The 56,968-nt window shown below is 28.8% G+C and overlaps 5 protein-coding genes across 8 annotated transcripts; 3 read left to right on the top strand and 2 right to left on the bottom strand.

Moving 5' to 3' along the window:
• Window positions 1–12,698: 12,698 nt before the first annotated feature.
• On the top strand, window positions 12,699–14,486 carry LOC107496956 (uncharacterized). The gene is made up of 4 exons (XM_016118287.3): window positions 12,699–12,880; window positions 13,031–13,168; window positions 13,247–13,417; window positions 14,204–14,486. Exons 1-4 carry the CDS (start codon window positions 12,800–12,802, stop codon window positions 14,300–14,302), a joined length of 489 nt encoding a protein of 162 aa, XP_015973773.1. The 5' UTR covers window positions 12,699–12,799; the 3' UTR covers window positions 14,303–14,486.
• A 760-nt stretch (window positions 14,487–15,246) lies between these two features.
• On the bottom strand, window positions 15,247–16,127 carry LOC107496957 (uncharacterized). The gene is made up of 3 exons (XM_016118288.3): window positions 16,058–16,127; window positions 15,784–15,877; window positions 15,247–15,690 (listed from the first exon to the last, which is right to left on the bottom strand). The coding sequence occupies exons 1-3, from the start codon at window positions 16,104–16,106 to the stop codon at window positions 15,501–15,503; spliced, it is 333 nt and encodes a 110-aa protein (XP_015973774.1). The 5' UTR covers window positions 16,107–16,127; the 3' UTR covers window positions 15,247–15,500.
• Window positions 16,128–17,633: 1,506 nt separating this feature from the next.
• LOC107496955 (uncharacterized) lies at window positions 17,634–20,160 on the top strand. Of its 4 annotated transcripts, none has more exons than XM_016118286.3 (4): window positions 17,634–18,127; window positions 18,440–18,542; window positions 19,255–19,324; window positions 19,802–20,160. In XM_016118286.3, exons 1-4 carry the CDS (start codon window positions 17,863–17,865, stop codon window positions 19,973–19,975), a joined length of 612 nt encoding a protein of 203 aa, XP_015973772.1. In that variant the 5' UTR covers window positions 17,634–17,862; the 3' UTR covers window positions 19,976–20,160. The 4 variants fall into 4 exon arrangements, with proteins under 4 accessions (XP_015973772.1, XP_015973771.1, XP_015973770.1 ...); XM_016118285.3 differs by having other exon boundaries at window positions 19,252–19,324; XM_016118284.3 differs by having other exon boundaries at window positions 18,401–18,542.
• A 59-nt stretch (window positions 20,161–20,219) lies between these two features.
• Window positions 20,220–21,870, bottom strand: LOC107496954 (peroxidase P7). Its single transcript, XM_016118280.3, has 4 exons — window positions 21,629–21,870; window positions 21,255–21,446; window positions 21,012–21,177; window positions 20,220–20,810 (listed from the first exon to the last, which is right to left on the bottom strand). Exons 1-4 carry the CDS (start codon window positions 21,839–21,841, stop codon window positions 20,425–20,427), a joined length of 957 nt encoding a protein of 318 aa, XP_015973766.1. The 5' UTR covers window positions 21,842–21,870; the 3' UTR covers window positions 20,220–20,424.
• Window positions 21,871–40,353: 18,483 nt separating this feature from the next.
• On the top strand, window positions 40,354–43,402 carry LOC107496990 (peroxidase P7). The gene is made up of 4 exons (XM_016118325.3): window positions 40,354–40,678; window positions 41,442–41,633; window positions 41,707–41,872; window positions 42,623–43,402. Exons 1-4 carry the CDS (start codon window positions 40,460–40,462, stop codon window positions 43,015–43,017), a joined length of 972 nt encoding a protein of 323 aa, XP_015973811.1. The 5' UTR covers window positions 40,354–40,459; the 3' UTR covers window positions 43,018–43,402.
• Window positions 43,403–56,968: the final 13,566 nt, after the last annotated feature.

Below are 56,968 nucleotides of genomic sequence, written 5' to 3'. Positions count from 1 at the left end.
TAGGAGATATATATTATGGGTCGTTCTAGTATGATATGCTATGGTAGTTACGGGATTATGATATTTTAAAAAGTGTTGTTTAAAAAATATTACTACAATATAAAAATTATAACTTTAATTTTAACAATATTTCATAACCATCATATACAGTGATCGTATTATAGCCATCTATACTAGAATACACCATATATTATTGATGATATATATCTAAAATTCACAAGTTTATTTCTTTCTTCTTTCTTGAGTCTTGTGAACAAACAAATTTTAGATAATCTATTTATATCTGTTGCCCCCAATAAGTTGGACTCATCAATTTATTTAGGATTTAATAACTTAAATAATGAATGATAATTTATTTATACATAATTTATAGTGAAACTTATTCTTAATTATAATGTAGATTGTGATCTACAACTAACTCGATCATGAGTGATGACCTAGAAAAATATTATTGATATAAATTAATAATATAGATAGTGGAATCCAGAGAAGATAGAATTGATGTATATGTCTTCAACCAACAATAATACAATAAACGAAGCTAAAATAATATAATAGATGATACATATATAAATTATGATCCAAGAGAGCATGGTGAATTGATGATAGAGGTATAATTGTGGAGGGAAAATCATATGGGGGGTCACGGTCACAAGGAAAATTAAAACATATATAAAAATATAATGGAATCTAAAAGAGAGTTTAGAAGAAGAAATAGTTATTATGGAAGGGAAGAGACAAGGGAGGAGCAGGGATATGTGTATGGAGGAAATTGTTTTGTTGTGATGATTAAATGGTCACGCATGTGAATATTGGGTTGGTACCTGATTTGTCCTTGTGCAATCGTGACAATACTTGGAGCCCGAACCAACAACATGCAAACCTCTTAAATCTTCTTATTCTCCATTCTTCATTTCATTCTACATCTCAATATATATATTTTATAATTATTTTTATATAAAGATATTTTATTTGATCATTGGATGATAGATTTTAAGATTTAATTTTCATATGCTATAAAAGTGTTATCTTTGTTTAAAGTATGGCAAAATAAATAAGTTACACTTTTTAAAATAAAATCATCGTGAAAAGATATTTTTAACATTTTTATTCGAGTAGGTGTCTATATATATATGACACTACAAGAAACACGCAAAATTGCAACGATTTTAGTTGTTATTTGTCAAAAGATTTTGGTGCTGAAAAAATAATATTTAAAAGATGCCAATAACAAAAAGAATCTAAAAAAGTTTAAATTTTGACAAAAGTGATCAAATATTAATGAATTAATTGCTGTTAACGATAAATACTGATGTCACTAACCGAAAAGATGATTTGGCGAATTATAATATACATTTAATTAGGTGGCATTTTTTTATTTTTCAAAAATTCAGCAAGAAAAATTTTAGAATCTCAAATCAAACAATTAGAATTCAAAAACCCTAATTTCTTAGTGAAATCACTCTTTTTTCTAGCTCTTAATTATATTCAATGGAAAATCACAATTTTCACGAGACCATGAGAATCAAATTGCTAAAAAAAAAGGATTGCAGTGCCCTAAGCTTCTTTCACGGTTGTTACAGTAAGGTTCTACATCGGTTGGAGAGGAAAACGAAGCATGTCTTATAAGGATGTGTGGATACCTCTTCGTAGCATGACGCGTTTTGACAAATGAGTATGGAGGGTTTCGATTATCATCTCTATTATCAAAGACAAAACTGTAAAACCTTGTGTGACAAAACAGACAATATTGTACTAGCGAGTAGTTTAAACTGTTATAGTTACTGTTACAATTACTGTTGCTATCACCGTATTCCCGGCTTGCCCACCCTCCGTAGTGTATGTTTGTGATTTGGGTGAGTTTCACCAGGCTCTTCTACGACGCTATTTACATTTTTTTTGTTGTCACGATAATTATTTTATTTTGATTATATTTGATTGTTGTTGTTTTTATTTTTCTTTTTGGTTGTCACTATTTCTATTTTAATTTTCTTTTTCTTTATTACCTTCCTATTCTTGGGATTTTTGTCAGTAATTTTAGATTAAAAAAATTAGTTTATTAGTAAATTTTGATTGTAATTTAGTTGCTAAAATTTTAATCTTTATTTTTTTTAAATGTATGAGTTTGACCTATTAATAGTGATACCGTAAAATTGATGGTGATAATCTTTAATTTCTAGTTGTAAAGAAAAAGAATGAATACATACGAATTTTTTTTATGTTATTTTCAACATGTAAAATATTTTTATTTTAATTAATAAATGTCATGTAATTATCAAATGATAAGAATTTTTCATCTCAGTTTTCTATTAGCTACCTCAACATTTTTCGTTAACGAAAATCTAGGTAATTGATGTTTAGTTATTTTTATCAAATTTTAAAATTATTTACGAATTTTTTTTATTAATAACGTCTTTTAAATATTATTTTTAAATTTTTTGAATACCAATTTATAAGTTACCTCATAATATATATATATATATATAAAAGAGTGCAGTGACTGTATTAGTTATGGTGATTATGTAACTTTAACCATATTTAAAAAGAGTTATGTTATATATACATCAAAATTAGTCACTAAAATCAGTTACAAATATAAAATATATGTTAAAATATAAATATACATTAAAAATAAATTAAATTATAAATATATCTATTACGGTGGGTAACCGGAGATTAATGGACTGGACTGTATTGGCCGGCCCAATCGTCTGCGGATGGTAGCCTCCGAGCAGGTTTGTGTGCTGGAGCCTCCTTCCGACTTGTGTACGTGAGTGAATGGGGATGGTACCTGCAAAGACACTCTGATGCCTAAGTTAGCAAGGGTGTGAGCAGGTTTAGAATGTATTGGGCTTAGAGATACCTGAGAAGTGTTAGGGTATTTATAGTGGTGATCCAATAACCACCGTTGGAGTAGTGCCACCTTTTTAGGCGGATAATCGTCCCTTTTATCTAGGAATTGTTGGGATATGGCTTCTAGAAGTGGGTTGAGAGATTTTAGGGGCAGTTACTTATTTGAATAAGTGTTATCTGCCAGCTATCTCTTGAGCCCGACTTCCCGACTTCTTTGGAAAGAAGTCTGTGTTGAGTCCGACCTCTTCTAAAGAGGTCGGTGAATAATGAAGGCCAATCTTTGGATTGGGCCTTTTGGTGTATTTGGACCTGAGCCTTAGTGTTAGGCCAGTGTATGAATAGTGCCCCTACTCGAGTTCAATCTCTTTTTCTTAAGAGTTGGATTCGAGTATTTAAACTCGGGCTTGTAGGCTCTGTATAATTGGTTTTAGCACATCTTACTTAACCAAAGAATATTTCTTGTCCTAGTTTCGTACAACTCGTTCAATTCGAGTTGTTTTGAGGATACATGACTTGTTTTAATACAAATCACCTTTCTGAAACTTATTCTGATTTCTTACGACTTGTTTTGATACAAATCGTTTATTTCAAAACTCGTAATTATTTTTTAGTATAACCTCATCTAGCTCGTTCGATGCGAGTAGTTTTAAGGTCTTACGATTTGTTTCATTTCAAATCGTTTAATTAAAACGTGGCTATTTCTTGATCTAATTTCATACAACTCATTTAAATTCGAGCTGTTTTTTAGGACTTCACAACTTGTTTCAAGTACAAATTGTTTATTTTGAGTCCTTTTAAACTATCAGATCATCTTTATAACCATCGGACTTCGTTGCTTTATCCATTATGCCCCCTGCTCGTGGTCGAGCTTTATGAAGTAGGACTCGAGCAATCAAGCAAAAAGGATTTTCAAATGAAGCCTTTTTTGTTGAACTCATTCATTCTGAGTTTTCTAGATGACTTGTTTTTTATACAAGTCACTTTTTTGAAGCACAACTCGTTATATATCAAGTTGTTTTGCGCAATTTAATAACCATTGGATACCAATTTATACCTCGTCGCTTTATCTGAGCGACCATTGAAAAGGCCAGCTCGTGATTTTTGCGCTCTGTCGAGTATAAATTGGCGCCTTAGGTGAAGGGATTATATGCTTATTCCCTCCCCTTTCTAGTTTTTGTCGTCTTTGTGTATGATACAACTTGTTTTATCCAAGTTGTTTTGGAGGATAGTTTTTACGTTTCGATTTTGTTCAAAAACGTTTACAATCCTTCCTTTTTAACTCGTTTCTATACGAGTCGTTTGGTTGAAGTGATTCATTTTGATATAAATCACTTTTAAAGCTTTGCTTTTAGATAGACACGACTTGTGCTTAACACAATTTCGTTGAAAATATGGTTGACTGGCATAACTCGTTTAATCCAAGTTATCCTTATGTTGTTGTGAATGCTAGAACGAGTTTTCTTGGAACAACTTGTTTTTGTGAAAGTGTTCCATTTTATACGACTAGGTCGTTTATTTTTAGAACTTGTAGAGATGAGATTGTGGGCTTGAGATTTTGTACGATCCATTTGTTATCCGTGTGGATCGAGTTGTTAGATCGTATTTATGCCTCAAGGGGCATATTTAGTTAAGTTATTTTTGCGACTTGTTCTAAACACAACTTTTTCAACTCGTTTGGCCCGAGCTGTTTCAAGGTGTTTTCTTTCCAATTCGCATATGTAACTTCTTTCCACCAATTGGTTCCTCGTCGCTTCATCCAGGCGATTTCTATATGATCGGCCCGTGATTTTCGCGGTTTATCGAGCTTTAATTGGTTTGTGTTAATTGTAGAAAATCAATTTTCATAAGGAATTGTTTTACTCCTTATGTTGGAGGTGTGTTGCGATCTGGGTAGTTTTTCACCCTCGAAGTTAGACACTTTGTAGTAGCCCTTTTCTAAGATTTCAGTAATCTTATAAAAAACCTTTTTGATCTTTGTTTTGAAAAACCTTTTTTCTTGGCTGACTGTCCCTTTCTTTAAGTTAAGTTTTCCTTAACAACTCGGGACAGCCTTTTGCCTTAGTGCTTTCAATAGGTTTCCTGATCTCTTTTTGGTATTCCTTATACTCAATTTTTTATTTATTGAGCTCTTATGATTTAGGTTATTTTTGCGATGCATTTCCTTTTTTCTCGGTTTTTCCGACTTGTAAGTCAGATAATTTCCGAGTTTATTACGATCGACTTTTATAACCTCTTTACACCGACTTGTACCTCGTCGTTTTATCCTGACGATCATCTAGGTCGGTTCATGGGATTTTCACGCTTTGTCGAGTTTAAGTCGGCGCGTTTCGTAGAAAGAAAGAAAAATGAGAAGGAATTTATAAGAGATAAAAGATCTTTATTTATTTGCGAATGTACTTTTACTGCTACTAAGGGTTTTTCACTATCTATGATCCCTTAGTCTCTACTATGATGCCTCGTTAAAAACCCTTCTTCAGAAAAAATCCTTTAATTTTTGGAAAAAAATCATGAAGTTGGAAAAAGAGTACATCAGGGAGTAGAGTTCGCTTTTAGCTATAGTACCTTTTCATGTTACAAGCATGCCACGACCTTGGTAGCTCGGTGCTGTTTAAGTCGGTCACCTTGTACTAACCTTTTCTTAAGATCTCAATAATCTTGTAGGGTCCTATCATTTTTGTTGTCAGCTTTCATTCGCCCAAACTCAGTAGCCTGATATTTTTTCTTATCAAGATGAGGTCTTTTACGGCGAATCTCGTAGCCATCCTTTGTCTCAAGAGCTCTTTCCTTATCTGAGTTTGCTCTCAGGTTTCTGGAAGGGGGTCACGTTCTTCTTTCGTGCTCTAGCATCATTGTAGAATGTTGTCTTTAGTTTTTAATAATTTTGGACTTAGCTTTCATGATAAGCCAGTGCCCCTACTCGAGGTCGAGCTTTATAAAGTCGGACTCGAGTATTCAGTCATGCCATTCTTGAATCTTACTATTTGTTTCTATGTGACTTTTACAAGTTATTTTGGACTCTCTTTTTGGGAGGTCGGATAACTTGTTTTATACTTGTTGTGTCAACTTAGTAAGGTCGGATACTTATCTCTTGGCTTGAGGAGGCATTCTTATAAATCGCCATCCTTTCTCAATTTGTTTTAAACAAATTGTTGTGACGTCGGGTTTACATCCTCTTTGTGTTGATGTTTGATTATGATCACGTTGTCCTTAAGTTATTTGTGCAATTCGTTTTAGGCTTTGCCACTTGCCAGTTTGATTTAGTACAAGTGGCTTAATGAGGTCGGACCACGATTTGCATTTATAACTTCTTACGCCACTTTGGATCTCATCACTTCAAGTTAGAAAAAGTGTGCATTAAGGAGTAAGGTGCGCTTTCTAGCTGTAGTATCCCTTTTGTTGTAAACATGGCACAATCTAGGTAGATTGTTTTCGAGTAAGTTGAGTATGTTGTAGTAGTTCTTTTTCAAGTCTTAAGTGACTTTGTTGGATCTTTTCATTTTGGTGTTGGCTTTTCTTCGTCCGCTTTTGGTCCGATGTCATTTTGGATCAAGACGAGGTTGTCAGTTGAGAAATTTCTTCGTATGACCTTCTCATGGCCATTTATGCTTGGGATCTGGTTCTCGAAGTTGTACCTCAAGAAAGAAGTCGGACTTTTCTTTGTAAACTCTTAAAGGAAGTTGGATTTTTTTTTTGTAGACTTGAATCCTCAGAGGAGGTCAAATTATCTTCATAAGCTTGGATCTTTAGAAGAGGTCGGATTTTTCTTTCTAAGCTTGGAAAGAGGTCGGACTTTCTTTCTAAGCTTGGAGGTTTTCGACCTCATTGTAGACTCTGATCTTTAAAAGAAGTCGGAATCTCTTTCTGATATTCTTCGAGGTTTTTGACCTCATTTTAGAGTTGATCGTGAAAGAGGTCGAATTTTTTACAGACTCCAAAACGAGATCGGATTTTTTTCTTGTCGGATCTAAAGAGGTCGGATTCTTCTGAGCAATGAGGTTTTAGACCTCATTGTAGAGTCTAACCTTTAAAAGAGGTCGGACTTTCTTCGTGGGATCTAAAAGAGGTCGAATTTTCTTTGTGAGCTCCCAGCTCATCCGACCTTGTTGTAAAGTCTAACCTTTAAAAGAGGTCGGACTTTTCTTCATGAGCTCTCTAAAAGAGGTCGGATTTTCTTTGGTGAGCTCCCAACTCATCCGACCTTATTGTAAAGTCTGACCTTTAAAAGAGGTCGGACTTTTATTCGTGAGCTCTCTAAAAAAGGTCGGATTTTCTTTGTGAGCTCCCGGCTCATCCGACCTTTGAAGAAAAGTCTGACCATCATTCTCTCCAATGAAGACTGGGCCTTTGTCACCCCGACTTTCTTTTTTCTTTGGATCGGATTCCAGTTTTCTTCCTGGAAGACATCTATCTTTATTGGTGTGCAAACAACATCAAATTCTACCACATGAATATTTCTTTCCATATTCATTGGCAGTGATGTAATTTGTGAGCAACCAACGAAAGATGTACCATGAGAATTCTTTGTGTTATTCACTGTTGTAATTGACAGGTGAATCCACTGAAGAAAAAACTGGATTCATCACTCCGTTGTCGAATTGGATTGCGTTCAAATTGGCTGATGCTGTGTATTTGGAACATGCAACTGTTCCATTTCATGAGTGGGTATCATGGATTTTTCCGAGATTGTAAGTTGGTACAGATGTCATTGTCCATCCTATTTCACGAAGAGGTTGGGATTAGTCACGTTCCCTTTTCCTCTTTTTTTTTTCTTCACGTAACTTCTTTTGCCAATTGAATTTTCTGAATTGAAAATTCTTTTATTCAATTGGCTTTCGAGTTCATATTTTTTTCAAGTAACTTCTTTTGCCAATTGAATTTTCTGAATTGAAAATTCTTTTATTCAATTGGCTTTCGAGTTCGTCTTTTTTTTTTCACGTAACTTCTTTTGCCAATTGAATTTTCTGAATTGAAAATTCTTTTATTCAATTGGCTTTCGAGTTCATCTTGGTTTGCTTTCTACAATGGCCTTGGGACGGTGCTTTCTTCTCTTTTAATCCAATTTAACTGTAGAAGTAGAATCATCATCCCTATTTGATATCCTCTGCCCATTGGGAGAAGTTTTTACGGGATTTCTGGTATCCATAGAAACTGTATTCCAGCTTCTTTTTAACATGCTTGCATCTTATTCATGTCGAGTGGTTGTCTGACTATGTTATTGATCATCCGCCATTATCAAGAGTTGAGCTCCAGGTCCCCGGCAACGGCGCCAATGTTACGGTGGGTAACCGGAGATTAATGGATTGGACTGTATTGGCCGGCCCAATCGTCTGCGGATGGTAGCCTCCGAGCAGGTTTGTGCGCTGGAGTCTCCTTCCGACTTGTGTACGTGAGTGAATGGGGGGTGGTACTTGCAAAGACACTCTGAGGCCTAAGTTAGTACGGGTGTGAGCAGGTTTAGAATGCATTGGGCTTAGAGATACCTGAAGAGTGTCAGGATATTTATAGTGGTGATCCAATAACCACCGTTGGAGTAGTGCCACCTTTTTAGGCGGATAATCGTCCATTTTATCTAGGAATTGTTGGGATATGGCTTCTAGAAGTGGGTTGAGAGATTTTAGGGGCAGTTACTTATTTGAATAAGTGTTATCTGCCAGCTATCTCTTGAGCCCGACTTCTTTGGAAAGAAGTCTGTGTTGAGTCCGACCTCTTCTAAAGAGGTCGGTGAATAACGAAGGCCAATCTTTGAATTCGGCCTTTTGATGTATTTGGACCTGAGTCTTAGTGTTAGGCCAGTGTATGAACAATATCTATATATAAATATATTGATGATTGATTTTAGTGACTGATTTAAGTATATAAATAGTATTTTTAATTTAAAAAATATTGGTAAAAGTAATGTCACACATTTTTACATCTTTTATAAAAGTAATGTTTTCTCTCAATATGAAATCTCACATCGATTATAGAGGAGAATAAAACATGTCTTATCAGAATATAATAATATTTTTTTGGTAGAAACTCAGATGCAGTTAACTTCACGTGAAGTTGATACCTGAGAGCCGTTAAATGATTTGACTGATTTGACTAAATTTTCATCTAACGTCTCTCATATATCAACTTCACGTGAAGTCGACTTCACCTGAATTTTCACCTATTTTCTTTGCATTTTGTTACGGTAGTTCACCATATTCTAACACTTCCATTTGCAATCCGTTTTGACAATTTTGTCTACGCCATCGTTTTTACAGTTTCACCGGCACCCTAACTTCGGTAATTTTATCTGCATCCCGTTCCAGCAGTTTCATTGATACTATTTTCAAATTTATTATTCTTGGGTTTTATATATTACGATGAATTCTATCATATAAAGAATTCATTTTACTTCTTTTTCATTTCAAACGTTTTCAACTACTATTTGTACGGTAACTGAACCCCACATTGTCTTTGTAGTGTGAAAAAAATCAACTCTATCCTTTGTGGGGTTTGTATATTAGTCTTTTGTAATCGTATAAGTAAAATCTAGCCATGTATTATGAAAGCCCTAGTGTTATAATAATAATAAAGGGAATGCTCCCATAAAGATACAGAAAATATTTTTTTAAATATATTTTTTAATAATTAAAATTTAACATATATAATTATTTAAATTATATTATTTTTGTCAAAATTATGTCAGACAAATTAATTTAATCGAAAAATAGTGAATTAAATTTTGAATTTGTCTAAATTAATATTATTTTTTTATAAAAAACAACTACAATATTTTATTATTTTTGTCGGCGTTTGAATAATTCGTAGACGTTTTTAGTGATTAAATAATAGGAATATTTTAGTTGTGTTTTATAATAGGAATATTGTAGTAATTTTTTATAAAAAATATTAATTTATACCGGTTTAAAATTTAATTTATTAATTTTTTTGCTAAATTGATTTGTCCGGTCTAATTTTAACAAAAATAATACAATTTAATTTATTTTATGTATTAAATTTTAATTTTTAAAAAAATCTTTAAAAAAGACATTTTTAACATATTTATTTAAGTGGCTCCCTAATAATAATTATGAAGTTGTGAGTGTATCTCTTATCTTATAAATTTCTCATTTTTCTTTACTTTTTTTGGCATAGGACTAACTTCATACACTCCTTACACTAACAATATTACCACTAAGTATATGTGTTTGTCAGTTTCCACACATTTCAAACATCATTTCTATTCCTGCTAACACGATATTTTGTTGAGAGTGTCCTTTTGTTTTTTCAGAGCAGAGCAAAACATTTTAATTGGAAGCGTGGAAAAAGCCATAAACAGCAATAAATTAAACCTCTATAATCTATATATACGTTTATAAAAGAAATTAAACTAGTCGCTACACACAATTATATATTACAAGGCTATATAGTTAGTAGTTACCTTAATTAATAGTTTTTGTTCCCTCACTCCATATCTTACACATATATGAGTATTTACCTTCTTAAAATTTGATACCAAAGCAGATATATACAAGTAACATCTGTATGTTTTTTCTCCACATAATAACCTTTGAAATGATAACAAAATTTGCCGGAGATCACAAGGGAAAATGATGATATTTAATTTGAATCCATTTTATTGAGTTGTAAATAATATCCAATATAAATAGAAAAGAAAGAAAATATAATAATAAAAAATAAGAAAAAATTATTAGTAGACCCATATTTTTGTGTGTATAAAACTAGGTATAGGTATAAACATTAACATACATGACACAGTATTAGAGTTTTTATATCCGAAAAATTTACAAATCAATCTTTATTGAATCTCAAAAAAAAAAAATAATATAAAAAAATGTGAAAAGACCTATATAAAATTCATGCAAATCTAAATAAAAAAATATTCTTGCATACGAGAGCATATTAAACATATAATTATTTATATTTTTTATTTTATTTTTTTAAAGTTTTAAGAAAAATAATTTTATGATATAATAATAACCTTCTATAATAAAAAAATTTAGAATTTAATTCTTATTATTCTTTTAAAAAAATCTTCATAAGAAGACACCAAAAAAAATTCTTCATATGACAAATAAAAAAATCTATATAAAATTTAAGTAAGTCTAAAAGAGATAGACTCTTGTATAAAAACCTATTAAAAATATAGCTATTTATTTATATGTTTTTTTATATTAATTTAAACTTTAGAAAAAATAGTATCACTAGAGTGAGTTCCAATAATATTGTTAGACGAGAAAATGATCAGAAAATGAGGCAGAAATCTAGGATCCACATTATATATTATATACTCTTGATCCATGTTTCATTTCCTAATAATTCTTCTAACTAATACTTAATAATGAAAGCTGCAAATGAAAAGGAAATAAATACACCACAAACATACATAAAAAATTCGATAGTATATATTTAATAAATTATATGTAATAATTAGAAGAAGTATTGGAATATGATAGAAGTAAGATAAGTGAGAATAAATTATGAAAAATAATGTGAATCCTATGACACGCATATACCGGTTTATTGGAAGAATGCATGTTATATATTATTATCATTATCAAGCCAGCTAGCAAGAATAATTGTATGAAAATCATAACATCAACATGTACCAAATAATTAATAGAGAAATTAGAAGTATTGAAATATACCATTGAATCATACATATATATTTTTAATTATAAAAAATGTTACATAATTAATAATAATTTACACTCATATTTACATAAATTTTACGTACAAAATTAATATAATTTATATTTATATTTTTTAAAGTTTGTATTTATTAAAAATTTAATATTTTTATTGATTAAATAATAACAAAAATATTAAAAATTGTTGATGCCAAAAATTTTTGTTTAATTATTTAAAGTTGATTAGTTTTGAAGAAAGAACATAAAAATGAATATGAAGAGTTATTATTGAATGTGTGATGATGAGTATATAAGATAAAAGATTGGCACGTGTGGTGAGAGAGAAAGAGAGAGAAGAGGACAAAAGGTTGATTAGGGTAGTGGTGTGATGTGAGAGTGAGTAATGGATATTGAGAGACTAAGAAAGAAAGAAAGAAATTAAAGCCCCCCGTGAGGAGTGTTTGGAGGCATTCCAATATAACATTACACACATCATTTTGTTACCTTCCTCTCCCTTCTCTTCTTTCGATGCTTATTATACCTTTCACTATACATCACGAGTTCATGATTCCTCTCCTCTTCATTTTCCTATTCCCCAAAATTTATATGTATTTTCCCTTTTCCCCATCTATCCCTCTTTTTTCTTAGCTTAAGGGACAAAAATTTAAATAATTCATTCACCTATGTATGCTTTCATCAAGTTATTAATCAAACTTGAGAGATTGAGAACCTAAATTGTTAACTCTTGTGGCCTACGTTTCTATACATGCACACATTAGAAAAAAAAATCATAATAAACACCAAAATTTTAATACTATACTTATGTCAAACACAGTGTTTACTGGCAGAAAATTACCTAAATTTGTTATGATGAAAATGATCTCTGTAGTAAAATTCGGCAGAGTTTGGTTTTTCAAATTAATTTTATTAAAAATATAATCATTTGTATTTTCTTCTCAATTAGTTTAAATTTTTTAAAGAAGTAATTTCACGAATTTCTATAAACTAAATGTTTAGAATTTAATTTTGGTTGATCTCTTAAAACAAATTTCGGTATAAAACAAATAAAAAAAGAAAATATTTATAAAAAAAATAAATGATAAGATGAAAATTAAGAAAGGGCATTTTGGTAAATTCAGGCATGTATATAGGATTTCTTTGTAAGCAGGGAAGAAAACACATGAGATGAATGATATATAGATTTGAGAGCTCATCCTCACTCTTTTAAATGAGTTCATAGCAAGAGATCTCTCATAGGAGAGAAATTAAAGAAGAGAGCCAAGAAAATAATAATAATAATAATAATAATAATAAGAATAATAATAATGGTTTCAAGAGAGCAAAAGAGAGCAGCACTACTGCATGAGAAGCTTCAACTCCTTCGTTCTGTTACCAACTCTCATGCTGTAAATATACTTCATTCCTCTCTCTCTCTCTCTCTCTCTCTCTTTTCATTGGTTCATGAATTTTCTGAAGAATCATTTACATTATGTCTATTCTTTCTGCATCATCCATGTTAAGTATTATTAATTTAATATCTGAATTATATTATGCAGGTGAACAAAAGCTCCATCATAATCGATGCATCAAAGTATATTGAAGAGCTTAAAGAAAAGGTAGAAAGACTCAATCAAGAAATAGCCACAGCAGAAACTTCAAATCATCATCATCACCATAATCCTAATTTGCCTATGGTATGTATATATATTGTTGATATTAATTATTTTATTAATTGTTTTGATCAAGTTTGAAATAATTAAAGATATGTGCAGGTGACAGTAGAAACCCTAGAAAAGGGATTTATGATAAATGTAATTTCAGGAAGAAGCTGCCAAGGACTACTTGTTTCAATTCTTGAAGCCTTTGAAGACATGGGTCTCACCGTTCTTGAAGCTAGGGTTTCTTGTACGGACACTTTTCGATTCCAAGCAGTTGGAGGAGAAGTAAGATCACATACACATACACATACACATTCTATATATAAACACAAAAACATTCAATAATAACACAACATTTGTATCGGTGAATAAAGTTAAGGACATTTAACTTAATGAGAAATTAATAGTTTAGAGTCGTTAAATGATAATTTAATTAAATCTGTTAAACTATTTAACGACTCTCAGCTATTAATTTCACGTGAAGTTAACTCCATATTCACCTAACCATTGTTACCTTGTGTTATTACTCCATAGGCATTTTGGAAGTCACATGTTGTCCTTGTATAAAACATTTGTTCCTCTCTCTCTCATCATCTCTCTATTGAGGGAAAAAATATAAAAAGAAATAGGATCTATGTAGTTACGTTGCTGTGCAATATTGTTGATGATCATGATCATGAATCTATAGTGCTTTTTAAATCTTAGCCTATATATATTAATCATCTTCAATAATATAATATTTATTTACTTCGTATAGAAACAACCAATTATTTTTCTCTCCTACAGATATAAATATATCAGAAATTCTAGAGATTAGTAATTTTTAGTAATTTCATAAAAAATATAAATACAAATTATATATGTATAAATTATATATTTTTTGTGTATAAATATAGATGTAAATTATTATTGATTAAGTACTGATCTAAAATAATAATATTTGTTGGTCACATAACATTGTTGATAAATATATTTCATGCACATGAATAATGAAGGCTATACATAATAATGCAACTTTTTATCTTCTTCTTTTCCTTTTATTAATTACTTTTATTTATTTATTTTGTGTAGAATGATGAACAAGGTGACACTATTGATGCACAAGCTGTGAAACAAGCAGTGGGACAAGCAATAAAGAATTGGAGCCAACAAAGTGCTGATCAAGATTAAATCAAGAGCCCGCTTATAATAATATAAATATTTTTTAATTTGTATCTTATATATAGATGGTTGTCTTCATTCTTTTCTTTTCTTTTCTTTTCTTTTCTTTTCTTTTCTTTTTTCTATTTTTCAAGTTTCTTTTTTCTCATTATCTTAATCCTATGTTTGGCTAACTGCCAATTTTGTTTATTAAGGGAAGAATCTTCGTGAAAGAATGCGTATTGATATCTTCTGAATGATCCTTTCAATGCTTCAATAATCTTCAATGAAATTATATTCCAGTAAAAAAGAAGAAGAAGAAGAAAGAGTTGGTTGTGTTCATCAAACTTATATATGATACCAAGATACCTAACACTACTACATATATAAATTCATAGAAGATTTTAATTAATTAGTTATTAACTGTCCTAATTAATTATATAATTAATGATTAATGATTATTCATCAATTTTCAAATATATATTCGATTATTATTATTGTTCACATGCATGGGTTGCACAAAATAATCCAAATAGCATGTACAAATTTTGAATTTACTGTGTATTAAAATTAAACATAAAAAATATATATTTTCATGTCTGATGGGTAAAATTGATTAAAAAAAAAAAAACTCCTAAAGCAAAAGTGTAAGTGCCCTATAGTGAAGCAGAAAGCCGTTGAAGTTGACACTTGTTAACTTTAGAACAACATTATATTATTTTCAAACAAGATTTTTGGCACAATCAAGTAATAATAATTGTTAACGGTTTTGTACGTATTCACAAAGGCATGGGTCATTAAAACATGTTATTTCCTGACCAAAAATAAAATGTTACCCGAAGGCCCAAGTGGCTCATTCAAACTAAGTTAGATTACTCAATTTTTTTTTCTATATAAAAAGTTAATCAAATAAATAAATTAAAATTTGATAAACTTATAATTAAAAAAAATAGTAAATTTCAAATAGGCCTCAATTTGCATTCTGGAGGGAATTATGGAAAATAACGAGACACATTTGGAGTCAATAAACTTCTAATTAATCGTCATCATCATACATCATTAGAATTCATACATATTGATCCTACTACATAGATATAGATCGAGATTACAACTGCTGCTAGCTTTCTCAGTTCCCTCCCCCCAGGTTCTTAATTATATAGATAACAATAAACATTAAATAAAAAAAAAGAAGAACGAAAGCAATTGCAATATATAATAATAAGTTGATTTAGAAAGGACTAAGGAGCTCCCATTGGTGTGACACACTTGATGAAGTTGTAGTATTTTCTTCCATAAGTGATTTTGTGATATTTGGTTCATTATTATTAGCCATGGCAATGTCACTGCTTCGTTTCTCATAGTAGTGATAAGCTGCAGCACCCGACAACACTGCTAGTGTTAATGCCTGTGCATGCATCCTGCCAAATTTAATTTAAGTTAATTAATCAACACATAAATTACATTATTAATTAATTAAAATAAAGATATGTATATGTATTTATTTAATATACCTGGCATGTATAAGCCTAAGACTTGGTTTCATTGGAGACCTTGCTCTTGAATAAGCAATCAGTGATGCTCCTATTCCTGAGGCCCATAGCCCCCCTGAAAAATTATTCATATTTTCTATTAAATAACAAAATTAATTAATGGTATTATTATTATTATTATTAAGACTATTTCTGAAATAATAATCTATTTATTTTGTACTTAATTTTCAGCATGCATGTTCAAATTAATCTCATAGATCTGATAAACAAAATAGCTAGTAATCAATAAACTTACCAACTGTAGTGAGCTTGTGCTCTGAAACCCAGGACTGAACTGACTCCATGTTATTTGTGTTGTATAGTGTTATTGTGAAAGGAAAGAGTAGTAGATATACTACTTATATAGTAGGTGAAATTAAATTATTAATTAATTGAAATGTTATATAAATGTGGCCCCTGGGTTTGTTTGTGTTAGCGGGTTTAGACTTTAGTGTGTTGGGTCACACCTTTAGTTTGTTGGAACACAGAAAAGTGGTTAAACTAGAGGCTTAACCCGGTTTTGTCTCTGCTCTTCTCAGTCTCAACTAAATTACTTTGAGTAACTGATTTTTATGCACGTGCCTTATGATTTTCTTATGTTTCCATGTGAAAATAGCTTTTTAACATAAAAACTGATAAAAAACAAAGTGGCTTTTGAGTTTTGAGGCTGTGACTGTGTGCTGCATCAAGTTAAGGAAAAATGAGCACCATTTATATCTGTGACCTGTGGGTTATATTTAATTATTTATAATCATATACCTTTTTTTCTGAGTAGGCACCGTCCATGCATTAGATTCATTAAACTACCACCAAGTACAGGTTGAGATTTGAAAACGGTTATCAATCTCAAGAAGGGATAATTTTACTACATTTTTCATACTCAAAATACAACTAATCTCCACATTTCCGGTAGTAGAGAAATTAAAAAAATAAAAAATAAAAAAGACAAAATTTTCAAGGAAAAATCAAGCCGTTTGTTCTCTGTCATTCATTATTTAAGATGTGAGCAATAAAATTGTATTCTTTTTATTTTAAGTTAAATTTTTAAAGCAGCTATAAAAAATTACTCATGATCTAAAAGATTAATAAATTTGTATTACGGACATGTCAAACAATGAATAATATAAAATAAAGTAGATTTTTTGGTACTTATAAATTTTTTTTGTCTAACCTATCTAAAAATAGAGATAGAATAAAGTGAGACTCATCCCTTTATTTTTAAATTTTATAAATAAATATTAGGCACTATATTGAGCTAGAATCTCATCTAAAATCCGCACCCTACTCTACCCTATAATGAAGGAAATGAGAGTTGAACCCATAACGTTTTTTATGTAATAACTTACAATAAGTGAACAACCATTAAAACTAGTTAGTTAATTTAGTAATTTAGAACATTAATTTTTTATTTTTCATGTTATTAATATGTATAAAATTCAAAATGATTGAATTTTATATTTACTTTGAAAAAATTTGATATTTTTTGCGGATAGAATAGGATATGTTAGGGTTTAGAATTTTAGAATGCGGGTAGGGTTAGGGTTGAGAAATTCTCCACCCACAAATAGGATAAGATAGAGTTTAATAAAATTTTCAACTCAGTCCTAATGTCCTCATTTTATCAATGAAATATAATATCTTAGAAAAAAAAAAGCAATTTGGTTTTTCTTCCATGGGCCTATTTTGGGCCTATTCACATGTATTAAAACATGTGAATCGGCCCAGCTTGTATGAGTGTTATATCAGTGGCCCATATAAAACTTTATTCGTGTCCAAAAAGACACTATATTACCAAAAAAAAAAAAGCAGCTGAGGTTTCTGTTCGTTGTCATTGACTATAATCAGTGGACTATTGGAGTCTTCCTCTGGAAGCTTGCCTCAGGATTTTTAATCCTTCTTGTTCAACTGAAAATTCCCGCTATTCAGGAAAGACGAGAAAACACTACACACTCAACGAACAAACAAGCAGCTTCTTCAATCTTCCATTTTCAATCATCGCATCACTACTTCTTCTTCTTCTTCTTCAATTGAAATGGGAACCGAGTTCCCGAAGATCTAAAGATGGAAGCTGACCGAAGCACTAAACGCAGAAACCCTCTATCCGATCGCACCAACACTCTTAACTCTTCTTCTCCAATTTCCACAAACCTTATCAAACCCAAACCCAAATCCAAACCTCCTTCTTCTACTTCTTCTAAACCTCGCCTCAATAAACCTTCTTCACGCGCCTCTTCTACCAACGCTTCCACAAATCTCCAAAGCACTTCTTCGAACCCTGCCGTTGCTCCTCCTCCGCCTTCGTCGCCGATAACCTCCTCTCCTCCCGGTACTTCAATTATTCTGCTCTCAATTTCTTGAATTTGTTTCCAATCTCATTTCAGCTTTTATCTATAATTTGCGCCTTTTAGGATTATTCGCTTGCAATGCAATGATTTTACAAATTAGGATGAGATTCTAGCTCAATTTGAGTTAAGCTCAAGTTGCTTGGGACCAACGCCAGATTTACAATGATATATAAACTGTGATTGTTAATAATTGATTGTGGATTAGAGTTTAGGGTAATTTATTGAGTGTGCAATTTTATATGCTTTGAATTCAGGTAATTTTGTTGATCTTGAGGATTTTGAGCCTATTTCAGTAACCTACAGCCGAAGAAGTGCTCCGAATAAAAGGAAGGATAAAGGGAAGGCTTTGGCATTTCCTGACATCAGCACACCCATTTTGAAGCTCTCTGATACAAGGTAATTCTTCCTCCTGTTTTACTAAGTTACTGATAGTATTGCTCTAGAACTTGGACGTAGGTGTAACCGTGTGATTAACATTGGTTACAGAAATTGGTACTTGGGCTGAGTAAGATTCATGGAGTAGTAGAAATGGAAAAGAAATTAAGCTGGAAACTTTTATAATTTGAGACTTCTGTAAAGTATGAATGAAGTGCTTCAATAGGGAAATAGTTAACAAATAGATAAGAAATTTTTAAAACAAAAAAGATACAAAATAGGGATATAGTTCCACATGAAGAGTTTTTGTCCTGTTTTTCTCATGATAGTTTCACGTCCTGCAAGTTGGAAGAATTTTGCTTAAGATATTCTGATGAATGTTGCGTGCTACATGGATTGGTCGAGTTAGGCATGTAGGTCTTGATTGAAAACTTGGAAAGTCTATCAGGGTTTATTGTGGTGCATGTGATGCTATATTGAAGTGCTTAATGATTAAGATTTCTCCTTTTTGTTTCATCCGTTTTAGCCTTCAAATAGAATCCGTCAAATTCTTCAAGTTCGTGTTTCCTTAATTGCTTATTGATATTGATATATATGTTATAGTTGGACACATCCACAGTAATTATGGACTTAATAGAGGCAGCCAAGTTTCATTGTTATTTGTATTGTCTCTTTCCTAGAAAGCATACCATATAATTATTTGTCGCGTATGGTCTATTGTCATGAAAAGCAGGCCGAAAACTGATGATGGTAAAAGTGCAAATCTACCTAAAGCCAAGGCATTGACCGTTCCTTTGAGAAAGGTAAATAGATTGATTATTACTCTGTTTCGGTGGATTTGTTTGGACCGTCAAACTCCTATGTATATGTGTGTTGATTGATTATTATTGTTTGCAAGTTATTGCTGTTTCCTGAAACGGTCCATTCTGAAAATACTGCAATAAGAATTTTGCATACGGTGTGTGTGTATAATAGTTAAAGTTAGAGTACTCCTGCTTTTCTAGTTGTTTTTCAAATTTCTTAAGTATGTCGAGTTTAAGTTTCGAGTAAATTGCATAATTTGCGATTGACAAAAAGTCATAACTCTTTTGGTCGTTACTTATTGATCTACAAAAAGTCTTAAATAGTTCAGTTTGAAGTAGAATGTGATTAAAATCTTTGCAGTACTTATCCACATATGCCATATATTTTTGCATGGTTATTATTTTGCAATTCCTGATTGAACCATGTCGTATTAGATACAATGCTGAAGCTTTTTGGTTTATTTTTGCTTTTTGCAGAAGCAACGTACCACGTCATCAGAAGATACGCTCAAGGATTCCGAGCTGCAAGATTACATTGAAAAACAAAAAGCCTACTTTAAAATGATTGATGAATTTGAACTGATGGAAGAGGAAGTTGAAACAGATGATGAACCGGATGAAGTGGAAAAGACGCAATCCAAGTGTAACTAGCAGTTAGAAAGTTGTTTTTCGTTTAGCTAGTTGTATAGTAATGATATACCAGTTTTCTAAACAATGTAGCGTCAACCCCTCTAACAAAATATAAAGTTCTTGTAAATCTTTTGGTGATGATGAATTCTTGATTCCACAGTATTGCAAATTGTATGGATAAGCTGAATAAATATTATGATTCCTTTCATTGCATCTTTGCTGATGACAAATTTATAGTTATAGGATCACTATAATCAAATAGATATAGCAAACAATTAAACTTACATTGACGTAAATATGTCTACAGGGAAACTGAGGAGCTTGGGAAAATCATGTGCACATTCATATAAACCCAGAAGGTTTATTGATGAATAAACCAGGTTCCTTGACACCAAGAACAAATTATCAGAATTCAGACATAGTTTTGAAAAAAAAAATAACTATTATACATAATTTTAAGTAGCTGATGTTTAGTTGACTTTAGCACAATTGAGTCTAATCTCCCCCTTTTTTCCTGTGAGAGGCTTGATCCTGCTCATTTTCACCATGCCCTTGGCAAAGTCATTAAAGAATGCAACTCTATCCGTAGCATATTTCCCCACCAGATGGTCGGTAGAACCGCCGTTGTACAGCTCCTGGTCGGAATGAAGAAGAACCTTCTTCTGAACTAAATTCTTATAGTACAGGTTATCGAAATGGAAGGGAGTTTGACGGTCGAGGGGTTCGAGCAATCTGTCTTTTCCAGTTCTGGGACACTTGCTCCGCAAGAATTTGGCATAGGAGGCATCAATGTTGGTGTCATTGTAGATATGTGGTCGGAAGAGTCTGCATTGAGCTAGGCCAATGGTATGTGCCCCTGTTATGGAAATCTACCCTTATTAATTGAAATTTTATTATATATAATTGGTGGCATTATTCAAGTAAGGTTACTACTTCCATGATAACGTTTTTATGTGAAGATAAATTTGTAAATCATTAGATGATTTGATATGTTTGACTCTAACGATTACAATATCATCTATCTTCACGGAAGTAACCACCTTCAAATAGTAGTTACCTGAAAGGGCCACCAAGTCTTTCTCTGAGAGGCCTTGGTTAGCAAAATTCTGTTTGAGAGTACTTAGACTGAAGGAGGGTGCAGGAATGGAGTTATTAGCATCAAGTCTGCTTGCTGTAGTAGAATCTCTTCTTCCTAAGCCTACTTCCCAAGATGGCCCTCCCAACTGCAAAATTATCAATGTTTTAAGCCCATAATTTCACTTATAACACTCATCACTGAGATTTGATTGGTATGCATTACATAAACTACAGAGTCTCTAGCAGCCAATGCAAGAATATCAGCACATGACACCACCCCAGGGCATTCTTTCTCCACCATGGCTTTGATGTCATCAATCACATTGAACCCCCTTGCTGAATTGTTGTTCGCCGCCGCCGTCTGCTCTCCTATGAACTTGCTCGTATCGTCCAGCAGTATCGATGCATCACATCCCTGATTGCATCACCATATAAGGTAGTTTCAGCAACAAGTAACAAACAAAGTAACTAAACATTCTTTAGACTAAAGTTTAGGTTGGTTCATCGTGTCGAAGATATAACCATTTATATGACTTTTTCTATTGGCTTTAAACTTTGGAATAAGTGGTTTCATAATATAGTACCAGAGCTACTGACATTTACGAAGCAGTCATGGAAATGAAGGCGGAGTATGGAAGCTCCCATGCGAGCTTCTTTCTGAAGGGCTTTGGTGATTCCGGTCTTGACTATGGCCAGAAGGTTCCGGCAGCTGCAGGAGTAGAAATCTGCACGCAGCTGAGCAGCATTTGCTTCAGAAACTGTAGCTGCAGCAACAAGAGCAAACAAGAGCAAAGAATAAGTAGAAGCCATTTATGTTGAGTTTCTTCAATTTTCTATTGTTGCTTTCTCTTATAGTCACAAATGTTTTGGACCAAAATATAATGATTAATTATTTGGTGAATTATATTGAACCAATTGAATTATTGAAACTACACTATATCTCCATATATTTATTAACATAGAAAGTAGAAACACAATTATTACGCACGTAACGTAACACATTCAAAATTAATCACTCATGAGTCATGACAGTTCAATCAACTTTTCTTTGATTAATTTTCTCTTTTTAAAAAAAAAAAAAAAAAATTAACAAACTGGTTATATATTTAACCATGGATATTTTTAGGGGAAAAAACAAATAACGAATGGGCACCAAACATAGAAAGAACAAAATTGAGTGTACGTGTATCATCTCATATCATTAAAATGGATTCACATTATCTTTATAGTGTGATTTATTCCTTGTAAGATAAATTTGATTTATAAATATGTAATGGAAAAATTCAGCCACCATAATGAGAAGGATTTTTAGAGACATTCATATGTATTCTCTTATCAATTTTAGTTTTTAAAAAAATTATAATATAATATCAAAATTTCTATAATCGAATAATGTCTAGAGTTTGATTCTTGTTATATTTTATATAAAAAAAAATAATAAGAGACAAATAAAAAAATGCAAAAGATCATGTAAATAAAAAAACTCTTATTTAAAGGGAAATTCTACTATGCTGAAGGCTTCTCCTTTCTTTAGGTGCTGAAGACACATGTACAGACTGTAGAGATGACACGCGAGAAGTGAGAAAGCATGGAAAAGTTAATCTCTGCTTTGTAGCAGATTATGGGTCTTACAGAGCAGCATCTGTCGGTTATTTACCAAAGTGTTTATGATATTAACGTTGGGTTAATCTTTGCAATAACTAAAGTGTTTAGTATTTTTGTAACTATTATTGGAAGTTATTACAAAAACTGTTATGGGTTATTTAAAAAAAGAGCGACTCGGATTTAAGAGGACTAATATGTTTGGGCTTAGCAAAAAATCTTAAATAAAAATTGCCACAAAAAAAGGACCGGATTGGATTGACCAAAATAAAAAAAAGGAATTATACTTATTATGCTAGAAAATTTTTTGTTTTCCTGAAAAGCTTTAAATGAAAATGTCATTAAAAAAAAGTCTATAAAAATATGTAATTTAATAATTAAAGTTGTGATAATATTTGTTGACAAAATAAAAGATAGTGATAATATAATTTTTGAATTGAAAATTAAGTGTTAATTTTTTTTTATGAAATTAAAGACCATTTCTTAAAAATTAATTGTTAATAATAATCACTTTTATTTACTTATAACGTAGTCTCTACGGTACTCCTAATTATTTATTACTTAATTTTCTTATCGCTATATTTATAATTTTTATTTTTTTTAAATTGTTAATAATTTCAATTAACATTAATAAGTGAACGAAAATACAATATGAAGGCAATAAAAATAAATAATCATAAAATTAAATAATTAGTAAAGATTATTAATATAAAAAAAGTCTTTTTTTTGTCACAATTTTTATTTAAGGATTTTTTGCTAAACCCAAATATATTAGTCCTCTTGAATTTGAGTCACTCTTTTTTGAAATAACCCATTACAATTTTTGCAATAACTTTTAACAATAGTTACAAAAATACTAAACACTTTAATTATTGCAAAGATTAACCCAATGTTAACATCATAAACACTTGGGTAAGGAACCGACAGATGCTATTCTGTGGGACCCATGATTTATTATAAAGCAGAGACTTAACTTTTCTATACTTTCTCACTTACCGCGTGTTATCCCTACAGTGTGCACATGTGTTTTCAACACCTAAAGAAAGGAGAAATCTTTAATATAGTAAAATCTCCCTTATTTAAAATGATATATTGGATATATAATTATTCATGTGCCTTCTACTATGATTAAACTTAGATAATGAATTTTTGATGTAAAAAAGTATACTACAACTTCATATCTCTCAAAAATAAAATTTTTAAAAAATTTATAAATATGAAACATCTATCATCTCATAAATTTATTTTGGAAAAATCTAGATGGCCGGTAATTTTATTCAATTTTGTCCAGCATGTAACCAGCAGAGAAAGGTGAGCTATTGGATGAAATCTCATACCAATCTCACACTATTAAATCATTATTGATGACTATTTGATAGCTACCAATAACAAAAATTGCTGCCCTAATATTGCTCGAAGTTTAGTTAGAACCAGTTACCCTCAAATTAAACACTTTCAATGGATTAATTTATTAGAGGTCGGTATATATAGACAATATTGTATTGCTCATGGGGTATATACATAACACAGACATGACACAACCCCATGATTTATATTTGAGCATTTTGGTGATATATAAAGCAATTGCCATGTACTTTGATAGTTCTGCATGACCTGTTCTATTTTCATTGGCTATTTTGGATCAATTATTGGCTGCTATATATAAATATGTGAAGATGATGATCCTGATCAGCACAAACAAAACGTTAAACGTTAATAGTTTACATCCTAAATTATTGCGGTATGAGATTTGACCTTTTGAGCAAGTTTGGTTGTTCCAAAAAAAAAGTGCACCATGATTGTTTCGCTTTTACCGTGCATGGATTGCTTGTATTCGGAGCTCAGTCAATTTTGTTTGGTGAAATAATGAAGGGTCCCCAAATTGAACGAAAATAAACGGATCATTAAGAATTATTTATGTTAAAAATATAATTATTAATGTTTTTTTATAAGTTTAAACTTTTAGAACGTGTGATTTTATGATTTGGTATTAGATTTGTATGTCTGAAAAATTAATTTATGGTAAACTCTAAAAATAAAAAATAGCATAAGATAAATAAATAAAAAAAGAATATCAATGCAAAAATTAAATAAACCTAAAATAGACTCATATTTAAAGAAAAGTATTAGAGATATAATTATTAATGTTATTTTTTTTATTAATTTAAATTTTTAAAATAAATAATTTTATGACCATTCATGCTAAATAACCACCATTATATATTTGTATGCTGGTTAAGATGTTTTTATTTTTATAATGCTTGGCTAACTTAGCTTCTTCTATGTTCATTATTGGTTTAAGAGTACATTAGTTTTCATCAACTTTTATTTGTGGCTCTTGAGTATAATTTATTTTAGGTGAATATATATTTAGATGCAGTTAATTTTATGTAAAGTTAATAATGGAAAGTTATTAAATAATAATTTAATTAAATTTGTTAAATTATTTAATATTTTTTAACTATTAACTTCACATAAAGTTAACTGTACATAAATTTTTACTTTAATTCTCAACGTTTTAAAATAAGTAGTAGTTTATTATTCAAAAGTTGTATTTGACTTAATTTTTTTATATTGGAATAAATTGTGTGATGTGTCCTAATATTTTAGTGCATGTGAATTTTACTCTTGTATGGAATAAATTTTTATATTTTAAAAGATACAAAATATCACCGACATTTTGTATATAAAATAATTTTTAAATTTGTTAAATACAAAACGACAATTTTCATTTAAAAAATAAAAATATATATTTTTCACAAAATGGCAAAACTGCTTTGCTTGGGGTAATTTTTTTAAAATTGAAAATAGAAAAACGTCATTAATGTTTTGATGTTTTTTATTTTTTTAATTAAAAAAAGTTAAAAATGGCAGTAACATCTTGTATATTCTCATAATAAGGTTAAATACAATTTTTTAAACATTTTAATGAATTATGTTACTTGACATATGAGATGAGAGAATTAGTTAGCTAGTGAAAATATTTATCACAAAGTAGTTAGAGTAGAGCACTATCAGCTGCTATACGTGTGTACGATAATGTATCTATGCTTGTATATAAGGCTTGTCATGCCTCACAGTTAGTTGAGTTTTGCCATTTTCTAATTCAAGTCACATTTCCATCTTTCTCTTCTCTGTTTTTCTTTGAATCTGTACATTCTCTTGCTACTCTCACTACACCTTCAACATGGTGCGGTGAGCGTGGACCCAAGGAGGATAGCATGTGCAAGAAGCAAAGAATTGAGGAAGAAAAAACTTGATCTCTGTGCCTCAATCATCAATTCAAAGAGCACAGAACTCCAATTTCACAAATAAGTGAAATTAGGAAAGAAATGGCAGAACTATTCACTGCAAATTCGGGTTCATCACATTCTGTGGTAGAGTTACAAAGAATTACTGAAGTTCTGAATCAACTCGCGTCAATTCAAGCTCAACTGACTCGGAACAGCGCCAATTCGAGTCAAGATCCAACAAACCCTTACTTTCTTCATCCTTCTGAGAGCGCTGGTACTTCTCTTATCCCTGTTATTTTGGATGGCAAAAATTATGGCTCTTGGAGTAGATCGATGTTATTAGCGTTGAGATCTAAGAATAAATTAAAATTCATAGATGATAGTTTACCAAAGCCTGATGAAAATGATAGTGTGTTCGAATCTTGGCAAGTCGACAGTAGAACAATATGTTAAAATCTGTTCTATTAGAGAGTGGGTATAGCCAATCGAAGCCTGATCACATCTTGTTTACTAAACACCAAAGAAGTGGCTTCACTGTACTACTGGTCTACGTAGATGATGTGGTGTTGGCAGGGAATGACATGAGTGAAATCAATTCCATTAAAACATTGTTGCATGAGAAGTTTCGTATCAAGGACATGGGTGATTTAAAGTTCTTCCTAGGGATGGAAGTTGCTCGAAGCAGGAAAAGCATTGCCTTATACCAACGGAAATATGTCTTGGATTTATTACGAGACTCTTGAATGGAGGAGTGCAAACCAGCTTTGATCCCAATGGATTATGGCACTAAGTTGACAAAAGATGAGGGAGAATTTCTACCTGACAACATCGCATATAGGAAGTTAATTGGCAAACTCCTTTATCTGGCTAACACAAGGCCAGAAATCAGTTTCGCAATTGACAAGCTCAACCAATTTCTTGAAAAACCAACCACTTCGCACCTTAAGGTAGCATATAAAATTTTGAGATACATCAAGATGGCACCTGCAACCGGGTTGTTCTTCCCGTCCAAGTCTGACCTGCTAGTGTCAGGATTTAATGATTTTGATTGAGCGGCATGCCCTGATTCACGAAGATCCATATCTGCCTACTGTTTTTACATTGAAAATTCGATTGTTTCACGGAAAAGCAAGAAACAAACGACTGTGGCATCATCCTCTGCTGAAGCAGAATATCGAGCGTTGGCCTCAGCCACTAGAGAAGCAATTTGGCTAAAGAAAGTCCTAAGTGACTTAGGTTTTGAGCTGAAGAAACCAATAAGTCTATACTGTGATAGCCAAGCAGCTATCCACATTGCTCACAATCCAGTTTTTCACGAACGAACGAAGCATATTGAGGTTGATTGCCATGTGGTAAGGGACAAGGTGATGGAAAAACTCATCCACCTACTTCCTATCTCGACTCATGAACAAATAGCAGACCTATTGACAAAGCCACTTGCACCGAAAACCTTCTCCACTCTCTACGGCAAGTTAGGACTACTAGACATTTGTACTCCTAACTTGAGGGAAGGTGTTACCTGACATATGAGATGAGAGACTAACAAACTAACCGTTTAGTTACTAAATAGCTGAATTAGTTAGTTAGTGAAGATATTTATCAGAAAGTAGTTAGAGTAGAGCACTATCAGCTGCTATGCGTGTGTATGATAATGTATCTATACTTGTATATAAGGTTTGTCATGCTTTACAGTTAGTTGAATTTTACCATTTTCTGATTCAAGTCATATTTTCATCTTTCTCTTCTCTATTTTTTTCTGAACCTACATATTTTTTTGCTACTCTCACTACACCTTCAACAGATTACACTAATACAGATCCAATATTAAAAAAAAGTTCGTACTATTCTCTTGTTATTTTAGTTTTTTACCTTTAATTTATAAATATATTAGTGTCTCGTGTTAAGTGATAATTGAAAGTGTTATGTTATGGGTGTTAAAAATAATGCATGCATGATTATCATGACGTGTTATTAATTATTGTGATATATTAATTATAATGATAAAATCAAAATAAATTTTTATTCCGTTTGAGCAACTCTCCTTTATGAATTTAAAATTACGTAAAAAAATTATTTTTATTTGATAAATATTTACATACAACTATTTTTATATAAAATTAATAATTAAAAATTATTAAATAATTTAATATATTTGATTAAATTAGCATCTAATAATATTCAACTATTAATTTCATAATATGACAATTATTGCATTACGCCTTCACCTCCTTATGTATTCCCTCCCACTCATGCATAGTTTTCATCCATCAGACCATCACTTAGATTTTACAGTTTGCAGCAAGCATGACTATCTCTCGTTGTAGGCCATGTTGATCATGGAAAATGAAAAGGAAATTGTATAGGGATTTTGGCCTCTTTCTTCTTGCTTACTTTTTAATTATTGTTCTTGATGTGCGTAAATGTTGGCTTTATTTCCTTGCTCTACACTTTTTTTTATGACGCTGAAGTTGATTGATTTACATACAATTATACTAATTTTTCATGGATATGTACTATATCAGTAAAAGTTTTACATAGACTTGTAACAAAATGTTATTATATAGTTATTTCAGTAAAAATATTTGATTGAATTATTGATTGTTTCATTCTATTATCCGAAATAATTCATTTATAATTGTCGGATTAATATTTAATCTACCGACGGCTAACATTTTATGAAAATTAAAATTCAACGATAATATTATTTTTACTATGAAAATTTTTGGGGGTAAATTTGACAAAAAATTTGGTCATTTTTCACAGTCTTACTATAGAAAATAATAAAAAAAATGTAACATAATTACTTTAAAAAAATCTCTTGCGGTGTAAAATATAAGGATTATGCTATGTGTACACTAAAATCAGCTACTAGTATAAAATACATGTTAGAATATAAATAGATATTGAAAATAAATTAAACCACACATATATTTATACATAAATACATTAATAGCTAATTTTAGTGGCTGATTTTTTATGTACAGTACAGATAACATTTCTCAAAATATAAATGTCCCTAAAAGCCGATATTTTCCTAGCTAAATTAGGTATATTGTCTGTTAATAAAAAGGCCTTATTATTTAGATTATATACTATATATAGAGAACTATTTTACATATATGATCATCATAAATAATAATTAAACTCTAATTACAATTAATGAAAAAACAACCTTAAAGGAGAAAATACGTAATAATAATATACATACATTTCAAATTTGTTGCATGCATGTGAACTTCAAAGTCACAATCAAAGCCATCATCTTTTTTATTTCTGATTTATCTGAACTGTTGAAGATTCTATTAATTAGTATAGGTCTTTCGGTTAATAATTATGAGATAGTTTTGTATGCATTTGATGAGAACCATGGTCAAAATCACTTTAAAGAATTCTTTTCCGCCACAAAACTATTTTTTTCAAAAAAAATTAAATTAATAAAAAATGCACATAAATATTTATATTTTATCTGATCAATAAAATTTATTTTTGGATAATATTTAATACATAATTTTAAATAGTAAATTTTTAATTCTAAATTTTAAAAATATAAAGGTGAAAATCCAGGTGAAGTCGACTTCACATAAAGTTGATATTTGAGAACCGTTAGATAAAAATTTAGTTAAATCAGTCAAATCATCTAATGGCTCTCAGGTATTAACTTCACGTGAAGTCGACTGCACCCTAATTTCCACCAAATATAAAATAAAATATTAATTCAAAATGTTAACTAATATTGATAGAAGTATTTGTCCTCAAACGTTCTAATATTTCTCTTTAATTTATCCACTGTGGCACTGTCACCCTTAATTAAAATTTGATGGCAACTTTAATATTCTCTTATGTGAGTAAAGATTTGTGTTAAATAGATGTCATTCTAAGAAATTATAATAATTTTTATACGATTTTACTAAGGAATCAATTAGAAGTGTAGTCAATTAAAATCAACTAGTTAAAAAATAATAAATTTGATATTAAAAAAATTTACTATCTTAATTTTTGGAATTTTAAAATTTGAAATACAAAAATTAGCTATTTATTGTTGGTTCTCTAAACTTTTTCATTTTTATAATAGTACAATTATGATTTTTGGCTTAGCAATAAACCCCTGATTCAACCGTGCTAAAATGAAAGACAAAGATATATTATTGTTTGTTGTTATTTCTATTTGAAGGGAAAAGAGGCTCTACTTTATGTATGTGTGTCGGTGGAATAGAGAGAATAGTTTTATCACAAATAAAATATTTAAAAAAAAAATTACTTGGCGTAAAATAACAAAAGTTCTATGAAGAAACAAATTGTTCTTTTCCAGTTTGTCAAAATGCAATCAGACCCACCAAAAGTTGTAAAGGAGCAAATTATTATGTGTAGTCACTGGTCATCAGTTTATTGTCTCTTGTTTATTTGCATGTGTTTTGTGTTGAGTTGGGAATTATTGAAGAAATAATTATAGAAAATTAATTAATATTAATTAGTTTTCTATTATAATTTTTTATTTTCTTCTTTAGAGAATTTAGGTTTTAAGATTAAAATCATGATTTATAATTTAAAATTTAAAATAAAAAATAATTTTAAAACATTTGTCGATATTAACTAAAAATTTGATTCTATAACTAATCCTTTCTTAAAGATATGAAGACATACATGTACACGAATGAGACTATAAGATTCAGAGATTAAGATTCTCTAAAATAAAAAATATTAGTAAAATAATAAAATAAGAGATTAATTATTTTCTTGAATTAGGATAATAAAATTCATATATAATAAGAATTACAAATTTAATAATGATTAATTTTTACTTTAATAATTTACTAATAATTTTCATATTTTAGAGATCTAAACTCGAGGTTAAGATAGAGAAACCTTCCTCGCTATTTGTTCAAATCAAGGGAATCCCAACTAATTGTGCATGCATGCAAATATATATAGGTTTACAAGTATGAATAATTATGTTACGTTGTATGTATATTAGCAAAAATATTTTGTATATTCATTATAGTTATAATTGATACATTTAATATCTTCTTATTTTAAACAAATGTAACACTCCTTTCATGTAAATTCATATTTTATATAATAGTAGAAACATGTGTATTAACTATAATAAAAATAGGTGAATTCTACCCAATCATTTCTAAAATAACATGTAAGTTATTTTTCATGATTTGTCACACTTTAATTGATTATTATCTTAATTATAGTTAGGTTATTTTGTAATTTATTATTTTAGATGGGTAATTGTATAATTTCTTAAAATATTAAAAATTTATCCCGTAAGCAGCGCTGACTTAGTTGATCTACTGCCTCTCACGCAATCTTTTTTTACAGTGCATCATTTCTTAACGTGTCGTTGAATTCCATGGCTTGTAACTTTCCCGTTCTTCCCAGCATAGCCAGCGCCGACTTCATTGCTATCTCCTATCCTCTCACTCAATCCTTTTTTTTTGCCGTGGATCACTCCTTACCAATATAATTAATGGTTAGTTCGGTTATTAAATTTTTTTCGTCAAAAATAATATATAGAATATATATTCATATGTAAAATATAATATAATAAAATAAATCTATTCAGAGTACTTATAAGTATAATTAAAATCAGGAATATACAAATATAATAATAAAATGTGTACTCTAAACAAGTAAATATATCTTTTATCATACATAAATTATTTAAAAAAATATAAATTGTTAGAATTAATAACACAAATTTAAAATAATAAAATTCAACTTTCTTACAAGTATTTTTTATAGTATTTTTATTCTTTTAATTTTTAATTTACTAATATTTTATTATTTAATTAATGATTAAACAAATCATTTTCATAATTTTTATTTAAAATTTTATTTTTACGTTATTTTTTAAACTATTATATTAGTCTCTTCTCTAAGATAATACAAAAATAATTTTTTATAAAAATAATTTATTTAATCATTAATTAAATAATAAAGTACTAATACATTGTAAATTAAAAAAATAAAAATATTATAAAAAATACAGTAAAAAATTGGATTTTATTATTTTAAATTTGTATTATTAATTTTAATAATATATTTATTTTTTAAATAATTTATGTATGATAAAAAATATGTTTACTTGGTTAGAATACAAATTTTATTATTATGTTTATATGTTCATGATTTTAAATATACTTTTCAGTATTTTGAATAGATTTATTTTATTATATTATATTTTACATATGAATATATATTCCATCATGTAATTAAATAAAGATATATTTTTTAATGAAAAAAATTTAATAACTGAACTAACCATTAATGATGTTGATGTTGGTAAGGAATGATTCATGGGTCATGGCCAAAAGAAAGGAGATTGAGTGAGAGGACAAGAGATAGAAAAGTCGGCGGTAGCTATAGTGGGAAGAACGGAAAAGTTACGAGCCATGGGAATTTAATGATCCATTAAAGAATGATGCACTGTAGAAAGAGATTGCGTGAGAACGTGCTTCAATTAACGGAGTAGAATTTTAATATTTTAAAAAATTATATAATTACCCATCTAAAATAATAAATTACAAAATAACCCAACTATAGTTAAAATAATGACCAATTAAAATGTGACACATCATTAAAAATAATTTACATATTACTTCAGAGGGAATCGAGTAGAATTCACCATAAAAATAACAATAAATGTTAAAATTCTCGTATTAGATTACCAGAGGTTGTGTACCATTTATAACGATAATCATAAAGTGGAGAGAGAGAAAACAAATTATGATTTTTTTTTGTCTTACACTCCACACACTCACCACGCTCACACACTAGATAGAGTTTTATATTCCATTCTTGGAAGACCTACAAATCTTTCATATGTGCCAAGACCTAAATTGTTAAAAAAATTCTAAATTTGTAATATATTTTTTGTGGGCTAGTGATCTGTACTATTTGGGCCAAACAAAAAGTATGACATATTGTTCGGTTTTATTGATATAACGTGTTCGGACATTTGGGCCTAGACCCAATCCAAGGACACTATGTCCCCCATGAGCCACTCAATACACGAAAGTAATTAGGTCTTCTAAATAACTAAGTTTCTAGTAGTTAGTTTATTAATTCGGTTAAATAAGTGTTGGGAGTTAAAATTCTGCTTTATACATGCAACAACTTATTGGCCGACGAAAAACTCTTAAATGAAATTCCGATCTACGACGAATTAGTCATTAACCTGCCGAGCTGATGAGGAATATCGTAAAAAATCAATAATAATAATTGTTCTTGGGTGAATAACCTAGATATAAGTGGGTCCCTGAGAGTCGATGCTGAGTTGTTGCCCTCAACGCCGAGCTGCAAGTTTCGAACGTCCGAACTCTTTGTCCAGGGATGTATCACGTTGTGGAGAGTGTGAACAAAAGGGGAGTATACCTGCAAAAAGTACTCCAATGTTTAAGTTAGTATCGTGAAATTTAAGTGTGTCTAAAAGTTGAAATATCATATCTTTATAAGTGAATGGCATAGATCGGCTATATCTCTAGCCGTTGTTGATATTGAAAAATCATTATATTTAAATCGGGGGTTACGATGTATAGTTGAACGTTTTTTTTCGGATTAATACCGTTATACCGAATTATAGCTCATAAAACCGAATTGCAACGGATGATGCTGAGTTATAACGTTTAGATTGTAACAGCCATATCAATAATAATAAGTAGGTCTTCTAAATATGATGCAATATTTCTGCACTTTAAATACCTACATCCTTGCTTTGTAGTTAATATATTTTGGATTTGAAGGGAGCAAAATGACTTATTTGAACAAAAGCATGTTGTTATCTATCTAATCGCCATTTTATCACATTAATTATTTGTATTAACAAAATTTAAAAATTTGTACTGTGCCTTGCTTAGTGCTTAAGTCAGTGAGATATCCGACACCTTGTCAACTTAACAAAGATAAGGCATATAAAAAAGCAGTGAATTGAAGGAGCTATTTCTTCTAGAAATTAAATAAGAGCAAGAACACTAGAACAATTAGGTCCTTTTAATTTGACTTCGTTGTCATAGAAACGTTCTCCCTTGTTAGCATGCACTGTGATTGTGATGATTGAACTTACTTTGGCGGTTTCAACAAATAGTAATGTGAATGGATGAGATGCTTCTTTGAAACTTTGGCCAGCAGATGATGATTAGGTAACAGAAAAGAAAATGATATTTATGATCCTTGATCTTCTATATTAACAATTTAGTATGTTAGATAATCAATATCAAGTATTCAATTTTATCACTTCTTCTCTATCAATTTTTTTTTAATAAATTAAATATATAAAAAAATTGTTTGTATCTTTAGATCTTAATAGACCTATTTAAATGTTCAGTCGAATTTAAATTTTTTTATTTATTAACAGACTTGTTAATAAATTTTAGGTCAGGTAAACTTTTAAATAGGCCAAACTCATGTATCTAAACAAACTTTTAACATGTCATAGAAGAGGTATAAAATGAATAACTAAATACAAGTCTAACCTTTTAACCATAAGTCCTAATCTGACCTCTAAAAGACAGAAATGACAATGTATGCTAAAAAAATTAAACTGAGCTGATTTTTAGACAAATTTTACTCAGAGAATCCATGGGTTTAAAACTTAAATTAAACTTTATGTAGAATTGAGATAAAGGTTTAGGATAAGTAAATAAAAAGATATCTGACTAGGTATATATCTTATATTTTTTTAATCAAAAGTATATTTTCGTCTTAATTTTTCATAAGTTTTTTTTGAGGTGTTATATTGATTTTTTTTAATAACAGAAATTGAGGTTACTTTAAGTCATGAAAATTTTGATATTATATCATAAAATTACTTATCCATAAATTTAAACTATATTTGATAGAAGCATATCTATAGTTATATATCTTACATTCACTATGTCAAACTTTCTTTAAGTATGTCATATTTACATATCATTATTGAGGTTTATAGGCAGTTAAAAAAAATACTGAAAAAATAAACTCACACAATATTTTGGTATAGCGATGGTTATTTCAATGATTGGAGATTATCGTGAATTCATTTCTCTACACTTTAAAAGAAGACAATTATTTAGAAGCTGATAATTCGTTTAGCGACAATTTTAAACGGTAGAAACTACTACAAATCGCTAAAAAAAAAAACTGCTGCCATTTTTCATGCTCTTTAAAAGAAAAACTGCTGCAATTTAACTAGAGATTTTGAATTCAAATGAAATTGATACAAAAAAATAAACAAAATTCTAATTGAATATGCACAAACAGTGAAGAGATTACGAGAGGATAATGTTGTGTGGAAATTTGATCATAAAGGTATTTTTTCTATTATTTTTTTTGTGCAGGTGTTGCATTCGGAGACCCTTTCAGAAGAGATCACGAGCTATAGTTTCACAAGTTCAATTTGGAGGGGGTTGGTACCTCCGAAAATTGAACTTTTTGGTTGGTTTGTCCTAGTTGGCAAGGTGAATACTAAGGAGAGATTGAGTAGACTAGGAATTATTCATCAGAGTGACAATATGTGTGTCCTATGTAAGAAGAAAATGGAGTTTGTTCATCATTTGTTTCTTTTATGTGAGTTTACGTGGCAGGTGTGGTGTGCCTGGTTGAGGTGTCTTGGTAGAGAATGGGCCGTTCCAGGAACCATGAAAGCTTTGTTTGAGAGTTGGACCGGCATTCATTTTAGAAAGGAGGAGCAGAAGATGCTACTAATTGGGTTCTTTGCAATAATCTGGAATATATGGTTGGAACGCAATGACAAAATTTTCAACAATAAAGAAGCAAGTGTTCATTCAAGGAAGGACGTTTTTAAGCTACAAGGAGTAGACTGGTCGGTATTGATCCTTTTGGTTGTTGATAGCAATACTGGAATTGACAGACGTTTAATAACCTTTGCGTTTGATTTGATTTTTCTCTTTGTTTTTATTTGTTGCTCCACCTTAATGTGTTGAGCTTTTTGTGTTTCAAAAAAAAAGTGAAGAGGCATTACCGCGTTACAAGTTGAAAAACGAATATATTCTCTTAAATAAGGATCCGAAAGACTCTCTTAATTTTTAAATAAGAATTTTTTTTTAATGATCAAGAGAAAATTACATTATCTTTTTATTTTTTTCTGTTTAAATATAAAAGATAATTTGAATTAACTATGATAAATACGGTATATCATTGTGTACTCGAATGAATGAGTATATATATATATATATATATATGAACCACATTGGGGCTAGCAGGGTTGATTTGATTATATTAATCTTCAATTAACTAAAAGCAGCATGGGGCTATGAGAGATTCGTTACAGACTTAATCAAACTTAAAGTATTCAACAATGAGGAAAGTTTCAACGTGGTTCACTTTCTAATGGTCAAAAAGCAAGAAAGCAAACCAGCCAATAGGGGGAGAAAAATCTTGTAATAAAAATTCCAAACCTTAAACTTTCTAATTTTCCAAAGGACACTCGATGGAGAGCATGCTAATTTGTTTAATTAGGAAGATGTTTTAACAATGGAAGCTATGGAGCAGAATCTCAAGACCCAACAAATTCATTTGACTAATTAGCCATGCATGTTTGTCAAATCTTATAAAAAGATACTCACTCATAGTCTCACTTAAAAGTCACACAACATGTTTTAGGGTATGTTTGGGGCATTTTTTATTTTTAAGATAATAAAAATATATTTTAAACTCTTCTTTTCTGTATAATACCTTTCTTCTTTTGACTTTCTTAACAAGATCAAAATTAATTTTTGGTATTTACATTTTAATTTATTCTTACATCGAGGAAATTTTCTTATATATATTTGGTAAGGTGTCTTCTTTTTTAAGAGATGCTCATAGTTATATATTTGGTACAACCGTACAAGCAGTATAGCATGCAAATTAAATAATAAAAATAAATACTCATTGTTTTTATGAGTATAATTATTTTATAAATAAGAACACACATTCCAATTCTTTATTAGCAGGTTAAATATTTCACCTAATACAACCCTTTTGGAACACAAAATACGACTTTGTTTAGATGGAGCCTACGTTTTCCGTTAAGCTTTCTTTATAGCCTACACCTTGAGCAATAAATATTAAAGATTAATTAAGCTGAGGACTTTCTCTATTAATCTCAATATATTTTCAGAACCATACTTTGCCAGCTAATCATGAGTATTCCTAATATAAGTCTAATATATCTTTGATTTCTCATGCTTTTTTTCTAATCCAACCAATTAAAGATTAATTCATCACAAATTTAAATTTTATTTAAAATTTTATTATTAATCAATAAATTAACTCTTTAACTAACTCAAATTAGTTAGTCTATATACATTCCCGTCGTTTTCTTTTTTCGGTGGATTTTACTATCGTTATCTAGCTATATTCTTTTTCATGCGCGTATCATCCATGAAATATGGAGGGTACGTATAATAAATTTGTCATGAATTAAAACACATACATTTAATATACTGAATTACTGATGATAAGTTTAACTATAATTTTGTGCATATATTAGAAAAGTACGTGGAATATTCTATAAATTTTTTTATAATTAAAGATATAATTATTTATGTATTTTTTATTAATTTAGATTTTTATAATAAATAATTTTACGATACAATATTAAAATTTTTATAACTCTTAATAAAAAAAACATTTTAATATACCACAATAAAAGAAGAAATAAAGGAGATTGTTCATGCATAGACTCAAATTAGCCTAGTCCAAACCCACTTGGCAGCATTTTTATCAGATTGGACCCCTTTCATGCGACCTGTTCCAACGAAGGAGCCTTCACTTCCAGACCAAATAGTTCAAACAACACTAATTTTAGTCTCACAGCAAGTGACTCAATCCAACTTGGGGAGTAAGTGTGTATTTAGATTACAGTTTGTAAATGATACATAAAATTAATTTTGTAAATTTAATTTTGATCAAAAGTAAGTTTGTGTTAAAGTGATTTATATTTGGTAATTTTTGTATCAAAATAGATTATAGTAAAATAAATGTTATTTGACTTATATCATTTAAAATCACTTTTAGATAAAAAATTACTAAAATAGACATCAATTTAAATTTTTTTTATATTATCTTATTATTTTAGTTTAGATATTAGAATAGATCTTATTAATTAATTTTATAATAAAATTAATATTTATTTACTAAAATAAAAATAAGTTAAAGATTTTTTTATTTCTTCGGTTTTCACCACAAAAGTGATAATTATAACTCAATCTCACATAACTTTTTTCACAATTGAAGAAATAATTGTCTATTACCATCAGAAGAGATTTATCCTACTGATGACTAACACTTGAAATATTTTAAGAAAATATCATTTTCCTCTCCTATCAATGTTAAAATGACACTTTTTTCTCTCTATTTATAAAATGTATATTCTATTCTTTTATAACTTTTAAAAAAACCTTCAGAAGCACAAATAGCAGTCACTTTTCTTTTCTCATTTTTCACTCTTATTATATTAAAATTCTCTTGAATTATGTAATCTCTCAAATTATGTAATCTCTCAAAAAAAATTATTAAAGAATATCTTAAAAAAATAATTTAATTATTAATTTTTTAAAGAATATTTTGGTAAAAATATAATTTAATTAATAAAAAATAATTTATTATTAAAGACTATTTTGCTAAACAAAATTTAATGACAAAAAATAAAGTTTTTATTAAAGAGTATTTTTGTAAAAAATAATTTTTTTTAAAATAGATAAAGTTAAAATTAGTTAACACAAAAAAATTAAAAATAAATTAAAGATGAGATTTTTTAAAAATTATAAAAGAGGGAATATATACTTTATAAATAGAAAGAAGAGGAATGTCATTTTAATATTTCGTAGAAGAAAAAAGTGATACTTTCTCAAATATTTTTTGTGCAACTTAAACAGACTCTACTTAAAATTTTGGTTAATTTACACATCAAAATTTTTTACAGATATTTTTCATCATCGTCCAAGAAATGGACAGAAACATGTTCAAAGGTATTTGGACTACAACATCTAGACTCATTTTCACCATCTTTATTTTGGGTAACTCACAAAACAAAAGTTGATACAAAATTGTCACAAATTCAAAGGAGATTTTTTTTACGAAAATGTGTTAAAAATATAACCAAAATAAAGCCCATCATTTATAATTGAATAAGATGATGTTTATTTGAATCTTTTGATGAGTATAAGGTAGCATTTGTTTTGAGATATGAGACAGAGATTGAGACTCAATATTATATTTATTGGTTCAGAGACTGGTATTAAAATTTTTGTCTCTGTTTCTAAAATTTCAATATTTTAGTGCTTCCAAAAAGTAAAGATACAGGGGACTAAAATTTTTAGAGATGGAGACTGAAACTTTAATAACATTTTATACCTAACATATCCTCATTTCAATTAATTAATTCTAATTTTACTTTTTGTACAAATTAAATTAGAGTTTCATTCTTATTTCAATTTCTATCTCTCACTTTGCACCAAACAAAATACTGAAATTTATTTCAATTTTTGTCTCTTAATTTCTATCTCTTGGTCTCAGTCTTTTCGTCTCTATCTCTCCACCAAATGCTACCTAAGAGTCAAACTTTGGGCTTGTGCTCCCTCGTCTTGTTGTACTGATGTTATTAGATTTTAATATAATTCATCATACATCATACATCATACATACAATATAATATACAATCGTTATAGGATGGGACAGTGAGGAAAAATAGTTTACCAACTACTCGCATACCCATTGACAAAATATGGCTACAAGGAACGGAAATGTATTGTTTTATTTCTATATCTATAATTAAGTGGGGATAATTATTGAACTTAATTTACCGGGAAAAAAAGGCAAAAAATTAAATTATACATTAAAATGAGAGTTGTTCTAAAATCTAAAGAATATTATAATAAATGTCAATCGGTACAAGTGAGACTTTAGGTGTATATAAATATTAAGTGTTTAATTATATATAAACTTGATCACTTTACAACCTCATGCATTCTTTTGTAAAGAAATATATTATAAATTACTTACGATAGTGTGCTGTTTGATGATAATATTTTATCCTAAAAATAACATAAGTGGGTTTTCTTTTTCAAACATCTATATCTTATAATAATCGAGCGGTGAAATTAAATATTAACCCATGCAATGATGACTAATAATTTAGTCTACGTGCGTTAGGTTTGGCTACCTGAAGAGATAGTGCCTTGAGATTTATGTTGAGTTTAACCCAAAAAAAAGTTTTAATTTTAATGTATTGATATATTTTTGTAATTAAAATTGATCATATATGAATTTTGAATTACTAGTAATTAAATAATATTATTTTTGACATTGTATACAAAATTTAACTTTTTTAAATCATATATACTATTCATATATATCTTAAAAAAATAAGTTCTAAATGAATCGAAAATAAATGTATTTTAAGTTTATAAATAATTTGGACTGATTCAAAACATAGGAGCATGCCAATAAAGAGCCTAATCACATCTATATATAGGGCACCTTCAGAGTTTTAGAAACCACAGAAACACACTTAGGCAAAAAAATTAAGGAATTTAAAACACGCAGCTATACCTAATTAACTAGAGCCTCGTATATCCTAAGGTTTTAGACTTATATAGTTATTATGGGTTCATTTAGTTCTAATAAGCTAGTTATGATTGGTTTGTTCCTCCTTATCCTTGTGTTGGGTAGTGCCAATGCATCACTTTCCACAGAATTCTATTCAAGTTCATGTCCAAAACTCCTTGACACTGTGAAATGCACAGTGGAAGCTGCCATCAAAAAAGAGACTCGCATGGGTGCTTCTCTCCTACGTTTGTTCTTCCATGATTGCTTTGTTAATGTAAGTCCTACACATAGTTCTTAATTAATTACTCTACAATTTAATGTCTTCACACTACTAATAATTAATTAGTTCTATATATATATAAAAAGCAAAAATTCATCTGCATTTGACTTTACGTAAAATTGTTAATTGAGAATTATTAAATAATTTAATATATTTGACTAAATTACTATTTAACGACTTTTAGCTATCAACTTTACATGAATATAATTATCTATAAGTCTTCACCATATACTAATAAAAGATAAAAAAATAAATTGTTAATTACAATTTTCTAGCTCATATCTTATATATTAATTAATTAATGTAATATTACTTATTAAGTCAAGAGTGTCATATTTCTTATTATATGAATAGATTTTGACCATATATTTATTACGTTTTATATGCATAATTTAGATATATACAATAATTTAATTTTAATGCCTTATTAATATAAATTATGTATATTCAATTATGTAATCTCACGTCACTATATTTTTTACATGACCATATAAATAGTGATTAAAAAATAGATGCAATTAAATAATTATATAAAATATTATATTATCAATACATTAAAATTAAACTCTATATAAAAATAATAAAAATTTAAATAATTTCACATCATGAAATTTGAAAATTTAATTTAACATATAAATATCTATCCGTGAAGCCTTCTCCACCAAAAGTCTATGTCTTTTGTTATGTTTTGAAGTGTCATCTATGTTTGTAGAAAATTTAGAAGAAACGAAACATTACAATGTGTTAATTAAAACAGGGATGTGACGGTTCAATTCTTCTGGATGATACATCAAGCTTCAAAGGAGAGAAGAATGCGGGTCCCAACAAGAACTCTGCCCGCGGATTCGAAGTGATCGACGCCGTCAAGTCCGCCGTTGAGAAAGTCTGCCCTGGTGTTGTCTCCTGCGCTGACATCCTCGCCATCGCTGCCAGAGACTCCGTCAAGATCGTAATTAACCACACAATTAATTCCTTAATTAATTAATTTGAGTGATAATTGATGATTAATGATGGATGTGCAGCTTGGAGGGCCCGAGTGGGATGTAAAACTTGGAAGAAGAGATGCAAGAACAGCCAGCCAATCTGCTGCCAACAACGGGATACCAGCACCAACTTCAACCCTAAATCAATTAATCTCAAAATTCGGGGCACTTGGACTTTCTACCAAGGACTTGGTCGCATTGTCTGGTAAGTGGTAACTTCTAATTTAAAATTGGTGGAAACTATACGGTAAACTTTACTTGAAATTAATAACTGATAATCGTGAGATGATTTCACGGTTCTTAGTTATAAACTTTACCTGAATTTTTACCTTTAATATTTTACATACTCTTATGATTGCCCATAACATAATAATTAAGAGTATTTTTCCTTATTTATTAAATCACAATCATAATCATTAAATTGGGTTTACATCAAAATGTTTACTAGTGGTATAATCTTCAATTCATGTTTTTGGAATAAAATATCTCATATCATAATATTAAAAACTTATTAAAAAATTTAGAATTTTAATTTTTATTGACCTACAACAAAAAAGAATTTTAGTATAAATTAAATAATAAAAAAACCATATAAAATTTTACTTAAATCCAATAAATAAATTTTATATTAAAAATATAACTACTCATCATGCGATTCTTTCTAATGGATTAAAACTTTTGGATAAATGATTTTATATAAATTCTGTTAATCTAACATTTTTGTTATTTCGATCATTTTATATAGATAATTTATAACTAATTAAATTCCAATTTTTTCATTAATGAATATGTTAAAAATCCTAAAAAATTAAATATATGCTAGTTTCTTAATTAGTTAGATTAAAATAAAAGGAGAAAAATGACCCAATAAAACTAAGATATTGAACACTAAGAAGATTTGTTTTTTTGTTTGTTGATATTTACTAATTTGGTGGCATGTTGATTTTAATTAAAGGTGGTCACACAATTGGACAAGCAAGGTGTACAACCTTCAGATCCCACATCTACAATGAGACCAACGAGTTAGTAACATCCTTTGCTCAAACAAGGCAATCAAACTGCCCTAGGGCATCCGGTGTGGGGGACAACAACCTCGCCCCCCTCGATCTTCAGACACCGGCGTCATTCGACAACCACTACTTCAACAACCTCGTCGACCGAAAAGGCCTCCTCCATTCCGACCAGCAACTCTTCAACGGAGGATCCACTGACTCCATTGTTCGCGGCTACAGCTCAAACCCTAGCTCTTTTTTCGCAGATTTTGCCAGTGCCATGATCAAGATGGGAGACATAAGTCCCCTCACTGGATCCAAGGGAGAGATTAGAAAGAATTGCAGGAGTGTGAACTAATTAAGTCAAGAATCCAACTATGAAACGTGTTATTACTTGCCTATATTTTGTGAGGTGAAAATTTAAATGCAGATAATTTTAGGTGAAGTTGATAGTTGAGAATTTTTAAATAATTTGATATTTTTTACTAAATTGTCATTTAATGACTCTCAGCCATCAACTTCACGTAAAGTTAACTGCATATTTTCACTTTTTTTTTGTGAGCTGTTGACTAAATTATAACTAGCTAGTGGGGAAAAAAAAATCCTAGCTAGAATTGGTTTGCTTGTGTTTTGAATTTTGTTATTCCAAGTGTAACTGTGTGCCTTATTGTGTATTTGTTTTATTATCACTTTACTTCCAAGTGCAAATGTTTAAGTTGATAGCTATACAATTTTAATTGTGACTTTTGGGATTTGATGGTTTTAATTTTCGGATCAGATTCGATTTTTTGTAAACTTTTTTATTTTTTGCTTTTTAAATATGTTTTGTTTTCTTAAGAGATTAATTTTGTTATAAAAAATCTAGGAAATCAATATTAATTCAATCAATTAATTTAAAAATCAGTTAACAATTAGAAAAGAAATGTAAAAAAGAATATTTGAAACTAAAAATAATTAAAAAATTCAAAATTTAAGTAAAAGAACATCAAAAAGTGAAACAAACTAAAATTAATTTTAAGATTTAAAATTTAACATTTAAAATTTCTAGAATTTAAAATTTAGAATTTATTATTTAAAATTTAAAATTTAATATTTAGAATTTAGAATTTAATGTGCTGATCAACAACAACAGATAATTGATCGACAGTGGTTGACTGTAATGATAGATAGTTAGTGTGACAAAGTAAAATTACGATGTTTAGAAGAAAAATGAGACCAATAAAAAATAAGAGTGATTTCTAAAAAAACAATTAATGAGTGAAGAAACTTATTTTATTTTGATTTAATAATTGATTATAAGTTGAAATCAAACCATTTTTTTTTTTTGGTATTCGTAATAGGCTTGTTTTGGTGTACACTAAACACTAATAATCAATGGAATCCATCATCCTAATGGTTGAAAACTTGAAATTTAAGAAAAATGCTTATTCTAGTTTATGTATACGAGACACATTACATAGACTATTCGTTATACATCACTATATGCAATCGTATGCAAATAGTTGATATGATTGATGATGTATTATTTATCTTATACAATATCTCATTATTAATCATAATCATTGATTATTGAGTTAAAGTGCATGTGTGTTCCATGCTTCTTTCTTCTTCTTCTTCTTGTCCTCTTTTTCTCTGCTCCTCTTTCTTATGGTGATGAGGTCATAATAATCAATTATACTGACTACATGACTTACGCGACATAGTTAGTTGTGGACTATGAAAACTAATACGTATGGATAAGGATTATTGACCTCGTCATTTCCATGGATATAATATGCACTTCTTTAATTTTAGGACTTCTGTTTAAAGATGAAATCGGATATCATCAAAATTTTGATTTAATTTATACTAAAATTATTATATTAAATTTAATATTTATATTTTTTAAATATTCGTGGATATGCAAATTGAATATATTCGGATACCTATCCAAACTTCACATATCCGATTTTATTAGTGTGTAGATCAGATTGAATCTGATAGTTTTGTAGATCAAATCTATATCTATAATTTTTTAATCAAATTCAGATAAATACCGTAAATATATATATATCGGATCTAATCCATATAAACACCCCTACTTTTATTAAAAAAAATTATATTGTTGACAAGAAATTTTAATTATTTTTATCTTATTAAATAAAAAACAAGAAAACACTATTTTTAACTCACTTGATATTTTTTATTTTTATATATATAATAATATTTTAATAATTTTTAATCTGTTTACCAAAATTTTTTTAACCTTTAACATTTTGACTCTTGAGTCCTTGATATACATTCTTAGAAGATTAATTAGCTAGCTAAAACTGTTTTAATTGCTTGTCTCGTGTATAAATCTATCGACATAAAATATATACTCTTTATTTCAGGTATAAAAGCACATTATCTATCTCATTCTACCATAAAACTAAACGAGATGAGGTAGTCTGCCAAGATAAAATGGACTTAGATTCTTGATCCATCATGTTTTGTGACAGGTAGGTTAACAGGTCGAAAAATTAGCTCGCCCAGTTTAAAAAAATAAAATCAATTATATAATCAAAATTAATTCAATAAAAGATGAGATAATACAAATATAAATAAAAAATTAGTCAAATTACAAACTAATTTAAAATTCATAATAAACATAAAAACTTAAATATACAAGAAAAGAAATTTTTATCTTTTATTTGGATAGAAAAATTTTTAGTAATTATTTCACAGAAAAATTTAGCCGATTAGAGTAGATCAGTTCTAGAAAGACAAAAAAACACTAATTCAAAATCTCAAAAAAGCAAAATAGAGACACAAAACAGAATTAGAAATTTTAAAAAAATATCATTACAGTTCATAATATAATAAAAGAAGTAGAGAGTCCGCTATTGCTGCAGAAAAAAAAAAACAGAGATGCATAATAGTGGTTGGAGATGGATAGATCACCAACAAACTTGAGATCGCCGGAGATGCAGAGAGCTAGAGATCGATAGTCGAAGATGAAAAGATCCTGACCACCTGCGACTGTGAGTTTATGGGAGGTTGAGATTGGTTTAAAATCTCATCCCCATTCATTTTTTATGGATTCGGTAGACCGATTCGGTGGTTTCGACCCATTTTAACATTCTTACTTGCCATATAAAGATGATTGAAAATAGATCAATCTGATCTTGAACTACCTTAATCTAAGAAGAAAAAATATATGTAATAATTATGCTAAAAGTGCCACTATAGCTAACCTAAACCCTATACGTAGACTTCACCAAAATATGAATTCGGAATTAGAAGCAAGGTTATTCTTGCTATTTTGTCTCAATAAATGTTCTTGATTATGATTAGGAGTGGCAATGGGTAGTATATAATAGGGTTTGAATCTAACATTAACTCTAGTTGCAGGTATTCGACTCTACATGCCAATTTTTATAAATATGCAATATTATTATATAACATAATGAGTATGCAAATTAAAAAATCAATACAAACAATACAATCATCTGACAAACAATAAAATCGTCACATAAACAACATAACTATCAAATATTCAATTTTACATAAAAGTCTTTACTTAAATTAATAACACAAACATAAATAAAATATTATATTTATAAAATAAAATTAGTTTTTATATAAATAAAAGTATTAAATTATCAATTGATCGATCATCTTAACTCAATGATAAAGTTGTTTTATACTAAGGAGAGATTCTTGATTCAACACTTACCTATAACATGTTTTTATAACATATACATATATAGAGTACGAGTTAATCAAAAAGGATTGAGACTCAACCCACATTCTACTTGATCTATATTTAAACTCTCTCCGTATTTATTAATTCTCAATGAATCGGATTGACAATTCTACCTGACTAAATTGGATAAAATTAAATATTCACGGATAAAATAGATATGTTGTCACTCCTATTTATAATGACATTTCTATTATTTCATTTGAATTTTAATCATGTTTAATTTAATCTGTCTTTCTCATTTATTTTTAGCGTTGCTATATGTCCCCATTTTATAATGGCAAAAAGTGTGCTAGAAACACTTTACATATACATACAAGATATGACATCATAAGTAGTTGGAGAAAGGTTGAAAGTCCATTTATGTGTAAAAAATATACTTTGTCTTTTGAAAATTTGACTAAATACATTGTAAAAAGAAAAATTTATGTTTTTTTGTTTCTTCTTGTCATGAAAAAAATTCTAATTATATATAATTTTATGAAAAAATATAAATATTAAATGGAGGCTAAACAGGATACCGCATTTGAGTTTTTTATTTTTTTTTAGCAACTCCATTTGAGCTTATAAGCAAGAAAGGAATAGAAATTGAATTTTCTTTAGCCCAAATTTCTGCTCGTTTGTTTTCTGGCTGTCGTAGCCTAATTTTAACTTCCAATAACATCATGAATTTATGATCTAGTATTTGATTTGTCGGATTAAAATTACCGTGACTAACAAATTTTTTTTTAATAAAATATATTTTAATTTTTTTTATTTTAATAGTGAACTTATGCTGAATTTTGTTTCCGAAGTCACCAAAGATCGAAGTGACTTTTAGGTAATAGAAATTTTAATATTATTTTATAATTTTTTTTAAAACATTTCAGTTGATAAGGGAAAGTATTTGAATAATTATATAAAAAAACAACGAAAGTCCGTTGAGGAAATAAATGTAATATTAGTGGTGGTGATAATATGTTGGCAATTGCAACTTGCAAGGAGAGTTGAGTGAGATTCAACTAGACAACTATGCATGCTCGCATGGACGTGATTACAACTTCGAGAATTTGGGAACAAAATATAATTAATAGATAAGAATATTTTTTTATAAAATATTTAAATATATTTTTTAATTTTTTTATAAATTAAAAAAAATATAACTCAAAAAACAGATATTTTTTAAAAATTTATCTAAACAAATTCTAAGGGTCTGTTTAGAAAATTTTAAAAGTAATTTTTTAAGTTTTTAACTTATAAAAAATAGTAGTATTAATGTCTAATGTAATTTTTAAAATCAAATTGCAATTTTTTAAGAAACTTATAGAAAAGTAAAAAAAAAAATTACTTCTCTCAAAATATTATTATTTTTTATCATATTTCTATAAAATAATTACTTTTAGAATTAAAAATTTAAATATAAAATAATTTATTTATAAGTTATTTTTAATATAATTATTTATTATTTAAACTAAAAAAATTAGTTTTTATTTACCTAAACTGAACCTGAGTGTATTTGAAATTTTGAATAATAGATAAAATTTTTAAGGTGAATTATAGTGTAGAGATTTAAGATTACAAATTTTCCTATAACATAACTCTTCTTGCAACACTTGTACTATTTTGTTTTTATATTGGGGAAGCAATTTGGCCAGCTGCGGTGACCTAGAAATTTGATGGCTTGGCTTGGTTAGGCACAATAAAAGATAAGACATTTATATGTTGCATTAGACCTTTTTTTTGTATATAAGTTGGTCCCTGACTCTTAATTTTTTTTTCGCCTTAATGGTCCTGCAAGAAAAATAAAAAAATTAAACTTTTAATACCAATAATAAGATTAATTAGCTCAGATAAAAAAATATTAATTAGCTAAAATATGAATTTAATTTTAATTGATATAATTATTTTTTACAAAAATTATGGCATATGTACTTTTTAATTGATGGAGAAAATTGAATAACTAATTCTATATAATATTATATCAAAAAAAAAATTTTTCTTGTATAATTCAAAAATGGAAAAAGAGTTACATGACTTTCTTTAATTTATTTATAAACTAATATTTTATGAAAATTTTTTAAAACTAGCAACTTTTAGTAGTTTTGGTCATTATTTAGCCAGCACAAATATTAAATTATTTTTAATAAATAAATTTTATTAATTTATGTATGTAAATTTTAAAAAATATAGGTACAAATTGTATTGATTTATGTGTATAAAACTATAGTGATGGTTTTCAGTGGTTAAGAGAAGGGAGGATTGAATCTTAGCCCTATTTTTTTTCACTTTAGAACACTTGCTAGTCTTTGAAACAACTTCTGGAGACTTTTTTATTTTTGTCTCATCCCTAGCCACGAGACTTTTCTTTTTGTCTTGTCACTTGGCACGAAATATTTTTCGGTTTTATCTCTTGTGCAGCAGAAACAGAAATGGAGTAGAAGAGAGAGAAAATTACACCCAGATATATCCTGGTTCAGCTGCTAAGTGCAGTGCAGCCTACATCCAGTCTCCATCACAATGATGATGAAATTTCACTATAATCATCCTTGATTACAAACACCAATTCTCCCTAAGAACTACCCTTCCTATCTGGGACAAGTCCATAATTTAATCCCAAACTGAACTTGACTTGGTTACTGCCAAGCTTTCCAACTGCTAAGTGCTAACCCAACTTGTAAGGGGATTCCCACAGAATCATAAAACACAACACAGATGTACAAAAGAACTCTAATGACATCTATGGTTTTTTCTTTTAATTTTACACTCTCTACCTTTTTTCGCTCTATGGCTTTTTCTTACAAACCTCACTGTTTGCCTTTTTTCATGAGACTCAAGACATGACAAAATTAAACAGAAAAATATAAAATAGAATACATTAAAGGAGAAGAAACTTTGCTAGCTTAGGTAGCTATGAGAACTTTGTGCCTTGCACTCTCACACATTGCTCCTTGAATCAAACTCTGATTGTTCACCCTTACTTATAGGGAGAAGCCTTCAAGGTTGAAACCAAACAAACCAAGCTAAACTTCTTCTTCTTCAAAACAAAACCGGTTTGGCCAGAGAGAGAGAAAAGATAACCCATGCAGAAACCAACATGCAATTACCTCTAGTCCTTCCTTGGTCACCAATCTTCATCAATCCGAGCCCTTCATCTTTTCTTGCTCTCCAAGATGAACTTTTGGCCCTTGATGCTTCATGATGATGATAGCTTCATCTGCTCATATCTCTGCCTCTTCCATCACGTAGCCACTATAGCTACCTCCTGTGGTGGTTGAGCAAGATCAGAGACAAGCCATTCCTCCAAAGATCTTCTCCTTGCTGGCCGAAATCTTCTTCAACCATTTTTGGTATGGAGAAGCCAAGATCTCATCACAAAATCTTACCAAAAGTGAATGAGAATCTTAGCCACAGCATACTTTTTGTTTGTTTTTTCTTGCTATTATTTTGATGGTCTTGTAGCGTATATCTTTCTCTCTTCGGTGACTAGGCTTAGCTTCCATGGTTTGTTGTGTAATGACCGAAAGAGAAGAAAGAAAGAATGAGAGAGAAGAAACAATTGGAAGAAAAACAATTAAATGAATTAAACAAATTAATTGAAAAGAAGTTGCTTTTCCTTCCCTGAGTAGCGTGTAGCCTTAATGCCATCAATCATATCAATGACAATCTCTCTCATGTTTCCAATGTTAGCAAATTAAATTTTGAAATCCATCCCAAAAGAAGAAATGGGATCCGTTGGAGGCAAGAAACAATTTTGCTTCCTTTCACAATAAGTTTTGGACCTAGCATTGGATCTTTCCATCAAAGTTGATTTGGGCTAATTAAGATCAATTCTGGCCCAATAACAAGAATAATAATTCAGCCATAGAATCAAATTAATTTTGTATCAATGCTGAATGTGTTTTCAATATAATTGGGCTTGCAACATTTTTCTTTTATTTTCGGCTCAAACAAAACCTGCATAGCAAAAATTAATTTAATTAACATATTAATATTTTTGTAATTAATCAAATTAATAATGTTTAGTCATCACAAATGTTAATTTAGAGTTTTTCAAACTCATCAATCTCCCCTTTGATGACAAACATTATTAAAATTGAAATGGAAAGAAATTAAGGATTAAAGTATAGAATACTCCCTTTGCATATTAGTATTTCTTCCCTTTCCAAATGTTACAAGGCTCCCCTTAATGTATGCTATTTTACCAAGGGAAGCTTTATACCTGTAACTTTAGAAATCAAGCTTAGGCAACTGTATTATTCAACATATTAATTTTAGAAATGTTGAATGCTTGATTTATGAGTAGAATTGGATGACAAGCAAAACTCTTTTGTTATCATAAAATGATTTTTCTGCTCAAACTCACAAAATAATCAAAGTAAATTGTTGTTTTGATCTGTTAAAAAAAAAATTTCCAAACAACAAATCAGAACACAGTAATTATGGTAAGGAAAAATTTTTTAATCTAAGACATGATCATTTCAAACACAACAACTTTTAAGATTTATTTTCATATTAATGCTTTAAAGGAACTGCCAAAAAAAAAAAAACAGCAAGCATGTTTACCAACATGATCAAAAATATTCCTAATCCAATATCAGCAAACATATTTATCAAAATGAATCAATTGCTTCCACAAATGTATATATGTTAAAAACCAGCAGGCCACAATATTAAGACAGTTGCATCATAAACATTATATCAACAAAATACAATTATAACAAGGATAATCATAAATCCACACGGATTTCATCCCTTATTTTCATGATTTCAATTTTCAGCCCATTTTTTCCCCTTTTGGCATCAAGGGACACCTGCAAAAAATGTCATGGAAAATAAAATATCCAAAATATGTCCAAAATAATAAGAGTGTAGCACAGAGTCATAGGTTCAACAGTATCTAAACAGACAAATACAGTATCAAATTGAGCCTAAACATGTCAATATCAAATACTAAAAAAAACTTGATTAATCATCAGATAGATGAAACTCAGATTCCTCAGCCTCTTTGTCACTAGCAGCACCCAACTCCTCCTCAAAGCTTTGTAGCATCAGACTCACTCTATCCTTGCATCTCATCTAAGCCCTTTCATTTTTATAGGCTAGCTTGCGAGCCGCCTTATGGGATTGTACCATTAGCTCCGACATGTTTGAGAATTTAGTGAGAATTTCTTTGAGTGATTCGGTTGCCTTGGAGGATTCAGGCCGACTCTCAAAGTCACTGTCCGAAGGTACAGACTTCCTTCCTTTGGTTCCCTTCATGGCTCCTCCTCTTTTGATCATTGATACCTTATTTTCTACACTCTCATTTGTTAAATCTACCTTAAAGTACTCAAAAATACACGTAAGAAATATTCCATAAGGTAAATTAGTCTTTTTGGTACTCTTTACAGACTCCCACATGTGTCTAATAATAAGGTAACCAAATGAAATAGGAGATGAAGTAACAAGAGCAAAGATTATAAGAGAATCAGATACAGTTACCCTGTTATGTGAACTACTTTGAAGGGGCAGAATGTGAGTTATGATGCGGTACAGCAGTGAGTTGGTTGGTCTAAGAGCTTTGTGGGTAGGAATAATGTCGTCTAAGCCAGACAGATTTTCACAAATATGTTGAAGAGCTTGCTTGTATGTGACCCTAACTTGTGCATCCCATTTGTCAGTCATGTATACCCTCAGTCCTTCATCGGTGTATCCAAGGGCAGAGCTGATGGTCTCAGTATTCAGAGTGATATGCACACGCTTCACATAGGAGTGAAAACTACCATCAATCAATCTCAGATTAGCATAAAATTGTCTTACCAACCCTGGGTATACCATTTTTTGAATATGTAGCAGTGGAGACCATTTGAGATTGTCAAACAGAGGGTGTAAATTGATCCCTTTGGCAGCCAGAGAGTCAAGATTCACCAAGTCTGAGGGACACAGATGTCGCTTTTCCAACACCTCCTAGTGGAATTCATAAAATGCACATGTAGAGAACCTTGATGGATCATAGTGAGAGTGTGGTTTGTGAAATCTGTTCTTGAAGTCTAATGATTCAAGGTTCGCGGTTCCCTGGTCTCGTGCAACACGAAACCTTTGGTCTTCTGAGAGCTTCTTCCGGATGCATGTGGTGTTGCCTTTTTTGGTGATGAGGGAGGAGGTGATGTGTGCGACTCCTCTTCTTCTTCAATCTGTGTATATCAAGTATAATATTCTTATTCATTGTCTGAGATTTCTCTGATTATGATAGAAGATAATGATTCTAATCATATTATGAAAAATTATATAATTTTAACAAAATTAATATATGATGTGTAATTACTGTATATAATAAAAAATTACCTTAATAATAAATAATTTACATATTTATTTTTGTTTTACTATATATTATAGTGTTTTTCTGTGGTACATGAATCTAAATTTGAGAGTCAACTCATAATTTTATATTTATTATTTTTCTTATACTACTTCATAGAATAAGAATGTATTTTTTGTTTTTCATCGAAGTTAATCCTTTTAAGGTACAATTTATAATTTTGATACACTATTAGTGTAAAGTAGTTTTACACAAATATTCAATGATGTAATATCATATCATAAAAAATAACTATCTTTTATATTGATTGCATTTACCTAAATGATAATCCAAAAAAAAAAGCATAATTAAACAATTATATAAAATATTTTATACAAAAAATAGACATAATTAAACAATTATATAAAATATTTTATACTATCAATAATTAAAATTAGACTCTAATTTATATCTAAAAATATAAGATAAAATTATATATTAAATTAACTTAATAAAAACAAAATATTATTGTAACATTATTTAATTAATAAATTTATTTAGTTAAAGGTTATATATCTGTTTTTTTTTTTCAATTCCACTTTAATATTTACCAGTAAATTGAAGAATTTTGTATTGGACATCTATTTTGATAATTAGTTCTCAAACATAAATTAAAATAAAAATTAATTAAAATATTAACGCATTTTGTACTTTTATCTATCTAAGTAACTAATTCTATTATTATTATTTGAAATTAATTTTTTGTCTTTCTTTTATTAAATAATTAAATAATAATTAAATAATCTATAAAATATATAATGAGGATATGAGAAATTTAGTATAGATTTTTTTCTAAAATATCATTTATTGTATATAATTCATAAAAAAATATATTTCACTTTTATTATTGATTAGAAGATAACTTATTTATATTTTGATTAATTTCATTTATTATTATTATTATATTTAATTTACAGAAAGATAAATTAATAACCATATTATTATTTATCAATATATTAATATTGATAATGATTACATAAAAATTATTTAATATTTAATATTTTTATATTATTTATTTTTTATATATTTTGATATATTTATAAATATTTTTTATTATTTTTATATGTTATATGTTTATTCCCACTATTTAAAATTTTTGGATCTATCACTACTTTTGAGCGTGTTTCTTAATTTATTTTTTAAAATTTATTGAATACAATTTATTATAGTAAATTAATTATATCAACTAATTTATTTTTAGATATTTAAATATCACACGATTTATTATAATTCATATCAATTAAATAATTATAATTTATTATATCAATTATTTTAATTCATTAATTTATAAGGTACATAATAGCATAGATGATTTATTACTTATAATGATTAAATATAGTAAATACAGATTAATTTAGTTAAAAAAATCATTATCTCATATGTTTTTCTATTTATTTTTTTAATTTATTAAATCCAATCAATTATAATAAATTAATTATATCAACTAATTAATTCAATCAATTATTTTTTAATTTATTTTTTTGAATTCAATAAATCAAATAAAATTAATTATACTAATTATTTGTATCAACTAACTGATTTGATTAATTCTTAAAAATATTTTTATTTAATTTATTTTATTTATTTAAATACATGAATTATAACTGATTAGTTATTTAATTTTATTACGATAAATATAAAATTTTATTCCGAATATAAAAATATAAAATTTTATTCCTTCTATTTTTAATTTACCACTATAAAAGACCATATATGCTAGAAGAAAATATCATTCATTTACCAATTACTCTTTCATTAGGTAGCTTTTATAGCAATTCTTTTTCTTCCTATGAGGCGTCGTCACAAGAAGGCAACTATCGTCGACACAAACCACCACACACTCTTCAACTCCCGTGCTCATCATTGAGAGCAATATATGATATGTTATCCATGAAACATTTATAGACCCTAGTGTTATCATGTATGCATAAATAAAAAAATTATGTAATTAAGTTTAAGTCATTTATCTATTTGTGTGGTATATTATAGTGTGAAATTATTTTCAATTTGTGTTGTGCAATGATATTATGGTTTAATTTAAGCTTTTGTTTTAGAACTGTGTTATGATTTTATCTCATCATTTTCTCTTAGATATCAAGTTGATATATTTTTATTTATTATTATTGAAACGGATGTGATATAAAATTTGTAAAAAAAAAAAAACTCTCACACTCAATTTATTTTATTGTAGTCTTTTATCTCTTCTATTTCTTTTTATTTTCTTTTTATTCATTTTATTTTCTTCTGTAATTACCGACAGAAAATCCGTCGAAAAGTTCGTCGTTTTTGGGAAATAGATGGAGAATTTATAGAGGGAAAATCTGTTGGTAACTGGTAAAAATTTGTCGGTAATTTTTCGACGGAAAAAATCTGTCGACAAATAATTTCCGACGAAGCTTTTACAGAGGGACAAAATCCGTCGGTAACCAAAAATTTGTCTGTAATATAAACCAAATTTGTCTGTAAATCTGTCTAATTGTGAGTTAACTTATATTATTCTATTAATTTATTCAATATATTAAATTATTTTTATTTATATTAAGATTAATTTTAAAATAAAAAGTATAATTAATTATAATTTGCATCTTAAATTATGTTGAGTATATGATATTCTATTGGGCTAATTTTTTTTTATATTGGTTAAATATATGTGTAATACATTGTTACTGGAAAATTAGGTGTTTTTTTTATATGGTGTTTTATTCAAATCAGACGGTCCGATTTGTTTGATAAAAAAAATAAACTACAAATCGGAGGGTTTGACTTGCTTGAAGAGAAAATAAACACCAAATCGTAGGGTCCGATTTGTATTTTTTATTTTTTTTAATTTGTTAAAATGAAAATCAGACGGTCCGATTTCAACATTAAAATTTTTTTATTTTCGAAATTACAAATCGGACCGTCCGATTAGTTTTGTTTTCTTTTTTATTTTCTTTTTAAATCAAAACGGACCCTCCGATTAGAATTTTTTACTTTTTTTTATTTTTTTCAAACTCAAAATGGAGGGTCCGTTTTCTGCTAACACCATGTATATGTAAAACATCTCTCTTCTCCACATTATTGTATTGTTACATTTTCTTCTCCATATAAAAAATCAAAAGCAATTCTATTGTGCTAGTAAAAGTAAAAATGAGATAATAAATATAATTTTATCTCTTAATTCAGTATATTATTTATATTTTATACTTTTTTTACAATTAATTTTGTATGGTGTTGGTATATTAAATAAAAATACCTGTTATAATAACAAAAAATAAAATAAAATTTCAATCAATAATTTTATATTCTTTACTTTTTTTTTAGTTTTATTTTGGATTTTAATTTATTACTAAAAGGTAGTGAAATTCTATTGATATTGAAATAAAGTTGCAAAAAGGTCCATAGGGTAGAATAAGTAAAATAATATGATATCCATATTACAACATCCAAATGAAACAACCTAGGATTTAAAATGTATATCTTTCTCTTTCTCGCTGTCTATTATATTATCGATTCTATTATATAAACATCGATTTTTTACATTTAATGATAGAGTCAACGTAGCATATTTTTGAGAGTGTTTCTTAATTTATTTTGTTTAACTCATTAAATACAATTCATTATGATGCATTAATTATATCAATTAATTGATTTAATTAGATATTTAAGTATCACATAATTTAAAATTATGTATATTGATTTAATTTTTATGATATATAAATTTAAGGAATAAATTAAAATAATATAATTTATTACTTATTTAATTTGAATACAACAAATATAAAATTAATTTAGTCAAAAATTTATTATTTTCTAATCTTCTATACATAAAAATGACAAAACAAAATTGTAAAAATAATCTTTTTATCGTTTTTGCTATTTTAATTTTATTTTCTTTGCTTTTTTTTATGTGTAATTTTATTTTACATTAACTTTGTGTATTTAATAACAAAATATACTCATATTAATTCTATCATATAATAATATATTTTTCTCCTATGTTAATCAAAGAATTTCAATAGTTATCAGCTACATCTAATAAAATGACTGAGAAGTGAGAATTACGATAAGTTAAACCCAGGTTTAAAATGCTGAAACGAAGGAAAGAAAATAGTGGATATATGATTAGAGAAAAATATATAATAACGAGAAATATACTAAAACTGGATTTTTCTTCGAACTAATAAAAGTGAAGTGTTAATTCCTCATGAATTCATTTTTCCTCTAAAATAAAATCACTATTCTCTCTTCTAAATTTATTTTAGAAAAATATCTTTATTATAATTATAT

Source organism: Arachis duranensis, chromosome 7 (assembly GCF_000817695.3).
Source record: "Arachis duranensis cultivar V14167 chromosome 7, aradu.V14167.gnm2.J7QH, whole genome shotgun sequence".
In the NCBI taxonomy this organism is placed as follows: Eukaryota; Viridiplantae; Streptophyta; class Magnoliopsida; order Fabales; family Fabaceae; genus Arachis; species Arachis duranensis.
This window is presented reverse-complemented; position numbering and strand designations above follow the sequence as displayed.

Coding starts and splice junctions, on each gene's coding strand:
- LOC107496956 (XM_016118287.3), top strand. CDS start 12,800: ATGGTTTCAAGAGAGCAAAAGAGAGCAGCACTACTGCATGAGAAGCTT. Junction 12,881..13,030: donor CTGTTACCAACTCTCATGCT/GTAAATATACTT, acceptor TATATTATGCAG/GTGAACAAAAGCTCCATCAT. Junction 13,418..14,203: donor TCCAAGCAGTTGGAGGAGAA/GTAAGATCACAT, acceptor TATTTTGTGTAG/AATGATGAACAAGGTGACAC.
- LOC107496957 (XM_016118288.3), bottom strand. CDS start 16,106: ATGGAGTCAGTTCAGTCCTGGGTTTCAGAGCACAAGCTCACTACAGTT. Junction 15,878..16,057: donor GCACAAGCTCACTACAGTTG/GTAAGTTTATTG, acceptor ATAATTTTTCAG/GGGGGCTATGGGCCTCAGGA. Junction 15,691..15,783: donor CTTAGGCTTATACATGCCAG/GTATATTAAATA, acceptor TAAATTTGGCAG/GATGCATGCACAGGCATTAA.
- LOC107496955 (XM_016118282.3), top strand. CDS start 17,863: ATGGAAGCTGACCGAAGCACTAAACGCAGAAACCCTCTATCCGATCGC. Junction 18,543..19,251: donor TTGAAGCTCTCTGATACAAG/GTAATTCTTCCT, acceptor TGTCATGAAAAG/CAGGCCGAAAACTGATGATG. Junction 19,325..19,801: donor TGACCGTTCCTTTGAGAAAG/GTAAATAGATTG, acceptor TGCTTTTTGCAG/AAGCAACGTACCACGTCATC.
- LOC107496954 (XM_016118280.3), bottom strand. CDS start 21,841: ATGGCTTCTACTTATTCTTTGCTCTTGTTTGCTCTTGTTGCTGCAGCT. Junction 21,447..21,628: donor TCCATGACTGCTTCGTAAAT/GTCAGTAGCTCT, acceptor TGATGCAATCAG/GGATGTGATGCATCGATACT. Junction 20,811..21,011: donor AGACTTGGTGGCCCTTTCAG/GTAACTACTATT, acceptor TTTCCATAACAG/GGGCACATACCATTGGCCTA.
- LOC107496990 (XM_016118325.3), top strand. CDS start 40,460: ATGGGTTCATTTAGTTCTAATAAGCTAGTTATGATTGGTTTGTTCCTC. Junction 40,679..41,441: donor TCCATGATTGCTTTGTTAAT/GTAAGTCCTACA, acceptor TAATTAAAACAG/GGATGTGACGGTTCAATTCT. Junction 41,873..42,622: donor GGACTTGGTCGCATTGTCTG/GTAAGTGGTAAC, acceptor TTTTAATTAAAG/GTGGTCACACAATTGGACAA.